The sequence below is a fragment of the Mytilus trossulus genome, unplaced genomic scaffold, assembly GCF_036588685.1.
Source record: "Mytilus trossulus isolate FHL-02 unplaced genomic scaffold, PNRI_Mtr1.1.1.hap1 h1tg000050l__unscaffolded, whole genome shotgun sequence".
NCBI lineage: Eukaryota > Metazoa > Mollusca > Bivalvia > Mytilida > Mytilidae > Mytilus > Mytilus trossulus.
In genome coordinates, this window is record NW_026963292.1 from 5468526 (window position 1) to 5540614 (window position 72089).

Sequence of the window (72089 nt, forward strand, 5' to 3'; positions counted from 1 at the left end):
TCTATTTGTGGGCACAGGTGAACCACAAAATTTAATGTTAAACGAATCACATATTTTCTGTAGACTTGTATGTAGATTCAACAAAACCACAAACACTTAATTTTTCCTTAATCCAGTAAAAATTAGAACCCACAAAAATGAAAGAATCCTCAGTATATAGTATTAGCGGTGCTCATTGCTTAAAGGATACATTGACATATAGTTGCTCACATCAAAAGAATTCTGGTGGATATTTGTTTCATTGGTACATACCACGTCTCTAGGGTTTAACATAAAAACTAACAACAGCAAACATTAATTGTTAAAGAATCAAGGCAATAAAAAAACTAGAAATAAACAATATCACCAAAACATTTTAATTTTTTCAAGAAATTCAATAATTTTTGTCTAAATTTTCACAATGCATACTTTTTTCAAATTCTCAAAATCTAATACATGTATAAAATGAATATAATTAATTTTACAAAACAAATAAAAAAAAATCAATTTTTTTTTAAACTTTCATTGAAGCATATTAAAACCATGATTATTTTTTAGACTATCCAGCACTATTATACAATGATTGAGCACTCTCATAAATATTCTAAAAGTAATTTAATGTTTCTGGCCATTCCAACTATTTTAAATCCATATCATGTAAAATGCTATATCAAGCTTAAGATACAAAAGATAGTTTTTACAATTAATCTATTTTTTCATTTCAAAAATGCTATTTGAAAAACAACATTAAATCCAAGAAAAATTATTTGGAAGTTATATATTTTTACTGATACTTTCACAAAATCAATTGAAAAATAATAATTGTGCACACGAAGGTTCCAATATGAAAACAATGTAGTTGATCCTAAATGCTCTTCTAAAAAAGATTAAATTTAACACAGATTTTTAGGTATTGATTTAAATCTTAGTTCTAAATTTTACAAACATTTTATTTAAACACTTTTGACACACAACAGATTTAAAACAGCTGGAATGGCCGTAAACAGACAATTTACACAATTTTATACAATAGTAAGCAGCATGTGTTTTGTCACACATACTGGAAATAAATTATTTCTCCAAAACAATGTGACTGAGATTTTGTTTAAACGTTTATATGACTTGTAACTAATAGGCTCTTTGTTGTCTGTTTTGATTTCTTCTATCTGAAAGTAAATAAAATCTTATTATACTTAATGCTTAAATGCAAGATTTTGATTGGTTTATACAATGGAGATATTTTAACTAATTTTGAATTTGAAACTCAATAGACAGTGGTAACAGAGCATTCAATTTGACAACAGGGCAAATGTAAAGATAATTGAATAGCACCATAACAATAGTTATCAAAGGTACCAGGATTATAATTTAGTATGCCAGACGCACATCTATAAATGGACAAGTTAATCTTAACTATGATGCTTTTTAGACAAATGTAACTTTCAAGGTTATACAGACGATTTCAATGGCTACATGTTTCATCTTCTCAGTCTACATCAAGAGATACAGAAGCTTTACAGTGGAATCCATATTAAGGTGTTACCAAACACCTCTTCTAAAATCAATTTGGCTCGTTTAATTTCATAACATTATAAACATGATTAAAATGTTCAGCTGATTTTTACACAGTTATTAAGTGTTTGGTACCACCTTAATTCTTCAATATAAGTTGTTCACTCTATTGTTCTTATGAATATATATTGGTATAAAAGTAAACTTGCACAAGTATTAGAATATTCAAAAACTTTATATATTCAAACATTTTCTGATTCTATTTCTTCATCATGTTCATCCATAATTCTAAGGCACATTGTATTAATAATACATGGGTGATGGGTATCAGAGCAACTTTTCACACTCTAATGCACTATAATTCTCAATTACAATTGTCTGGGTGCAGTGGGTGGCGGATGCTGACAAAAACTGCCTTCCAACCCTCCCATACATTTTTTTCTGGAATAGTCCTTAGGTCATTTGTGAGTTAGTGTGTTACCAAGACATTATGTTTTATCTTAACATTAATACTTACTGCCTCCTGTCCAATTATCTTTATTCTGTTGATACTTATTACCTGAAAAACAAATCACAGGATGAAATTGCTATCAAAAGTTGAACCTCCCAAATTGGATTTTATTTAAAAGTAGATACATACAGGTTACATTTTTTTTTAACATTTAGCAGTTATTAAGGAATCAAATGGTTTCTTTTTGTGAAAAACACCATAAAAATAAGCTTATAGCTCTGTATAACCATTGGCATCATCAAACATGTCAAACATCATAATTTTTAATATCTTAATCCAATATATATATTGTATTATATTGTATTGTATTGAATGCCCCTTTTTTAAATATCCAGAAGGGTTTTGCTCATTGTTGAAGGTTGTATGGTGACGAGTGGTTGCTAAATTTCTATGTCACTTGGTGTCTTGTGGAGTGTTGTCTCATTGACAATCACACCACATCTTCTTTTTTATATATGCTACAAAAATATTCTACAGCAACAACCTCAATAAGACTTTATAGGTGATAAACATGTTTCTCTAATTCTTCGTCAATTTATCCCTTTCTGCACCCATTGTATAAATAAAATCTGATTGATGTGTGGTTCATTTGATCTCAGTACTTTATTGGTTAAAATCCGATTTTGACGTCAAACTTTCTTGCTTTCCTCTGAATTTCTTATTGTGACGGCATCAAAAAGGCGACCATGCCTGATGACGTCAAATAGAAAGAACACATCTTTTTGCAGATCATTTGAAAAGAAGGAATATGTTTGCCTGCATCATGTTAGATAATCATTAGAGAAACAGGTTCCACCACCAAATCTCGTGTAATACGATATTTATCCACTCTCGAGAGTTAAATTTTAAATATTTAAAACACTTGGGCAAGCCTCACGTTTTAAATTTGAAATGTAACTGTCTCAAGTGGATAAACATCGTATTACACTCGATGCAGTGGTAGAATCTATAGTCTCATACCTTTTGAATACAATTATATAGAAGTAAGTATAATATTTTACCTTGCCAAGTGTCTTTATTCTGATACTTACTACCACCAGTCCAGTTATCTTTATTTTGATACTTGTTGCCTTGCCAAGTGTCTTTGTTCTGTTGATATCCCCCATAATTCTGGTCTGAAAATACAGAAATAACCAATAAACAATGGAGTCACATACAAAGCTTGGGTCTAAATAAAACAATGCTTATATTTGATTTTTTTAACACCTATCTGACCAAATTGTTAACCAATGCATTCCTCTCAGGGCTATTCCAGAAAAAAATGTAGGGGGGGGTGGGGGGGGGGGGGGGGGGGGGGGGGGGGTTGGAAGGCACATTATATTAATAATACATGGGCAATGGGTAATAGAGCAATTTTTCACTTTATAATGCACTATTATTCTCAATTGCAATTGTCTGGGTGGTGGGTGCTGACAAAAACTGCCTTCCAACCCCCCCCTATAAAATTTTTTCTGGAATAGCCCTCATCAAAAACATAAAACAATTTGCTTGTACTAAAAAAACTTTCGGAAATTTTGGAAATTTTCAATAATTTCAAAAATCTTTCTAACAAACAGTAGAAGATGTAATTCTTTTTTTCTTAAAATACTCTATTTTTTATTGAACATAAACTAAGGGTACAATTATGCAATGAAAATAGAGGATAGTTATTCTATTTAAATTAAAACAAGGAAATTTGTTATGTTTCTGTTGTGAAGCTATTCTATGCTTTATGCATTTGGCTTCTCATACCTTTTAAGAAGAAAGTAATCAATGAAACACATCATGTACACTGTTATAGGTAAAATTGAGAATGGAAATGGGGAATGTATCAAAGAGATAACAACCCCACCATAAAAAAAAACAACAGCAGAAGGTCCCCAACAGGTTTTCAATGTAACGAGAAATTCCCGCACCCAGAGCTGTCCTTCAGTACCATACAATTAATTCATATAATTAATGCCTCTTACATCAGATAAAATTGAGAATGGAAATTTTCAAACTCAAAGAGAACAACCCAAAGGTCAGAAAATAGCACTATGCCACTTATTGGTCTTCAATACATGCATCCGCAGGATGGTTTCAGAACATGATTACAGTTGAGGGCTTTTCCAGAATTAATTGTATGGGGGGGGGGGGATGGAAGGAAGGGACTTTTATTAAAATTTGATGGGAGGTGGGTATTTAAGAAAGATTGCTTGAACATTTAAATGAAATATTCAATTTAAAATGTATGCATGGTGAGGTTAAATAAAAAGTGCCTTCCTTTCCCTCCCCCTTCATTTATTTTTGGAACAGCCCTGAGTAAGAAATTAGTGATCTGTCAATGGGGTCATACTTATTACACAACAGGTGTTCATTAAACAATCCATTGTATTTAGGGAAGGGTAGAAATACGGGTGGTTGTAAACTGTTTTTGTACCATGAAAATGTAAGTAAGTTTGGCTATATGGGTGGTTATACCATTTTAAAATTGCCTCTTTTAGTAGGAAGTATGTTTAAATGAAACAGCCCCTTAACATATATTACAATTTGCTTAATATATATTTAACAATAGCAGGATTGTCACAAAAAAAAATTGCCTGTGATATTAATGCATGTGCATTATATCTTATATTTCTTGGAGCATGTGTTTATCTTATGTATAATCTCCTTGAGGTTTTATTTAATCATAAATATTATTATTCTTAAAAAAAAATTGCTCTGTCATGTCTGTCAGAAAAGTTTTCTGCATCAACAAACAATTGTCAGTTTTATCTATAAAAATCTTTGCTATTATTTTTTTCCCCCATTCCACCTAAAAAAAAGAACATTCACGACCAAATACAGTATTTTTATTATTTGAAAAATATACATATAACATGCCAATTACCACCCTTGTCCGTCACCTGTTAATGACAAAACCAACTCACCTGTGTTGTGTTAGTATAGGTACACCATAACCTAGGTTAAGTAAAGCATTGTGGGTAAAGTGTTGGTTAAAAGAAAAAATTTAAAACTGATGTACATGGGATGAATCAACATAAAATTGGTTATACCAACAATTTCTAAAACTGATATGGGATAAATAAATATAAAATTGGTTAACTGATATGGGATAAATAAACATAAAATTGGTTAACTGATAACAGGATAAATTAAGATAAAATTGGTTAACTGATATGGGATAAATTAACATAAAATGTGTTATACCAAGAATGTTTAAAACTGATATGGGATAAATTAACATATAATGTGTTATACCAAGAATGTTTAAAACTGATATGGGATAAATTAACATAAAATGTGTTATACCAAGAATGTCTAAAACTGATATGGGATAAATTAACATAAAATGTGTTATACCAAGAATGTCTAAAACTGATATGGGATAAATTAACATATAATGTGTTATACCAAGAATGTATACAGAATCTCTTTCTAAAGTTTTCTTTTGTTCTATTTTAGAATTCTTTTTGTAGATGGTGGAAAGATACCTAGTGGTAGCCATAGCTTCTTTTTTTGTAGATGCAAATTACTTTTTGCAATTTTAAGAAAACCTGAACACAGTTACATGAGTAAGGAAGTTTAGTCTAAAAAATAATAATTAGTAATCTATAATAAAGTAATAAGCTGATTAGAGATGCAAAAAATAAAGACAATAAAGACAATAACCCCCAACCGCCAAATTCCTTATCAAAACTGTTATTAAAATAATTTTCTGAGTACACTGAGTACAGGGAATCAGCTCAAAATGCAAATCAAATTGTCAAAGTTCAGTATTAAATGAAACTGAATGCATCCAAGGTCCAGCAAGTCAGTTTTTTAAAGGACAGAATTGGCTTATCCAAGAATAAAATATGCCAATAGTCCATTTTAATGTCTTAGATTAAGATTAGGCTTGGGAAGTCATAAACTGAGTCGTAAGGACTAAGTAAAGTCCATGTTTTGCTATAAATGAGAAACCATAATCATAAAATAGTTGAAATCAGTTCACTGGTTTAAATGCAGTTGAGTGCAAATTAATAGCTAGTATGAAAACTTGGCTTAAGATGATAAATGTGACCTTTTTTGATACAAGGGTACTTGCAGGCACTAACTAAATCTAGAAATATACTATTTTTTCTACTAAATGATAGCTAACATATGTTAAATGCCTTCCTAAAACACCCCATGCTTATGAACAGGCTTGTAAAATGAAAATTGGGGTCTTCAAATATCTTTTTTTAAACATAAGCATTCTATCATTTATTAATTCTAAAGATTATGGTATTAAAAAGGGTAAAACTTAATTCCCCTTCACTGCTGAAGGAGCATAAAAACAAATTGTTGGTTTTTTAACTTACTTGTTTTCTGGAAGCCGAAATTTCCTTGTTTGAATTCCATGATCTTTTCATTATTGTCTACTAGAGATGAAACCTTTTCTGACAACTGTAATGCCAGGGACTGTAGACGTGTTGGTTCTGTACGATGCATCACAACTGTACGTGTAGGCTCATCTAGGGAAGCCTGCATAACAACAAGTTCAAGGTTAAATGATAAATCAATAATTACATTAGATGTATGTTTCATTATAATACGTTATTCTGATTGGCTAACAGCACATCACATGTTATTCCGTAAACAATTGCATGAGACAATAAAATTTATCATGCATGATTACACGAGGTCCACAAAAAAAATGCACATGTGAATTAAATAAATCTGGATAAAAATCGTGTTTTCATGATCCTAGCTAAAAAAATGTAATTATAAGTATTGAATGCTTCTTTTTATAACTTTATAGGGTTGTAAAAGCGTACATTTTTAGAATGAAGCGCTTCCGCTTAAATAAATTTACAAAAAGAAGCATTCAATTCTTAAATAATTACATACAATGTAAATGTTACTATAATTACTCAGCTAAAACAACATTACCTAAATGTATCACTGATGTGTTGTCTTTCTTTTACAGGCTGGTTATTCATTGCTCACCTTAGAACTTTTTTACTTTTAATTTTAATTATGTTTACATTTTCAAATTGCTGATAGAACTTGTATATATATGCTACTTATACATGTATAGCCTTTATTACCTTAATAATAAGTTATCAAAGACTACATCTCAAGTTCAAATCAGAGCCTCCATTAATTTTGTTGTAAGTTTTAAATATCAATTTAAACTCTGATAACCCTTCATTCAAACATGATTATAAAAAGCAGCATGACACACTGAATTTTGAAAATATACTACATGGTTTTGCCATCTCATGTAAAATTACTCAATTTTCTTCCCAAAAATATTTCTGTTAATACACTTACCATTAATTCTTCATTGATGATCATCTTACTGATGATAGAATGGACGACACTGATCTCTAATTCAAACATCTCTGCCAGTGTGACCAGACTAAGAGAATCGTACACACTACTGTAGGTAAATAAATATGTACGTAAACTCTCTTCCTGGATTTTTCTAGTCACCATGTCTCGTACTCTATCTTTCTGATAAAACAGATCCCAAACCTTCAAAATAGGAGTATAATCAATTCATTTTTTACCTCTGAGGGCGGTTCCAGAAAATACTATGTCCCCCCCAGGGAAGGCAATTTTTTTAAATATTATGTGGGTGGTTGTATTTGAAATACCAAAATGCAAAGGGAGTGCTGTTCTAATTAAATTTTATTTCTGTGGGTGGTGGGGGTTAAAAAAAAGTGCCGTCCCTGGGGGGGGACATAGTATTTTCTGGAACAGCCCTGAACTTTGAGACATATACATATAATCATTCTGTAGTTAAGTTTTTAAAAGACTTCAATGGGGGTCTCATTGGGGGTTTCTGATCCCGGATACTGCTTACTGTTTTGTCAAATTCCCGTATCCTGCTTACTCTTTTGTCAGATTCCTGTATCCTACTTACTGTTTTGTCAGATTCCCATATCCTGCTTACACTATGTGTGTAAGCAATTCTCAATTTTTAGTAATTTTCTGTGACCGCTATACTTCATTTCCCGTTTTCACGGCACAATAATTTGACGGTCATGCTTACAAAAAAAATCGGCAATCCCAGGTTATGCTTAGACCCCAATGAGACCAACTTCAATATCAGCACAAATAACTCTTAAGCTATGAAAAAGATTAATTAAACTGTTCAATGACTGACATAAATAATTTCTTACACTTATAATGTATTAAGGTATTATCATCTTTTTCAATTTCGGAATGTCCAGCAGCAATTGTTTCATGCATATTAAGGACAATTCAATTCCTGTAATTCATGTTCTCAAATTTCAAACAAACTTTTATGTTATGTACCTTAGCATTCATCTTATCATTAATGATAAAGTTTTGACATTCCTTCCAGTTTCCTTTCTTCATAGCTTTTGATGCTGCTACAACATGTTCTCTCATACTCTCTGGAGGTCCAGGTAAAGTCTGACGCTCACTCAGTCTCAGAACGTGATGGAAGTTCTTACTGATCATTCTTCGCCTGGCATCAAATTCATGAGCTGTTGTGTAAATAAAATCATAAATTATTTGTTTTGTTTACAACTTGGCATTTTCATTTGTTGGCCTTTGTCCACTTTTAAAATAAGACGTTTTTTTCAATTTCAAAAGCGTTTACTATAATTTTAATTTGTTTAACACGATAAAATTCAAGACCATTACATCTGATTATAAAGGTAATTTTCTTTTAAATTCTCGATTTTTATCTTTCAAGAAAATAAGAAAACTTGCTTTCATGTTTCTTAACGCCAAAGAAAGACAACTAAAGCGGTTATTACTTTAAATTTTGATAAACAACCCCTTGGTGCATCAACTATACTTTAACATAGTGTTAAATAATTCAAAAAGCTGAAATCAATTTCTTGAATAGATGAAGGTTGATTTCAACATTATAAATTATTTTTTTTAAGTCTTTATTCTATTTAAGATAATTGAATAACTGACATTGGTCAAATGATTAAACTTTGAAGTAAAAGTCCTATACAAATTAGGTCTTTAAAAGACAGTTTCTACTTACCAGCCATATAAGGGATTTCCATTAACATAGCAGACACTAGATAAACACATTCTAATAATTCCAAGTTTATATGCATGTGATAAGGAAGCAGACGACGCTTCTCAATCTTCTCCTGCTCAGGTGTTCTCTCATGTTGTCTTTGTAGTAACAGACCCTGAAAATATATATAGCAGGCTTTTGTTATTTTCTAACTTTGATATCAATACACCATTCAAGTTTCATAATAGTATGGCAGCAATACACCATTCAAGTTTCATAATAGTATCTAGAAAGGTTCTTAAAACTTATCGACATCAATGATCAGTTAATGGCAGTTACAAATCTAGAACATAATTTAACATTTTTTTTTATAAATTTTGTCTGTCTGAATACGAATCACCAATTAGTTTTGTGTGGTCTTGTTGCTCAGTTTTTTTTCTTCTAAAATGAAGTTTTGTAGACTTATTGTCTTTTTATTGTTTTTTGTTTTTGTGCTTTTGGATTACCAGTTTGTCTTCAACTTATGAGTCTAAATATATCCCTCTGGTATGTTCTGCCTCTCTTACCTGTGCCAGTAATTCTTTAGCACGACCACCACTCTGTATATCAACCAAAGCATTGTGGGAATCCCTGATCATGCCTTCTCTAAAGGCACACAGACCTAGCTGTACCATTGTTCTGTTGTAAAGAATCTGAAATCAAAAGTGGTCACACCCATTATGATGGTATTTAAAATATGAAAAATAACAACAATAATTCAATTACATAAAATCTGTTATTAAAATTTTTAATACTCATTAATCAGTTTCGTATTGAAATAATTTCCAAACAAGGTAATTCTTTTGTAAAATTTGCTGGCAATGAATAAATCACAGTGAAAGAGGGTAGCTGCTTGCGATAACTCATAATACAGATTAAACACATCCTTTATTTACTCTGAACTAGAGGCTCTAAAGAGCCTGTGTCGCTCACCTTGGTCTATGTGAATATTAAACAAAGGAAGCAGATTGAAAATTGACTACTCCTACAGGGGTCAATTGACCATTTCGTTCATGTTGACTTATTTGTAGATCTTACTTTGCTGAACATTATTGCTGTTTACAGTTTACCTATATCTATAATAATATTCAATATAATAACCAAAAACAGCAAAATTTCCTTAAAATTACCAATTCAGGGGCCGCAACCCAAAAACAGGTTGTCCAATTCATCTGAAAATTTCAGGGCAGATAGATCTTGACCTGATTAACAATTTTACTTCATGTCTGATTTTCTCTAAATTATTTGGTTTTTGAGTTATAAGCCAAAAACTGCATTTTACCCCTATGTTCTATTTTTAGCCTTGGCGGCCATCTTGGTTTGATGGCCAGGTCACTGGACACAATTTTTAAACTAGATACCCCAATGATGATTGTGGCCAAGTTTCAAATAATTTGGCCCAGCAGTTTCAGGGGAGAAGATTTTTCTAAAAGATTACTAAGATTTACGAAAAATGGTTAAAAATTGACTATAAAGGGCAATAACTCCTAAAGTGGTCAACTGATCATTTTGGTCATGTTGACTTTTTTGTAGATCTTACTTTGCTGAACATTATTGCTTTTACAGTTTATCTCTATCTAAAATAATATTCAAGATAATAACCAAAAACAACAAAATTTCCTTAAAATTACCAATTCAGGGGCAGCAACCTAACAACGGAATGTCAGATTCATCTGAAAATTTCAGGGCAGATAGATCTTAACCTGATTAACAATATTACCCCATGTCAGATTTGCCCTAAATGATTTGGTTTATGAGTTATAAGCCAAAAACTGCATTTTACCCCTATGTTCTATTTATAGCCATGGCGGCCATCTTGGTTAGTTGGCGGGGTCACCGGACACAATTTTTAAACTAGATACCCCAATGATGATTGTGGCCAAGTTTGGTTAAATTTGGCCTAGTAGTTTCAGAGGAGAAGATTTTTGTAAAAGTTAACGCCGGACGACGCCGGACGCCGGACGCCAAGTGATGAGAAAAGCTCACTTGGCCCTTTGGGCCAGGTGAGCTAAAAATTACGTGCAAGCATAAACAAGTATGATTTGACTTTGTTTAATGTCAGTTTCATAAGAATGGAGATAACAATATTGCATTTTAAGCAATTGGATAAGATGGTCCCAAATATCCAGTTACTGGTTATACATTGCCAGTTAACATTATTTGCGACCATCAAATCATCAATTGATGTAGTCATAGCTTAAGATACAATACTGTTATATCCTAAATAGATACAGTGATATTGTTGGCTTTTTTCAAAACTACCTCTACCCTTTTTTATTGGGAAAATATATGCGTCATTTTCATCAAATTGGGAAATTTAAAATAAACCATGAAACTTCAATTTACAGACCCATTTTCAAGAGTCAAACCCTGCTTTAAAGTAAGACCCCATTTTGTCAGTGATGATACATATATAGACCCTCAAATGTGTACATATAGTTATTTAAGGCAAGAAAAAATTGTTTAAAATGCACAATTACTACTAAGACTGCACTGTTTGGGAAAAAAGTTGTATTTTTGGAAATAATTTTAAGCCATTTTTTTTAAATTGGGATATTTCTCCAGGGGAAAAAGCCTTTATTTTCCACAAATTTAAGGCAAACAATATCACTGCAGATATGTCGTCTCTAACCTGTGTAGGAATATCAGAGTGCTGGATTGTATCCTGGAGATGAGACATCAACATAAGATCTCTGGCCTGGTACCATCTATTGTGCAATGCATGATGGTATATATGACACAACATAGCTCTGGTTCTCAGTCTGTCACTGTTATCCTTGGCATGGATATATTTACATAGCTGTTGCATCACTTCTCTGGTTGGATCCTGGAAAAGTTAATACTTAGATGATGTCATGAAAATATATCATGTCATTTATTCTTTCATCAATTTAAACCCTTCCTGTTCAATTAATACATTTTTAAATAATATCAAATTGAATATCAGAATTAAGGGCTTAAATAATTACATGTATAACACAAATAGTTATACAATGGTCATAAAAATGTTGCAAAATGCAAATAAAAATACTTAATAAAAATACTCAATTCACTAACAAAGGCAATAATCATGATAACTGGGAATTTTATGTGTGCATTTAATTCACAGCTTAATTGTTGGTTCTTCCCAATAGTCAGAATTGTAAATATGTGTAGAACTTACCTCCGTTGCAGTTCCATCAACAATTGTGTGGTCAAACTGAAAAATACAAATAAATTAAGAGTACAGAAAGTGAAACACATCAATATTTAATATCAAGAGCTCTGCACTCAGTACAAATTAATTCATTTAAAAAAAAAAGACGAAAAAATCCCCTACAACAATAGTATTCTAAGGGTATTCTTTTGATAGAAGGATTGGAGTGGTATCTCAACCTGCTTTCTAAATTGTCGACTCAGGTAAAATAGAACAGATATAATATATTGTGGATTCATTTATTTCAATGGTTCCAATTTTCGTGGATAATTTTTTTTTTTTGAGTTTGTGGATATTTCATTTCGTGATTTTGCCCATGTCTGCATACAAGCCTTACTATAAAAATCTGTTATTTAATTTCGTGGTATACCCATAACCAGGAAATCCACGGAAATTGGTATCCAACCAATAATAAAGAATCCACAGTAGCTAAACCCTTCAAAATACTAATAGGTTTCACTCTAAAAATAAAAACCTGGCTATTTTAAAATTTGTTCCTACCTTATAATATGTATGCTCAATTCTTTTAAGATAAACACGACACATTTCCTCAGTTGTTGCTTTGCCTTCTAAATAAGCCTGAAGTTTTTCTATCATTTCACAAACGACTGTCTCATCCTTCAATCTGAAAAAAAAAATAAAAAAAAAATAACATTTTTTATAAATTCAAATAATGTAATAAAGGGACATAAAGGAACATAACTCAAGAACATCAAAAGTGTGCCACTCAAATTTGAACTTGATTTGAGTTTTTGTGGTAATAAGCATTGTGTACAAGTTTCATAACATTTCGTAGGGGCAAATATAAGTTGACATATTAGAGAATGAAAATGAAAAATCAAGCATTTTTTTATTTGTAAAGGGACATCACTCTATAACATTAAAAGTGATGCAACCTTAATTGAAAGTTTTATTGGGTTAAATTTCTAATTAATTCCTTATACTCCAATATTGTTTGAAATAAGAAGTATTCTTTGGGGTTTTTTTCATAGGAAAGTTCAATTAAACTCATTTGACCATGTAGGCTAAATATAAGTATCAGTATCATGTGTTGGATGTTGGATGTGTACAGATTGCTTATTTAGTCTTAGATGCATGATTTTTTTTATTAGTTGTTAGTGGCTTTGAACTAGCTGTCAGTTAAGTGTGAGTACTCTCAGATATGTACCAGGTGTCTTTGATGTTGTGATGTTCAAGTACCCGGCCACGTCCACTTGTATTTTTGTCCATCTGATGAGTTAAGCCTTTTTCAACTGATTTTTATAGTTCATTCTTATGTTGTACTGTTATACCACTGTCTTAGGTTAGGGGGATAGTTGGGATCCCTCTAACATGTTTAAACCCACCACATTATGTATGCATGTAACAAGTCAGGAACCTGTAGTTCAGTGGTTGTCGTTTGTCTATGTGCTCCCTTTTTGTTTTTCGTTCTTTTTTTGTACATAAATAAGGCCTTCAGTTTTCTTGTTTGACTTGTTTTACACAGTCAATTCAGGAACTTTCATAGCTGACTATGCAGTATGGGCTTTGCTTATTGTTGAAGGCAATACAGTGACCTATAGTTGTTAATTTCTGTGTCATTTTGGTCTCTTGTGGAGAGTTGTCTCATTTGCAATCATACCACATCTTCTTTTTTTATATAATTATGTTACCGGTCTACATATTCTGTACTGTGAGCATCACAAGCCTGTAACATCTTAGTGAATTCTTCATCCATCCTTTCTACAACAGTCAGAATACAACCTCTAACTCTGTATGGGGAAGTCTGAAAAAATAAATAGAAATTCAATGCATATTGTAGCAACCAACAAAATAATTATATAAATATCATCTTCTGGAACAATGAATTTGTGCGTTTCCTTAGACCAAATAAATAAAACATGTGTTTTGTGCTAATCCTACCTACCTTCATTTTCAGTGCCAATTCTTACATTTTTTATCACTTTGGAACAAGCACAGTTAAAAGTCAGACTGATTCCTTAGTATCAACCAGCTAAAAAATGTTTGTAAAATTAAATGATATTGCCTACATACCGCACTTATCCTAAATCTATTCAAAACACATGTATTATTCTCTTTTTTTTTGCTTTAGAGTTATAAATAGTGCATTACCAGATTGTTGTTTCAAATAAATTATCCACCAATCACATCAACACCAGCATGACCAGCAGGATTTAGTTATAACTTATTCACTTTTAGTTTTTAACTTCGTGTTTTCTCATGGCATTTTTTAACAATTGATGTTAAATCTTTATTTAAGTCCAGGTCTTGAACATGTTGAAATGAAAGTTTGTTCTTTTAAAATGACTCATTTCTTAAAACAACTATTTCACATCATCCTTGATTGCATAAATAAATTTGTGTTATTTCATTGCTGTTTAATGTTATTGCATTAATATTTTGAGAACATCTAAAACAGGGAATCACCCCTCTAGTCCAGTCGAAATGTGAAAGAATTGCTCAGAAGGTGGTAAAAGCATCAAACTTTGCAGAGTGTTAGTTGGGTTCATAACTAACATTTATAGCTATGGACCCAATTCAGAAAATCAAAATGGCGGCTCTGGGCGGCCATTTTGAAATCATGTTCAAAAAGTCAATAAAAATTATTAGAAAAAATATGAAAAATATGTTACTTAACTAATTTTGATAAACTTTCGTATTTCTTATGACAAAGAATATAAACTGAGGACTATTGAAGTATTTAGTGGCCATCTTGAATGGTGGCCATTTTGGAAACGTAAATTTGCAATATATTATTATTCGCTATCCTTAATTGTTTTTTGAATTAATACTAAGTTTTATATGCATTTACAACTAGTTTTGCTAATCATTTATTAATGACTGTTGCTTTTCATATAAGATATATTCACCAAGTGCTCAAATAAGGTATGCTTATGTTAACAAACAAATGTATTTAAAGAAATACGTAAATTCTTTTAATTGCAGTTTAGTATGTAGGGCTTAGGTAATGTTTTACCATTAAAAAAATCCGTATATAAAATATGAGCACTGTATGTTGAACAGGAAAAATACGTAGGTATCAAAATCACTAGAGTTGAACAAATCTAATAAATAAATAAAGAATTCCGCAACGGGAAGAGAGGACACGTGATGATTTACAATGCCAAGCAAATACAAAAAGAGCAGACATAGACATTTGAGCTGGTAATCAGTCATTTTTTGTAAGCATACAACTGTTCAACGTTGATGAAGGCCAGTACAATGGAAGAATCACAAGGCAAAAGGTACTAATCCTGTCAAAGCAAATCTTAATATGTGTAGTCAGGAAAACCAGTATGAGTCAAGGATTGAAAAACACAGTAGAATAGCCAGCCACAGTTGTGATGAATCAACAAGAACAATGATTGCAGAGATTTCTTTATTTCTTTGTGATGAGGTATCTGACTATCATCATGAAGCATCAACAATTTGTGATTGACAATAGAGTATGTGACTGTCACTTGAACTACTAACCATTGTTCTTTTAGCCAGATACAGTGCTGAAGATTAATATTTCAGGAGCCGATCTCATTCTAAATGTGTGTTAAAACTGCACAACAAGTCAATAAGACAGAATTAGAAACACAGAAAGAAAGTCAAAAATCTGTTATCCATTGCAATAGGGCTTGCCAAAATAATAGAAAACAGTGACGGCTTACAGTCTGGAACAGATATTGTTTTAATGTTTGAAATTGATGATATGGAAAAATGGTACAGTAAACGTCCTTAGTAAATATTAGTTGTCATGGAAGGAATGATTTATACAACATTTATGAAAAATTGAATACTAGCTACAATAGATGATATGCAAGCACACATGAAAGGTTGCGTCTTTCTCTGGATTCTCAATGAATATGTTGGGGAAGTTCTGAAACAGGCCATGTCTTTTACAAAATGTTGCCTCTTCATAGCCAAAGTAACTAGAATAGTTTGAAGGGTTAGCATGGTTAGGCTTGCTACTGATGTTACTGGATTGTGTCTCGATGGTTGGCCATCCTGTATCATTCATACTAAGGAATCTTGTATGCTTGCAGATATCCTTTGTTAGTTACATTCCTATTTTTTTTAGATGCGTTGCATCAGTCCTTCCTTCCATGATAACGACAAGTTGTTCCAGACGTTTATTGTACAATTTAGCGTGATCTGCAAGCTTGGAGACTGGTACAATTACTACAATACCTCTGCCAGACCGTGTGTCGTCAATCTATTTTGTTATTGTGAAAAGCACAACTCCAAGGATAAAAGATTCTTGGCATTCTTTCTATGTCTTTTATTCTGCCTATTTGCTATGTCAAGTTTTATCAATCATTAAGCAGGATGCTGGTGATTTGACATCTCCAGCTCTTACTTTGGCTAAGGAAATATGTCTTGTAGTACAGGTGCACAGTCATGTCCCATTTTTGTCGATTTTTTAATTTCGAAGTATCATGGAGATCTTCAGATACATCACCACAGAAAAAATACATTGCAGTCATTGTTTGTGTTGATTCAGTATCACTTAACAGTGTCTAGTTACTTCTTGTTTTCTTTCAACTGGCAATTTATCTTCAACATCAGAAGTATGTTTTCCCTTTTACTGATGAAATATTTTGAGGTCTGAAAATTTGTTTGACAGGATTTGTGCCGTCTGGAGTGCTTCTGCAGTTCCATAACCCTCATTCAACTGTTTCAAATTGAGCGGAAGAAACACAAATTCAAGACCCAACATTGTTGTATGCCTGCATCAAAAAGAGTGATTGCCATTTCAAATGTCTATGTCTGTTTTGTTTGGATCTGCTTGCCATTGCATGCAAACCCTCACATTTCCTCTCTTGCCGTTTCACACATTCCTTCTAGTCTAAACGCTCATTGTTTTCTTCTGATATCTAGCTCCAGTGTTTTGGAAATCTACAATTTTGATATTTTCCAACAACAACGTTCAGTCAAAAATTTCTGTTTTACAAAGTTACTTAGGCAAACGTGTAGGTAACAGTTAGAAATTCTTTTACTGATATCTTTATTTTGTAAACATGTGCATGCCTTATCTTTTTATGCCATTTTATAAATATCTAATGCATATTAATAAAAAAAAATGTGTGAATGCAAACAGTGAATAAATAAGATTAGCGAATAATGTTATATTGGAAATTCATGTTTTCAAAATGGCCATCATTCAAAATGGCTACCAAAAAATCAATACATATGAAGTCCTCAGATGACAGTCCTTGTCATCTGGGATGAATATACCATATGACTTTATAATAACTTCCTGCAGCAAGCGCTTACAGCACATTTCAGTCAGTATGTAGCTAATGGTAATATCTTTGGTTAGCTTGCTTGTTAGCTGAACCGTGAAGTCATTGTTAGGTACGGTAAACTTCCCTCCTTTAATAGTAGCTTAGTCCTACAGAGAGATCGATTTTTTTATCTGTTGGGCTAGTCTACTATTAAAGGAGGGAAGTTTACCTTACCTAACAATGACTTCACGATTTAGCTTACAAGAAAGCCAACCAAACCAAAGATATTACCATTAGCTACATACGACTGAAATGTGCTGTAACTGATGTCAAAGTGAATACGGTTACTAAGGAAATGCAAATGTGTATTACGTATGTAAATGTGTAGGACAATGTGATAGAACATGATAGACAGAGTAAGGTTTGACAAATCATATACATTTCATTTTTGTTAAATATAATTGAGAACATTTGAGCAGTTGTTCTTCCTATAACATTAATTACTTGTATGATATGAAATTCATCATGTCTGCAATCAAGGTTTTTGAAAGTTGTTTTAAATGAACAATATCAACAAAACGAGTTATCCTGTAATCAGCCAACTATTATAAATGGCAGGTATACATATATTTTCTTGCTTTATTTACACTTGTAAAATAAAATTCTCCTGTTATTCTATGTTGAACAAGCGGTGGCAGGAATATTGCTGTTAGAGTAATAGTTCATTTAATGATCTTCTTCGTGGTCGCGTTTTAACTATGTCGATTACTTATGAACATTAGAGTCATGTACATTGTCGGAAAATATAAAGTAATTTGTACCCTCTACGAAACAGAAGAAAAACTCAGACAGGGGGTTCATAGGCTCGCTTTTCGTCCTGTTTATATAGCTCAAACAAATACATATGTATATCTTCGACATTGGTTTTTTTTTTAAATTTTCATCGAATAATGACTACCTTTTTTGGCTTAAAAGACAAAGATTTTTCAAGATGGCCGCCATTTAATATGGGTAATATTTCCAAAAACTTTGTTCAACAAGACAATTTGAGTCAGCACTGTTATTATATTACCCAGGTTTCATGTCAATATCTTCTCTAATATTTTTTTTAGATTTTTTTTTATTAATCTATAGAGATCAAACGGCCGCCATTTTAAAATGGCCGCCTCTTCCGCAAATTTTGACTTTCAGAGTGGGTCCATAGCTTAAAATGTTGTCCATGACATATACTACCACTATTCCAAATTTCATGCTTTTACCACAATCTGAGCAATTTTGTCAAAAATCTGCACAAATCGACTGGACTACTCAGACCTTATCTGAATTGATCCATTGAGTTAGGCAAGAACTTTATGTGAGGTTATATTTACCTCAACATTTTCACTGTCCTCTAGAATATTTTCTCCAACCGTAATATCAGCATTATTAGCTATGAGTTCTAACAAATCTCCTACATTCTTTATACATCTGAAATTCAAGTAAGAATACACATGCATCAATCACTTTCAATCCCTTAACCTTAATGATCAAGCATCTCTACTATAAAAGACAATAAATGAAATGTTTTCATTAGCCTGATGGTTTCAACTTTTTTTCAGGGTTCAGGTATACTCAGGAAATCCATTAAAATTGGTATACCAGTAATGTATAAACAATAAAGAATCCACAGTTTACCGTCTCCACATGTTTAGTTGTTTACTATGAACTACATATATACCAGAGTTCGCGAAAATGGTCGGTCCTGTCGGTCCTGACCGCCAAAATGAGGCTCGGACCAGTATTTTGAAACCTAGTGCTGGTCCTGATGACCGATGTAAAAATGGCCGTTGTAGTTCCCTTTTTATCGGTAATTAGTTGTATCGCAACTAATTCCAATACGTGTTTACATCGGTCTTCAGATGTAACTGCAGGTTATTTCCGGTACTGGATTCCTGTTATTATAGACAAGCTGAAACCTATGGAAAACTTAGTGCAGATCTACACGTGGCCTGCTAAATTTGTTCTTGGCAAACAATCGGCGATTGAAATCTTAGATGGAGATAACAAATACTGAGAAAATGATTCAGTTGATGAAATTGATAGTTAAGATGACTATAAGAACAATCAGAAGAACAGAACGTGTCCTTCATTATTAATTTGTCCGTGGCTGTGAAAAATAATAATAAAGATATTTTTGGATAACATATGTTATTATTTTATATTAGGATCAAATTGACAGATTTTTTTAGGACTGGCAAAAATTTTGTAGGACTGACAAATAACTTTGTTTTGACGGTCCAATGACCGACGAGTCAAACGAAGTTTTCACGAACTCTGATATACTATATATATATATATATATGTAGTTCATTTTAAGTCTGCATCAAAATTATACATTTAAATTCACAAAAATATGTCTTTTACTGTTCAAATAGTGGTAACAGAAACAAATACGTTCCTCATAATGCATGTTATCCAACACTAAACCAGGCTGCTACAAAATTCAAGCTACTCTTTTTTAGATGACGTTGCTCTTTTGTTAACTTCCAAATGCAAGATGAGTAAAAAAAAAAAATTATATTCCCTATTCAAACATGTCTCAGCGTATCCAAACTCTTGTTTTCTCTTGTTAATGAAACCTTTTTTTTTAAACATTATCCAAAATAAAATACCGTGTTTGATTGATTGATGGTGTCTGAGCACAAATGTAGCATGCATTGGTTAAATCATGTCAAAACAAGGTTTGAAAATTAGATAATGAAAAACTATTTAGATCTATAGAAAACAGCTGACAATTTTTGTTTGAAAATGTAAAAAAAAGTTAGGTAAACAAATTATTTACATGTACAATAAACATGAATAGGTGACTTACGTATCCCACATTTCTGATCTCATACATGTAGCAATGTTAGGATTGTAATCATATATAGCAGCTACAATGTTAAACATGATCTTAACTTGTACAGCTGGACCTAAGTTATTTGTATCTGCTATAGTGGCTAGTTCATGTAACAATTCAATCTGTTCATTTCTATCGGTGGATTTTTTTCCTCTGGCTGAAATAATCTCTGTTAATTTCTTCATAACAGCCTCGTGGTTAACTTCAGTATCCTTAGCAAACATTACGGTTTTCTCCTGTTAAAAACATAAAATTGATATCTTAATAATATCATTTCAAAATTTGTTGCTGAATTAACAGTATAACATTGTGTACTCTGTGATTTATATGTATATAAAATACAAAACTATCTACAAATCCCTAATAAACAAATGATAAGAACACATTTTCCAATTGATTGATTGATTGGTTGTTGGTTGCTAAATGTCCATTGGAAAATATTTCATGTATGTTAAGGACGAGAACAAGTTAATAATAAATACAATAGGTAGGTTTTGTAAGAAAGGCCATCTGGGATAATGTTAGGGGAGTTTTGGACTGCCACTGGAAAACACCTTCAGAACCCTCAAAGAGTTGTTGATGTTGTTCTTAACGTGCAAAGAGTGTGGCACTTTTTTTACACAAGGCATTAGATTAAAAGTCCTTATTCTGACTAGATGTTTTTTCAAGTGAAGGCTATTTTGGTTTAAATGATTTCAGATTTAACATAGTTTTGGATTTCTAAATTTTTGTCTGTAACAGGTGAATGGGTAGAGCTAAAAAGCCTTAGAACCCATTATAAATACAGATGCTATCATTTTGCAACAATTGTGTCGATCCATGGCTAAAACAAATATCATTTAGATGCAAAAATAAATCTCTTCCAAAATGAACAGAATCTGTTTTACTTAAAAGTAATAGAGGCCTTGTTGGTAAGTAAACATCACAAGAATACAAGACATTGTAGACTGCGACTTCTCTTGAATTGAATTTTTATGTGGGTATTGTTAGGCGTTTACTTTTCTACATTGGCTTGAGATATAGTGGGAGAGTTGAGATCTCATAACCCCGCCGCATTTTAGGGCCTGTCCCAAGTCAGGAGCCTCTGACCTTTGTTAGTCTTGTATTATTTAATTTTAGTTTCTTGTGTACAATTTGGAGTTTAGTATGGCGTTCATTGTCACTGAAGTAGTATATATTTGTTTAGGGGCCAGCTGAAGGACGTATCCGGGTGGGGGAATTTCACGCTACATTGAAGACCTGTTGGTGACCTTCTGCTGTTGTTTTTTCTATGGTCGGGTTGTTGTCTCTTTGACACATTCCCAATTTCATTGTTATTAATAAATCTAAGTGAAAGGTGGATAAGTGCTTACAATAACATGAGGAGCACCCTTAACAACATCTGTCCATTCTCCTTCATCCTTCTTTGAATCTTTTTTCTTTTGTGCTTTTTCTTCTTTTCTAATTCTCTTTGCCTCTGCTTCTTTACTTGCTTCTTCTCCAGTTCTATAAAGTAAAATTTCATAAACAATCAATGGAAAATATCATCACACATTACCATGCTTAGTATACCCCAACACATAATTCAGGAAGTGTGTGTATTACCTCAACACATAATTCAAAGTATTGGAAAACGGGAAGGGTATGTCAGACATATCTGAAAGAACACACACATTAAAACTCATCACTGTTGAAGAACTGACCTGATGGGATGTTTCATTGTTTAACCAGATGCTCCGCAGGGCGTAGCTTTATACGACCGCAGAGGTTGAACCCTGAACGGTTGGGGCAAGTATGGACACAACATTCAAGCTGGATTCAGCTCTAAATTTGGATTGTGATTTAATAGTTGACACAACATAGGTTTCTGACACAGAATGAATGTGTTCTAATGAACTTAAACTTTTGTTTTCTCTTAGAGCAATTCACTATGCTGTTGAATATTAATCCTCTCAAAAAAATGTTTGAAGAAATTTTCTTTTTATTTATGAAATTTGAAATGAGAAAAATTGAACCCAATTTTTAATCACATCCCCCTTTCCCTTATTCCAAAACTAATCTCGATTAAAATATTCTAATGGAGTTTGCAACAATAACTACTCATTTAAATACATCATAAAATATTAAGATGTAAAAAAACTGCTTGTTATCACTGAATGGTAAAGGTTATTTAAATTTATCAGTTGGTAGTAAAAAGTGAATATACATTGGATATTGTATATAACAAAGATTTAAGTTGATTCTGGACAAAGAAAGATAACTCTAATTAAAAAAAATTCTTGCAATAAGATATTTCTTGCTTCCTATTCTGGACAAAGAAAGATAACTCTAAATAAAAAAAAATTGCTATTTCACAATATTGTGAAATTAGATATTTCTTGCCATTGCACAATACTGTACAATTGAAAAGACTTGCTATTGCACAATACTTAATATAATAATTTTAGATCCTGATTTGGACCAACTTGAAAACTGGGCCCATAATCAAAAATCTAAGTACATGTTTAGATTCAGCATATCAAAGAGGCCCAAGAATTTAATTTTTGTTAAAATCAAACTTAGTTTAATTTTGGACCCTTTGGACCTTAATGTAGGCCAATTTGAAAACGGGACCAAAAATGAAGAATCTACATACACAGTTAGATTTGGCATTTCAAAGAACCCCATTTATTCAATTTTTGATGAAATCAAATAAAGTTTAATTTTGGACCCAGATTTGGACCAACTTGAAAACTGGGCCTATAATCAAGAATCTAAGTATATTTTTAGATTCAACATATCAAAGAACCCAACCGATTCATTTTTTGTCAAAATCAAACTAAGTTTAATTTTGGACCCTTTGGACCTTAATATAGACCAATTTGAAAACATGACCAAAAGTTAAGAATCTACATACACAGTTAGATTTGGCATATCAAAGAACCCCAATTATTCAATTTTGATGAAATCAAACAAAGTTTAATTTTGGACCCTTTGGGCCCCTTTTTCCTAAACTATTGGGACCAAAACTCCCAAAATCAATACCAACCTTCCTTTAATGATCATGAACCTTGTGTTTAAATTTCATAGATTTCTATTTACTTACACTAATGTTATGGTGCGAAAACCAAGAAAAATGCTTATTTGGGTCCCTTTTTGGCCCCTAATTCCTAAACTGTTGGGACCTAAACTCCCAAAATCAATACCAATCTTCCTTTTGTGGTCATAAACATTGTGTTTAAATTTCATTGATTTCTATTTACTAAACCTAAAGTTATTGTGCAAAAACCAAGAATAATGCTTATTTGGGCCCTTTTTTGGCCCCTAATTCCTAAACTGTTGAAACCAAAACTCCCAAAATCAATCCCAACCTTTCTTTTGTGGTCATAAACCTTGTGTCAAAATTTCATAGATTTCTATTAACTTAAACTTAAGTTATAGTGCGAAAACCAAGAAAATGCTTATTTGGGCCCTTTTTGGCCCCTAATTCCTAAAATATTGGGACCAAAACTCCCAAAATCAATACCAGCCTTCCTTTTATGGTCATTAACCTTGTGTTAAAATTTCATAGATTTCTATTCACTTTTACTCAAGTTAGAGTGCGAAAAACTAAAAGTATTCGGACGACGACGCCGACGACGACGCCAACGTGATAGCAATATACGACGAAAATTTTTTTAAAATTTGCGGTCGTATAAAAATAAAGTATAAAAAATATTCAGGTGAAGACATGAATTATTTCCAGATTCATGAAAATTTGTGTACTAACATAATTAACCATAATAGATGTTTTATACTAATTATAACGAGGCCAGAATAAGGTACCTGTATTTCATGAATCCATTAACAAATGTAAATATGTTAATAAAACTAATTTCAAGGGAAAAAAAGTATGAAAAAACTAGTCATTTGATCAATGGACAGACAAGAGTGATTAGCACTGTAGCTTCCCACTTTTATAATGACAGTATAATCATATACTCAGAAATATACAATACACAAAACCAGATACTGAGTTAATATTGATGTGGGTCAAGTCTTGTATCATACACTTATTGTCGATCTAATGGTACTGTTACTGAACCATCATTTTAAACTGGGCTAACTTACTTTTTTAAGAACATAGCTGCAGTATACTGTCTAAGACCACCAACTGAGGGTAATTCATCGTCACTGCTGGAGGAGGATTCATGATCTGACCCCCATAAACTATCATCATCGTCATCATCATCGTCAGCGGCAGCTTTATCCTACAAGGTAGAAAATGTGTGAGGTTTCATATTACTAAAATCAACAGTAATTGGTCAATTCACAACTTTATGTTCTAAAACTATTAGAGCTAATTTCCTACTACATGTAGAGCAAACCTATGATTAACTTGCTTGATTTATTTGTATATTGTACAAATGTAGCTTGGATAATGTCCAATCAAATTTAAATATAATACATTATATACACAGGTTACTATGCCTATATACATTGTTTGAAGATGTCAATCTCAATTACAAAGCTTGAGCACACATTTATAAAACAAAACAAGCAAGCCAACCAAAGTTTTACAGTACAAGCAACAGGAAATTAGTTCTTAACTACGGAAATATAAAAAGGATTGCCAATGGAATCCAACAGAGATCAAAGGACATCAAAAACTATAGGTCAAAGCATTTTTACATACTGCTTCATCTAAGGACATTAGACATGTTAGATGTCAAAGCATCCTTGTACCTGTGATCAAGACAATTTTGTAGCTGGTCAAGCTATTTTACAATTCCATTATCTTACTAGAAAATGTGTTCTATTGCCAAATAGAACAATATATTGAATTTTTAAAAAAATTTGCAAACTCTTATATTTCTCTTCTAAAATGTATAGTGGTGGCCTTTGGCTGTTGTCTGCTCTATGGTCAGGTTGGTGTCTCTTTGAAACATTCCCCATTTCCATTCTCATCTTTGATTCAAAACATCTGATCTTTTATACATTTGTATATCTAATGAATTTGACACAAAACAATTTTAATTTTTTAAATCTGCTTGAGATTGAGAAAGACCAAGCCAACTTTAAGTTTCATAAGAGGAACAACTTACAATTGGTTTGAGAAAGCCATCAGCTATTTTAGGTTTGAGAGAAGGAACAACTTCAACATCTTCTTCGTCTTCTGATTCAGCTGTGTAAAAAATTTATAAAATCCATAAAAACATTAATTAAATTTTTGAAGACTTGAACAGATTGTTCAGTCATTGATTCAATATTGATTTAACGTCAACGTTAAGTTTGAATATCTAAAATTCCATTTGAATCATTAATGTTTTTGTTATCTGGTTTTTTGTTTTACATTCAAAAAGTTTTATTAAGTTTAAAACTATAGATTTATGTATGTGTTTTTGCATTTGAAAGTACATAAAGAGTGTGTGCACGTACATTTGTGTACACGTATAAATTTGTTTTTCAAATATGATTGATTTATTGGTGTTTAACACCCCTATCAGTATATGATTCAAATATGCCTTTTAAAAACAAATTTATTGGAGCGTGGCGATCTTACCTTGTAATTCTTCCTCCTCAGCATCAGGGTTCTGAAAAATATAATAAATATGTTATTATTACTGAGACATTAAAAAATACTAAATTAGGTGGGTTTTTAATTCATGGAATTTTGACTATAGAACAACCTGTTTAAATGTAATGTAGCAGTTATGAAGGAATTATATCTAAATTCTAGTCTTTTTCCAATGCAATCAGATCTTTCAGTCTATTATTTAGCTTCTGTTTATTCACAAATTTATTATGTTATGAAATTTTTGTAGGGTTTCAAAAAATACTTGTTTCTAATCCCACTGACTCGGTTTTCAAACATTAATTCAATTGAAAATTTCCTGTATTAACAAACAAACCACAAAAATCTTCCAACCCCTTATGTCTTTACCTCTCTATATCCTTTAATATCATCCTCGAAGTCCCTCATATATTTCCTAAGTTTTTGTCTCAGTGTAGTCAGACCTTTACTATTAGTTTTACTCATTTGTTTTCTCCCATCTCTATCCTCCCACATCTGTAAATAAAGATATCTATTTATAAAATTCTAATTTTAGTTACAAAATGTAGTCATGGTAGTAGATAATAATTAAATCTTTTGGATAAACCATGTCATACAAACATGAACAGGGGGAGGGTTGAGATCTCATAAACATATTTAACCCCGCCACATTTTTGCACCTGTCCCAAGTCAGGAGCCTCTGGCTTTTGTTAGTCTTGTATTATTTTAATTTTAGTTTCTGGAGTACAATTTGGAAATTAGTATGGCGTTCATTATCACTTAACTAGTATATATTTGTTTAGGGGCCAACCGAAGGACACCTACGGGTGCAGGAATTTCTTGCTACATTGAAGACCTGTTGGTGAACTTTTGCTGTTGTTTTTTCTATGGTCGGATTGTTGTCTCTTTGACACATTCCCCATTTCCATTCTCAATTTTATAAACATGCCTGTTACGAAAAATTTGGAGGTCTTTATTCAAACAGAGCCTGTAACAAAATGTGGATAACCAGGCAGAAAATCTATCTGTAATTTACTAGCAAGGTTTTAAATGAATACAAGTGTAAAAGGTGGTTGCTGCCTGCAAATTTGTTTTTTCTTTATTATTTTATCATAAATCAAATCATTGGTTTTTTGTTTCAAATTGTTTTACATTTGGTCATGAATCAGGGTGCATTTTTTATTTTGGTTTAAATCAGGCCGTTGTTTGGTATGATGAGTTGGTTTACATTTTGTCATGTGGTATCTTTTTTATATAAAGCTGACTGTCAATCAGTACAGATCAGTACACAGTATAAGTTTTGCTCCTTGCCAAACCTGTACAGTGACATATAGTTTGAAGACTAATATTCCAACAATTTCTTTATGTGTCTCTGCAAAGTTTTGCAAACACTTACTATTCCAAATGATTTTTTACTAGTCTGTGGTATCTGACAAGTGGCTAAACTTGCAGACTGGTTGTCTCATTTACAACCATACCACTCATACAAAATCTCCTCATTTTATAAATTGAATTAATGAGAGAAATTTTTCTATTTCATTTCTGTAACATTTCAATTTTTTTTTACATTTCTATCTTATAGCCGATTACAATAGAAATGTTCATGATCTTCTAGCTACTTACATCAACAATGAAATCTTCTAATTCTACCAGACATTTAATATAAAATCTAGGTATGCCTGTCTGTTCTATAACTTTCTTAGTTTTGACATAAGCTTTCGCCAAGTCTTCAAAATCTAAAAGGAAAAAAATATAACTTGGAAATATTACATGAATATTAACACAAAATTACAAAATTAACAAAAAATTCATGTAATTCTTTAAAACAAAGTGCATGCCATAAATACAGCTGAAAAAACATGTCAAAAAATTTTGCACTCAAATATGTTTGAAATTACAAGAATCATTTCTACTTGTCAATGCAGAATCAATGATCCAAACTGCATTTTTACAAAGTATCAAGCACAACATTTATCTTGGCTATTCAACTTGTACCATTCCTCTTACAAAAAGAAAAAAAATATCATTATTTGCTTGAAATTTTCTATTGGAAATTAGTAATTGCCTTACAAGAATAACTTCAACATGTATATGACAGTCAGGGATATAACTCTATAGGGTTATTACAGGAAAATAACATACATTTGTTATTGTGGACTAAAAAATCAAAGAACTGTGATAGCATATGTATGTTACATGTTTCAAAGGGACAATATACATCATTAGTTTAGTTAAAATGCATACAAGTTCTTTTGATATTACTATTGTCTTTATGTATACTTAACTATTGAAAGATGTTAAAGTTCATAGTATTTCAATTTTGAATAGTACACCTATATGTTATTACAGAAAAAAAATATGTCTGTAATAACTAAAGGGTTTTATCACAGCTTCTCTATATCACTTCAAAGCATTTGCTCAGACATAAATCATGCTTAATTACAATATATTTTAATTTATTGTAAGAAATAATGACCAGAGCATGTAATGAGGTTCTGCGCAAGTTTCTCAGTAATTCCCAAGTGTCTTATATAATAAGTTATATTCCTACAATAACTAAGCCTTGTTATCACAGCCAAGTCAATTCCTTAATAGCCTTTTCTCATTGATTAACCATGGTTAATTAAAAATGTATTAATTCAATTTAAAAATTAATTATCAAGGCTATGCATTTAGTTTCTGTGCAAAGTCTCACGAGTTCCCTAGAGTCTACTACAGATTAAATAATTTTACAAATAACAAACATATGTTATTACAGATTTAGAAAATTTAAGGAAATGTATCTGTAATAACACACACAAGTTATTTTCTGTAATAACCTTATAGAGTTATATCTCTGACTGTATGAGTAGCTGATATTACACCTTTTACTGACTTACCTGTAAGAACATTGGCCATATCTTTTATCTTTTTATGGTTATTCATGTTTTTCATAATAGTCTTTAATTCTTCAAATCTGTAAAAAGAAAATTATTATATTTGATACATTAAGATACAGCTGTCTTCTGTTCCATTGGATTAGTTCTTTTCTTCTTCAGATACACATATCAATTTAATTGACATTATTATACAACATAAATATGACAGGAGACATACTTTTACTATGCATAAATTTTCTTAGAGCTTTTCAACAATACGAAAGAGAAACATAAAATAAATGTCATTATGAATGCACATTTCCAGTTAAAATCAAAGATTGAAATAGATAATTCTTTAATTTGATCATTTGTATTCTATAAGGCCAAATAAAAATATATCTGGGGTTTGAGTTACCCTAGCTGCCTACCCTACTGTTAAGTCTTAATTATAGCTTACCCTAAAGATTTTCTTTCGTCCTTTTTTATTCAGCACTACTAAATTCAGAATGTTGTAGACTCAATGTAAAAAAAAAATCCCTACCTTCCTATCCTATTTATATTTTTAGATGTAACTGGAACCTGTTCAACCACACATACTATTTCATGTGGCCTAAAATAATTCAGTTTAAGCTATATCCTTTTTTTCTTACCGTTTATCTTTAGCACTTCGTACTTCACGCTTTGTTTCTTCTTCTTCATCACTGAACTGGTAACCCCTTCAAAAGCAAATAAATGTCCTAGTAAATTTACATGAAAACTGTTGACAGTGCATGCATAAATTGATTTTGCTCTGTTTGATTTTACTTCTTAAAACAGTTCATAAAATTTTCTTTGGATCACCTGATTTCAAATCATGACAATTTATAATACTATTTGTACCAAGAAAATAATTTATCTTGACACTTACTACATCTAACCATTTGGAGAATTTGTTATCAACCATTACAAAGTAAGAAAGTCAGAAAAAGATAACTTTTTTTCAATAGGTTTTTACTTTTACAATTCTATAAATAATGTATGTGTGAAGTACAAGTTTCCATGCATAATCTATAAAAATCTGACAATCTGGCACAACATGTACATGTAGCATAAAAAAAAGTCCAGATGCCCATACTTTTGTAAGAGAGGATGATTTAAACTACATTTTGAAAAATTATTAATCCCCCCTTTTTCTACCTTAATAACTACATTGTAGGTTAAAACTTTTCCATAAATCTATTAGCTTAATACTTACGTTGCTGGTTTGGCAGTGGTTCTACTTGGCGCTACCTCTGTATCACTTACTGAATCATCTGATTCAGAATCAGATCCCATAAAAAACCTCGACATCTTGAATTAGCTAAAACATAAGAATAATGTTTGATTGATTGTTAACATGGTTAATATACATGTAGTTCATTAATTTTCTTAGTAAATAAATATGCTTTTACTCAGATTTACACATTTCTGGTTTCAAATTTTAGGCATAAAGCTAGCTGTTGAATAAAGAACAGTGCTGTTATCATGGTTATGACTTAAGATGAAAATATTTTTTTTAGATCGTTTTGGAATTGCTCCCATAATCATGATAATTGGTGAAAATGTAGGGTTTATGTTGTTGGGGGATGCTTGATAATCCATATTTTCTCAGGTTCAACACTCATGTCAAGCAAACAACCGGAAAGGGGCCACAAACTGTTTTACAAATGTACATACAAGAAACTAACAAGAAAGGGTTTCACTAATTAGCGACAAGAAGCGTCAACAAGAATATATTTAGCGACAAGAAGCGACAAGAAGACTATATAGCGACAAGAAAACATTTTTTTTTTTATTAGATATAAAGAAATTTGTATTTAATGGTTTTTTTTAAATATACGAACAGATATGTCTAATTAAAATGTTTTATTTTATAGATAGACGAAGAAATGAAACATGTGTGAGGAAGAAAGAGATTGTGAAGTTTATATATAATAGTATATTGGTAGATGAAGAAATTAAACATTTGTGGAAAAGAAAGAGATTGAGCTTCTTTTTTTTATTTTTAAATATGAAGAATATGTATAAGATAATGTATGCATCTGGTTCTACCTTGGGTCCATATTTTTTTTTTTTTTTTTTTTTTAATCATTTTTAGTCATTATATAGTAATATGTACATTCCTATCTAACATAATATTTTTACATTTTGTACATGGTGGTTCCATTTTGATAAGCTGTAGATTTTTACCACTATGGCACTAAAGATCACTGTATTTTTGCCCTTTTTGAAGTTGTAGTTTTAGCATTTTTAATACGTTTCCATTGGCAAGGTTTACATGCACATGCACTTGTTTTGGGAATTGTCAGCCCACCATCTGTTGAAGTGGTAGACTCTGGGATTGCGTTTAACTTTCTCCCATGAGTCAAGAATTTTTGCAATGCAAAAGCCTTTTCTTTCTCTGATTCAATCTGCCATATTGCTTTTGTGCATTGAAAATGGCTAACTGAGGAGCTTAGCTCAAAGTTTCCATGTCTATAAAATGCGCCATTGACAAGACATTCTTGCAACTTTATTTCTTTGTGAATTGTATTAATTAACTCTGGAAGTTTCTCAGGCTTCCAATCTTGATTTAGTTTCAAGATGTGATTGATTGATTCACAATTATTGTTTTTCCATTGCAATGGAATTCTCTACTCTGTTTTTCAAGCATTGTACACGTAATCCCTTATACAAGTAGTAGGAATAACTTTTTGAGTAAGATATGGACCAACGAGGTCTTCATATTTTCTTTCAATATCAGTAACCTTAGTTGAAAAATCTACCGTTGTATCTGCTTCTATCAGATGTGGCTTCACCCTAAGGTAATAACAGTACACACAATGTGTCCCCTGTTTTATTGCTACAATAACATTCAATTAACACCTTCAACTTTGTACACGCGTCAGACTATACAATTACAAGCGCCAGAATATACAATCATTGTAAATAGTAAACACCTGTTGAAAACGCAAGATTGTCATTAATTTCCTTTCATCTTCAATCAATATGCATAAACATGATAAATTTCATTTAATGAGGCAATAAACAAATAAAAAGATGAAAACATTCACATTTCTATTTTCTTCTCCTCTTGTTTAATTTCAGTTCTTTGTATTTCACAATTTGTGTCAATATTTTCAGGACAATGATGCACAAATAATTCATTTTGCGAGCTTAATATATATTGCAAGAAAAGAGTTTAAAAAACAAATCATAAAGTAAATAATATGTTCTAAAACACAAGGAAAAGTAATCTCATAATACAATAATTAAACGTAATACTAGCTGTTATACATAATAGATGATAAAATATTATGTAAATAATGTTTCATTTTTTTTATCAATTTTAACCTTCTTGTCGCTAAAATTATTTTCTATTAATGCATATTCTTTTAATATTTATTGCAATAATTAATTTTAATTAAAAAAAATATATTTTCTTGTCGCTAAATAGTTTCTTGTCGCTAAAATAATGCTTGTCACTTCTTGTCACTTGTTGACGCTTCTTGTCGTTAAAATTCTTGTTGTCGCTAATTAGTGAGACCAACAAGAAACACTGTTACATCACTATGCAAGCGGGAATTACTGCCTGGTAAAACTGTATTACAAATTGGAATAAGAAGTGTATATATTTATGCCTGACAACAACAAAAAAACACAAATTACGGATCTCAGACAGTTTCTAACAACTAGCGTAAAGTCGATTACTCATGTATAATTCGAATTAAGCCTTTCACTTTGGTGAAAATCATTAGTCCAAATAATAGGGCTCTTCACAGTTAGTTCGGCCATGTTGGATAGGGGGCAGATTTTTAAGAAAGAGGTGGAAATAGTATGAAAGTATGGGAAATCCCATGTGTGTTTCCAAGCAACTGCTCTGTTTCTATGATGTTTTCCCGTATTTTTGCCCCCTATCCAATATGGCCGAACTAACCGTGAAGAGCCCTATTATGATGTCTTGAAAGGCTATTATATTTTTTCATTTGACGCCTTACTTCGACTAGAAAATCATATGGTTTTAATTTTATAAATGGAAAGTAGACAAACTTTCCTCTGATGTTGAAAAAATCACATAATTGGTATTTGTTTACTTGTAAAATGATTTCCCCAATCAAGTTTGGCGTTGTTGGATTGTCCTCAAGGTACCAAATAAGAAGAACCCTGACCACCGGCACCTATAAATCTCAATGCGTAGTACTGTACAAGCTTATTCTGCAGTTTACAATGATATAGAGGATAAGAAAATCTTAATCGAGATGTATTTTATATAAAAATATTTGTTCACCTTAGTGTATAGACTATTTTACAAGATAATATGACAAATGAAATTGGCTGCAATATGTTATTTCGCACGCAATGGCGGCTTCCAGCAACTACACATGAGTTGTGATCTACGTCACAAAATTATGAGTAGGACAATAAAACCCGGATACGTACATCCGTCAGGCAAGAATCTCCGATATTCATCCATTTTAAGATCTGCTACATGAAAAGGATTAATCATGAGATCGCTAAATATTTCCCTTGACATAATTTTTGTATACTTTATCAAAATGTCGATTTTACTATGCTTTCTTTTTAAAACACAATAAACCATGAGCACTATTTGAGAAAAGTAAGAAATTTATGATGATAGATTTGTGAATGAAATTATATGAAAGTTTTTATAATATCTCCTTTTAAAAATTAAAAATAAATAAAATGAGCTTGTTTTTTGCTACAAGTAGCATAATGTCAGTAACTCTTTTTCATCAAGCAGACTATCAAATTTCACAAAACTTTGGCGAGCTATCCGGCCCCCTTAGTATGTTATATGGTTAAAAGCTGCCAAAAAGAAACTTTCGAACAGAAACAAATATTTTGATATTAAACAGCAAAGCTTATTACATATTCCAGTTACTTTTTATGTTCTTGATGGATAAATTGAGAACCACTGTGGTATAGCGTGAGAATTTTACATGCACTGTTAGATTTTGAAGTACTCATATATAATTCTTTCAATATCATATTGAATCGTCAGTGGTTCCGTCACTCAAGTTAAATAGTTTATAGTATATAATGTATTTTTATGATCTTTTTTGTTGTGATTATGCTGAGCATATTTCACAAATATTCACAAATTAAGACTTATCAGCATATGAAACAAAGTAAATTAAAATGATGTAAATTAACAAAAATACCAGCTCCATTGGATTTCATTCAGAACGGGAAGTCCTTTTAATGGAATGGCAAAATAAAAAAAAAATAATCACATCTAACGCATTGAAAACAATTGTCATATTCCTGACTTGGTATTGACATGGCGGCATTTCCTTGTGTTCATGGTTTTATAGTTAGCCAAACTTGTATGATCGTGAGGCGCATATAGAAACCCACCACATTGAGAAATGTAAGAATTTGAAAAAATCATCAATTCATATTGCAAAGAAACTATTTTGGTGTTAAGAACATTATTTTGTATAATTGGAGTACTGGCAACAGATAGAAAACTCAGGGTAACAGGTTATAGAACAGACAAGAGGCAGTGGCAAATTTTTCAGGTATATTATGAACATAGAGAAGATAACCCCCGCATCCTTTGCCAAACACATTTCTTTTTCGTCCATATGCCTTCGGAATTTATGTTTTGAATTGTAGTTTCACTTCCCATATTCGGTATTTATTTAAACGTAAGATCCACGTGGCAAAAACACTTGATGCAGGAATATTGTATCTTTGAGTTGGGCTATTTCTTTCTTTTATTTTAAAATAAAGATTAAAAAAAGTTTTACTTGTTATTAGATTTGAACAAAAGGTTGCCACATATTCAATATTAACCTTAAAAGAAATTCCCTTTTTTGTTGCCTTATCCTCGGAAATGTTAGTTCCCTTTCTATGTTGCCTTACCCTTGATAATCTTAAATATCTTCTCATTAATTAATACTTCTCTCTCAAATATATACCTGACAAAGAATTTAGATAGTTGTGCTTTAATATTCGGTTAATCTTCTCTAATTATTCAAAATTAGTAAAGATTTAGCTTTTCATGTCCAGCGGTACATATTACAGTGTTTCCCGGATTCATCGATATATTCGATGCGGGAAAAATGCATTGTCAAATATTAAATTTTAGATGAATAGATGCGTGTTTAACAAAACTATGATCTGATGTACATTGATTGATGTATTTATTGTTGGTCTTTAATGCCACTTTTCTTATTGTTTACTATTTTATGGCGCCCGATTGTTTTTTAGTGTTGAAAGCTGGGACGCACGGAAATAACCACTAATCTTCGGCTAATCGAACCAAAGCTACCTCGTGTAGGGTTCGGACTCAGTGAAGTGAAGCAGTTATTTTGAATAATGGAAGAAATTTGTTTCTCACTTTATCCAGTTTTTGTTGGAAATATAGTTTTGTTTTCTATTATTCAAATTGAAGAAACCAATACGTTTTAAAAACGAATTGAAGACAATAAGATAGCCGAGAGCACAGTTCTTTCAAACATATTCTTATATCGCTCGGAGGCTGTCTTGTCGTGCCAAGAAAATGCCTCCGTTAAAATTTTGCAAACATGCCGTAGAGCGAATTGCATGGATGATTATAATATTGACCATTTAATATATAAACCGTGTTCTAAGCAACACGTACATGCAGGTCATATATAATTTTGTTGAAAGAAATCAAATTTTTAACTACTAATAGGTGCCATAGTATACTTATTATATATAAAATGTAACATCAGTCTAGGTATATATATATATATATTAACATGATTTTATTTTATATTTTAATCATACTCAGCAGCTGAAATTGGGCTACGATATGGCTGTGTTTATATCGATGTTTTATACTACTGGTACACATTTTTGGATTATTAACCAAGATTTGTCTCTCTTTATATCTTTTTGCATATCAATATTTTATACTGTTTTGTATTATTGTTGGATTTAAATATATTCATTCGCGTTTCAATCAAAATCCGACGATTTATGATAATGAGTGGTACAATATTACATGTAAATAAGAAGGTTTGTGATGAAAGCAACCTTTGAAGCATATTGAGACAACTATCCATGCGTGGCAACCGTTGTGACAAAAAAAAAGATTGCACAGACACTTAATTTAATCATTCGCTTATAAATATATAGCACGAAAAAACGCGGGGTGAAAAACACTTTGTCATATCTCATTATCGAATCGTATACTTCTACTATGAATTTCTATTTTAGTTTATATCCATGCATGTTATTTCCACCAAATATATCTTGATTTGACCGTGGTGGTTTTAATGTCTGTATTGTATACATTTGTATGTAAATGGCATTGAGACTATGAAATCATATTTAAATTTCCTTGCGAAGTACAATATATATGTTCCGGACCATGAGTATTTAGATCATTCGCGTATGGTTATGACCATATGCGTATACTCATATGGTTCGACCATACGCGTACCGTCCGGTCGTACGCGTATGGTCGGACCATATGAGTGTATACTCGTTAAGTTATTAACGGGCCGGTCCATATGAGCATTTGAACCGTATAGATATTTTTTTTCATTAATATGCATTAGACAACTTTATAAAAAACACAATGATTGCTACATGCAATTCTATTATTTACAATCAAATAACATTAAATATTGATGCCAAAGTTAATTTTATCGCTTATTGTATTATTGCATGTATGCGTAGGGTGATATTTATTTCCACACGGTATCATAGGTTTTTCTTGGGTCATGTGTCAGTCCAATGTGTCCTGTGTTGTTAAAAAGTTCTAGATCTCAAATATCGTAACATGACTGAAGTGCATCATATCACCAGACCATTTTAAAACTTAAACTATAGGGTCCTTGCCGGTGACATCATTCATTTTTTAAAAACAAAAACAATTATAAGTATAAAAATTCTGAATATTGCACTGCTACGCTAATTATATAAAGTCTCAAAAGTAAGCAAGTTATTAGACTCTTTATCCTGTCGACTTTTACGTCAGTTTATAGTAAAACAGTTGACTTCTTGTTTTACAGTTCATTAAGATATTTTTAGAAGTTATCTTCGATCCCAGGTCGACATTTTGCCATTCACTTGTTATAACATATCGGTAAATGGAAAACAAATGTGTTTACTATAGTACTAATTAGTGATGAAACTGCTTATTTTATTTTGTTAATCCCATTATTATCAAATTTTAATAGATCTATAATAAAATGACGTTTGGTAGTGTCTTTTTAATGACTTGACAACTAGAAGGGTTATACATATGAAGTTAAGTATTATAAAAGTAAACCTGTCAATTACCCCGGCCATACACGTACGGTCCGACCATACGCGTATGGTCGGAATATACGCGTATGGTCGGAATATATGTGTATATACCTATATGGTCATGACCATACGCGTTTGGTCCAAATACTCATATGGTCCGGAACATATGATATATATATATTTTTAAATTGTTATTTGGATGGAGAGTTGTCTCATTGGCACTCACACCACATCTTCCTATACATGTATCTATATAATGTGTAAAAATTAAACACAGCTCTGTAATGTACTGATGTATCTTGGTCGACATCTCATCCCGAACTATATTGACCGACTTAACTTCTGGAGGGGTGAAAGTGTTTGCTTCATTTTATGATGAAGAACAGCAATTAAATTGCTGTTTCTTTGGGTTTTATTGTATATTTATAGATTATCGTTGATTATCGCTATTTTGTGGATTTTTCCTTTGATCTTTTTTTGTGATAATTTTTCATATCATGCTACTCGCTTGAGATGGAAAATTATCACTAGAAACTAAGGAGCCACGTGGCCGTTGCTAATGAAATTGACATGAAATTGACAACGTTGTCATAGGTAAAATAGCGATAAACAGATTATCATTGGCCATCTCAACTCGATTGCATTTCTCGCTTTCGCCGTGACCGGCTCAAGCGAGAAAATCAATCTCGTTGAGATGACCAACGATAATCTATAATTATCTCAACGAGATAGATTTTCTCGCTTGAGCTGGTACAGCGAAAGTGAGAAAAGCAATTGAGTTGAGATGACCAATGATAATCTGTTTATCGCTATTTTACCTATTACGAAGTTGTCAATTTCAATGTCAATTTCCATAGCAACGCCACGTGGCCTCCTTAGTTTCTAGCGATAATTTTTCCATCTCAAGCGAGAAGCATGATATGAAAATTATCACAAAAAAAAGATCGAAAGAAAAATGCACAAAATAGCGATAAATATATTTACATTCAACTATCAGCGCAACAATGTTAAATATGGTGCGCTAAGGAGTAGGGGCTTTAATGGCCTAAAATGGCCCCAGATTTACAAGATAATAAAAATTCTAACCGAGCAGATTTTTCTCCATAAATTATTAGAATATGAGTAAATGATTTAAAAAAAATGTTTTTACTTAACTAAAAAAGGTTCAATGACGTCACAATGGTAGGTGTAAATGACGTCATTATTGGGAAAATAAGCAAAAATACCGAAAATTTGATGGTTTTTCTAAATTTTGACCACCGCACCATGCTTGCACCAATTAGAAATTTTAACATTTTGACAAGTTCATACATATCACACTTCGGATAAAAAATCTTTTTGGTGCAAGGTTGGTGCGATAGTTTATTTTATATTTTTTATAGCCAAGTGGAGCAATAAAAAGCTGAAATTTGCCGTCCAAATTGGACCTTTTCATCTGACAAAGTTTAGTTTATACATTCTTATGCCTATAGAAACTTATTTTTTTTGTTTATGAATGTAAAGTGTATTCCTAATTATATATTTTCTTATCTAGTTAAGTTTCTTTAAAAAAAATCCGACAGCAATGACCTTCATGTGTTAGGCAGTCAATACAAACTTTGAGGACATGTTTTTTTATTATGAAATTTTAGATAGACCTTCAATATAACAAAATTTGTACATTTCTGATGTTTATGCTAATTATAAATTCAAAATTTGTTGTTTGAATGGGGCAATCTTCTCTCTCTGGTATTAGGGTCAGATCCATGATTTATGTAACGAAAAAGGGGGGGAAGGGGGTGTATTTTACTTAAATTTCCATAATTGGCGAGAAACACGAGATTTATTTCGAAAATGATCCTACCTATATTCCAATTGGATGTGTCTTTGTGGGGAATGTGCATAGAGAACAAGTTCTTAAAAATTTGATGGTAAAAATTGGAAACAGCATAAGGTAGACTATCCATATATCCGTATAAACATGTAGAAATATATAATTATATAAGTACGCCTGAGCCTGTGACAACTCTACAACAGATTTATCCATTGTATCACCAGCAGTGATGGTGATACATGGCTATGTACATTATGTATATACAACTCGTCTAAACATCAACCCAACAATGTAAGATCTGTAAATTTGCAAATGTATATATATATATATGGATTGATTGATTGATTGTTGGTTGCTTAACGTCCAGTGGCAAATATTTCATGCATTTTCAGTACGAGATCAAGATCACAATAAATACAATAGGTAGGTTGATACAATAGAGGTCATCTGGGATGAAGGTCGGAGAAATTTGGACTGCCACCGGAAAAAGAGGGCATATTGGATAGGGACAGAAATTTTGCCTTGCAACAGGCCACCTACGGACCCCTCAGAGAGTTGTTGCAAGGGTTCTAAACGCGCAAAGAGCGTGGCCCTCTCTTTACACGAGGCATCGGATTTAACGTCCCCCTTCTGACCGGACGTGACTGTGAACTTGATACATCCCGCACAGCCAAACGGACGCCCCACTTCGGCAAGTGTGTTACTGCCGGTCGGGAGAAGACCAAGTGACCATATTTCTATACCCCAGTCACCTTTGGGGATTATATATATGGATAATTGACCTTTCCATGCATAGAAACAAGAGCCTGAAGTCTGTAAGCATACTACATGTCTGTTGCCTTTTTAAAGGTTATGTTTTGAATAGTTTTATAATCATGCGTAAAAATGAAGTGTACATTTTAAAATGTGACCCGGCTTTGTTGTTAAGCCCCATTTGTGGGCATTATGTTTTCTGGTCTATGCGTCTGTTCGTCCGTGCGTATGTCAGTCTGTTCGTCCGTGCGTATGTCAGTCTGTTCGTCCGTGCGTATGTCAGTCTGTTCATCCGATTGTCCTTGTGTCTCGCTTCAGGTTTAAGTGTTTGGTCAAGGTAGTTGAATCTGACATCAGACTCTTTTTTTTAAGTAAATTTTACTGTGTGTATTGTGTGTTTGATTTTTTTCTACTTTGCCTAGAGGTAAAGGGAGAGGGGGTTTGAGAAAGCAAAAATAACATGTTTAAATCTGCCGATTTTGTGGGCCTGTCCTTACCTAGGATTTCCTGGCCATATTTGTCTTGCAATTTGGGCATCCATGTACTAAAGACACATTCTTGTTTTCAATAATTTTGACGAATATATAATGAATATTGTCATGATGATCAAAGACCAAGTCATACGACACTAAGATTAGTAAAGGCGAAAAGTAAACTAGTCACATTGACAAAAACTACAAAAAAACAAATGATATATATATATATATATATAATGAATATAGAAAAAATCTAAGAATACAGATTTATTTGATATAGCAGCATGTTCCAGTTTTGTAATTCTATAGAATGATACGGTTATAAGTCTGGACGACTGAAATAGATAATAGAAATAAGATGAATTTCGAAAAGTCAACCCTAACGATCCTTTACATAAGTCTAGAAGGGGAGGGGTGTACTTCAATACTTAATTGATAGGGGGTGCAGCTGTTTTGTCACCTTACCCAGTTTTACATTTTAAAAATATATACCTTTTCATAAATTGCGTAGGAAAAAAAGTTATATCATATATCTGATAGTTTTCTTAACTTTTCACTTATTCAAGCTTAAAAAGGTGTAAATAGAAGTGCCCCCCTTCAACCCCAATCCCTTCCGGAAACATAACTACTGCCATGGAAATACACTGACTTTGGAATGTGTCTGTATCTATTTATTTAAGATAATCAATATTAAGATTTCTTAGCGCTAAATGTGTCTTGCCTTTATATCATTCGTCTTGTCGCTGATAAGTGAGACCCAACCCAGCATCAGATGCACAATCTGTATATATCAGCAATACCCGGTATTTTGTTTTGTTTGTTCCTGTTTCAATATTGCTTTCCCCCTTAATATTTACCTTGGAGTTTGTTTCTTTTTACAATTTACATCTTAAATTGCCTTTCTGTTTCAATATATTTAAAATTAAATCTTGTAAATAGAAAACAAATCGCGGTTGCCATGGGCACAGATATGTTGCTAGAGAGAAACAACAGTGAATTTGGCAAAAGTGTGCAATTAATTATGTTATATTTAAATAGTGTACAAGTGTAAAGTTCACTACATGCTAAACAGGTTCAATTTCAAATAAAGATATATTAAAGCTGTATAATAATCATATTTGATGAATTTAACCCCGCCATTTTAGTGGTTGCTAGGCAACAGAATAAACGAGCTAGACCCAAAATTCGATTATTTTCAGAAGGTCTATGGTATAGACTTACAACATGACAAATTAAATGAAATTTGGGGGTGGGGCCAAAAATGGCCCTTATAGCCCCTAGTCCTTTACAGAACTTTTTGTTTTACCGTTGCCGGTATTCGAACTCGTGATATTGGGATTCTAATTCATACTATTGTGATATCGAGACAACACGCCTGCACTGTGTCCGGCGCTATAGAGCACTCGGCCACCTAGACTAAACAAAAACAAATAAGTTCTCGGTGGTCTATTGTTGATTTCCTCGTCAGTAGAATCTAGAGGTGTCATGATCTGAAGACGTATAGTGATTTTGTTTGTTATGTTAAATATTTTCTTTTCTTTTATCTGTTTATATCAACATATTTTCAATTTCGTGGCGTTTGGAGGTCGTAAAATATTTACCCGTCCTTCGAGGTGTACTTTCTTAAATGTTAACAGTAACTGTTATATGCTTTGTTTGGTTAAGCTCGGGATAATATTTCTTTTAAAGTGTGTAACGTACTTTGTATGTATGCTTTCGGCAGTTTGTTTAATTTATTGAAATGTTTGTGCTGTCCACCAAGTTACTTGTCCCATTTATACACTATTTCATTATCTAACATTTATTTCTTCTACATATAATCAATGTTTGTTTTTGTATATCTGCATATTATTTCTTTATCTTCGCTGTGAGATCGTTGGTCAACGGTACCTTTGATAACTATTTAAACCATTGGGTCGATGCCACTGCTGGTGGACGTTTCCCCGAGGGTATCACCAGCCCAGTAGTCAACCCTTCGGTGACATGAATATCAATTATGTGGTCATTTTAATAGATTTCGAATCCTGTTAACAAAACTTTGAATGTTCGAAAAACTAAGGATTTTCTTATCCCAGGTATAGATTACCTAAGCCGTATTTGGTACAACTTCTTGGAATTTTGGATCCTCAATGCTCTTCAACTTTGTACTTGTTTGGCTTTATAAATATTTTGATTTGAGCGTCACTGATGAGTCTTATGTAGACGAAACGCGCGTCTAGCGTACTAAATTATAATCCTGATACCTTTGATAACTATTTACACAACTGGGTCGATGCCACTGCTGGTGGACGTTCGTCCCCGAGGTTATCACCAGCCCAGTAGTCAACACTTCTGTTGACATGAATATCAATAATGTGGTCATTTTTATAAATTTCTTGTTTACAAAACTTTAAATTTTCGAAAAAAACTAAGGATTTTCCTATCCAAAGTATAGATTACCTTAGCTGTATTTGTCGCAACGTTTTGGAATTTTGAATCCTCTGAGCGTCACTGATGAGTCTTATGTAGACGAAACGCGCGTCTGGTGTACTAAATTATAATCCTGGTACCTTTGAGAACTATTGACAATATTGGAATATTTGTAAATTTATTTTTCCGATAGAATTCTTAACTTGTTGCCCATTCTTAAAAACAAGATAATATAGCTTGATCGCTATAAGGGTAAGCTTATAATTCCAAAATCTAATCCAACTGTTTAAACTTGTGTAGTGAGAGCTTTAGCTTATTGTCGAAGGCCTAGTTTAGATTTTGAAATATGAACTTGGAACAGTATATCCTGAAATTTAATTCTTTTCTGTTTTTTTTCTTTCATGTGATTGTAGTAATGTTTTGAGTTGAACCAATGCACCATATCTATTATAGAGATTACAAATGTACACATAAGTCTGTAAACTGTACTCATACTGATACTCAATCGTAAAGCATCACCAGCCCATTGATCAATGCTTTCCCCAATTTGGTGTGGCATACAAAAAAAAACCAGATTTTGTGTTATTTAAGGAATGACTGTAATATTTTTTCTGCCTATATGAAGAAATAACATAAAAAATGTCGTGCATACTGAATAACACGCGTAGCGGGTTAGTTTATAACAGTGTGCACCACATTTTTTAAATGTAATTTCGAATAGACTGACAAAATATTACGGTTATTTCTTATAATTTAATTCTAAATTCCATTTTAAACCGGCGTAAATCATGAAAAAAAAGTTTGATGACGCCATGGTCACATGACAAAACTGTGTCTATGATATGATAAACTTGACAAAATGACGTCCGCCAATCAAAAGACGCGTTAAATCCACAATCAAATTATTCGAATTTGCTGTTACAAAATTTTACAAATTATGTTAGCTCAATGAATATGTTTCCCTCAATCATGCAAAGCTCTGATTTCAATAGACGGCTTTTGATCTACTTTAGATACAAATGTTAAAGTTTCTTAAAATGGAATTAAAATTTGATAGTGATTCTTGTGTCATCTCCAAGTATCGAGAAAAAGACTCATGAAAGATACCAGGCTGATAATTATGTTAACAAGGAGAGCATTTCGTACTGGTTGCGATCGTCTTGATTCAAAAGATTTGGAAGATATGGTCATACGTTCTCCAAATATTGGCAATTTCGATACTAGCAAGCCAATGTTATTAAGCTAAAACAAGAAAGAAGAAAAAAAACTTTAGTACGACACAATCTATCGTTACGGTACTGGACCGATGTTCACATGGAGAGTTTGTCGGTGACCGAAGTTGACATGGATGGTCTGTCGGTAAACCGATGTTGTCATGTATGGTTTATCTGTCACTGATGTTGAAACTGATAGTTTATCGATGACATGGATGATTTGTCGATGACCGATGTTGACATGGATAGTTTGTCTCTGACCGATTTTGACAAAGATAGATTGTCGCTGACCGATGTTGACAAAGATATTTTGTCGCTGACCGATGTTGACAAAGATATTTTGTCGCTGACCGATGTTGACAAGGATAGGTCGCCGCTGACCGATGTTGACACAGATAGATGATCGGTGACAGATAATGACACGGATAGTTTGTTGGTGACCTTTGGTAGATAACTGGATATGTTTTCATTTTACACAAAATGAATAATCCAAAGGCATTATTATATGGTTAATTATAATTTTAAAAAGATTGATCAGAAACGTAATCAACACCTTATTTAAATGTTTGTTTGATTAGGGAGGACATCAAAAGTTCAATGTAGGATGAAAACTTAATTCACATAGTTGATTCGCTGACCCCCTACTCCCCTTCTTAACTTAATTTGGGAAAAATTTATTTAACTAGATGGATATATGTAAAATCTATTATAGATTAACAAAACTTGAAGCAATGTTGACCCCCCCCCCTAACCCCCAAACTATTTGATTTAAATTTTTTTTTATCCTACATCGTTCTTTTGATGTCGTCCCTTACTTGTTATTTATATCGTTATTATCAGATTTGAAGTGCCTCCATTGTAAAAAACATTAAAAAAAATACCATTAATAAATCACCTATTTTTTATATTGTTTTTGTTAAAATTCAGTTGCTGACCCTGACTTCAGGAAATAAACATTGAAATAAATATATCATTTATAGTACAGATGATTCACCAAACAGGAACACCTGATGGATATGACGTTTCTATTTTATAATTCTGAATTCTATCATCAATGAATCTTTAGACTAGTACTTATGATGAGTTTATTTACAATCACTGGGCTGACGACGGGTAACACTAGCGGAGTAGTCAGCACTTCGGCGGCCGAGCTGTATAAACGACTATGCGGTATGGGCTTTGCTCATTGTTGAAGGCCGTACGATGACATATAGTTGTTACTGTCTGTGTCATTTTGTTTTTTGTGGATAGTTGTCTCATTGGCAATCACACCAAATCTTCTTTTTTATATTACCTCTCGACGCTGAGGTTGTGAGTTTGAATCCAGTACGTAGCAGATGCGCCCCATTGCAATCTTAATTGACAAGACTATTCAGTTTTCCTACCGACGATCGGTATTTCTCTCCGGGCCTGCCACCTGCTACTAGCAATAAAAACTAACATACACGAACAAACACAATAGTGCTGAATGTGACATTAAACACCAAATAATTAAATCATGATTAATAGTCATAATCGAAAATTAATTCTATTCAAATATTTCATTTATTAGAACTTTTTTTTTACCTTATGTTAATAATGTTTAGAAATGGATAGAGAAACATGATCAAAAGTATAAGGAACAAAGAACGATAATGTGATAAATTAAAAAGAACGAGCGTGGTAATAAAAAAGAGAGGTTAAAAATATACTGCATATTAAAAGTTGGTTTATCAGGGTTATGTTAAAGAACATTTCGTGATTTTTCAGAAAAAAAAGTTTATTGGAAGATACGAAGACTTTGCTTATAAATATTTTGTTTCAACTTCTTAAATAATACACGATTGTCTTTTAACGTGGGACAGTATTTATACGTACTGTCGTTATTTTATTGTGCTATCATGATCATTTTTTGTGTTCTTGTCTTTACTTTGTACAAATTAGTTTTCTTGTTTGAATTGTTTTACATTGTCTTATCGGGGCCTTTTATAGCTGACTTTGCGGTATGGGCTTTGCTCATTGTTGAAAGCCGTACGGTGACCTATAGTTGTTAATGTATGTGTCGTTTTGGTCTTTTGTGGATAGTTGTCTCATTGGCAATCATACCACATCTTCTTTTTTATAATTTCTCTATTCAGTGTCCATTTTGCAATTTTGTGTTTCTTTGTTGAAATATTTGTTTGTTTTTATTGTGATGAAGATTGTAAACCAATGTTGATGGCTATACACAAATGGCAATTTGGCTTAGTATGTCTGTTTGTTTTGCTCACACATTGTCGTCAATATAATGGAATTCTATGCGAATGTCATACAAGTGAGAGGTTTGGCTTGCTGTAAAACCAGGTGTAATCCACTATTTTGTAAATGAGAAAATGTCTGTACCAGGAATATGAAAGTTTACCATTAGTTTGATGTGTATAAACTAATTTTAGATACCAGGACTAAATTTAGTATATACGCCAGACGCGCGTTCCGTCTACATAAGACTCATCGGTGACGCTAAAATCCCAAAAAGTTCAAAAGGCCAACTAAATTACGAAGTTGAAGAGCATTGAGAACCAAAAGGAGCTTTTTTTACTTTTGATCTCGCTATTTGTTTAAGAACTTTCCGCTCTAAATAATCATTAGAGTTCGGTATTTTAACTACAATTTTATTTTTTTAAGAGAATTTTACAGAATAATTGTAGTTTTTGTGATGCGGATAATGAAGGTGATACCAGTAGCGTACTGTACATATAAAAATTCAAAAATAACAACTTGAGATATAACAAACTCAAATGACACACATTACCAGTGGTGGATCTAGAAATTTTCATAAGTGGGGGCCCGCTCCAGTCACGCTTCAGTGATTCCCTATATAAGCAACCGATTTTGTTCACAAAAAAGGGGGCCCGGCTCCCCTGTGCCCCCTTAATCCGCCTCTGATCACGCTTTCATCAAATTTACTAGTTTACTCAATAATTTGATTTTGGATGTATCACATCTTCCTATTGGCTGATGATGTGTTTTTTGTGTATCAGCTCATCGACACGAATTTGTCAGGTGACCGTGACGTCATCCACATTATTTTACGATTCACATCTTAAAAATAGAGTTTAGATAAAATATTTTAAACATCCCGCTACGCAAGCACCATGTTTTGAATTTTATGTCTGACTTCGTAAACAGAAGAAAATTTTACAGTCACGGATATTGACACTTTTATATCATAAATTACTTATACATGTTATATTATTTATCTATCTATAATTATATTTATGCCACTAACGAGCTACTGATTGTGATAAATTTATGAGGGTATAGATTAAATCTGTTGAGACCATTTAAGTCTCATTACAATTCATCTAATATTGAACTAATTGATCAAAATCATCAAAATTATAACAATATCAGATAATGCCAACTGTGTCATCATTATTTTTTTCCCGACGTAGTCGATATAGTTTCGGGTTTGTGCCCTTTGAACTTAGGGACGCTTAACTATGGCAACAGAATACGCATGCTCGAAAATCCTTTCTGTGATAGTACAAAATGCTGTCATGGTGGGTGATTAGGTTGTGTTAAAATCATATCGTGGTGGAAAGCAAGTGAAAAACTACAAATATTTGAACTAGATCTTACAAAGATTTATATTTTTATTAAAATAATTGTTTCTCCAATAGCTCTTTGCATCCATGATAGCTGTTTATTCGGGACAATTATATAATTTTTAATGTAAACTTTGTTGTACGAACGTGCATGACTTTTAGAACGCACCTACACTTGTGAGATTTTCGCGGGGTTTTGGTGAATGTCAACAGAAAGATACTACTTATACTACCAATAGTTTCTAGCATTGTTAACCATGAATTAAGTTTAATGTAAACAATAGTATTTAAATGTATATTTGTTTCTTGTTATTTGCACTGTTTTTTTTACAAATAATTTTTTTAGGTGTCTTATTACAGAATGATAACATCAAAAGATGTTTTTATGATAATACATATGTAGTTTATTTCAGTATTGTAGTCATATCTTTTATAATTATGTAAAAATAAAAAAGCTAGAATAAAAGCAAAAACTGACAAAGGGACTTTCAAACTCATTTGTAGAAAACAAACTGAAATACCCTAATGGAAAAAAAAGAACTGACAAAGGGACTTTCAAACTCATTAGTAGAAAACAAACTGAAATACCCTAATGGAAAAAAGAATGAAGAAACAGTATTACAAAACACAACAGAAAAAGGAAATGATTACAAAGAAGAGACTCTAACTTTACATGCATTTAATCCAACATATACGAGATCATTGAATAATTGAAGAAGACACAAGCATTAACACAGTGTACAATAGTAGACTTAAGCTTGAAATTTTTTTTAAAGGCAACAGTAGTATACCACAGTTCAAATTCATGAATCGATTGCGAGAAAACAAAACCGGGTTACAATAAACTAAAACCGAGGAAACACATCAATTATAAGAGGAACACAACGTAGCAACAGAAACACTTAAGTGCAACAAGAAACAAAAAGACAATGTAACACACAAAGAAACACACTATAAGACATCTTCGCTAGCCAAGGGTTAAGATCCACTCCCGCTCTCTTCACCCTTGGCGGATTGAGATGAAATTTCGGAGACACAAGGTAAGGATTTTTATTGGTTGCAAATATTGGTCAAAACTCGCTGCATCCAATCAAAATGCGCCTATAACATGATCATGTGTAAATGTAGAAAGTGTTTGTAAACAATTGCCACGTGTTTTTTGTGCAACAAGCCTTTACATCCCTTAACATACGACTATATTTAGCGAAAACTTGAATGTTTTTAATCAACAAATAGAAGTTCCTGTGTATGTTTCATGCACAAATGCATGAATGTTGACGTATGCTTTCGTTTCCGGCTTTACCAAGTGTGTAGAATCTAGACGCTACCGTGTTTTTACCTCCAAATTGAAGAGTTCAAGTGCTACCATTGGTCAAGACTAATGTATTCGGAATTTTTATCTTCCGATAGATGGCGCAACATTGGTATCACAAATGTTGGCTCGATCTGCCAAGGGTGAAGAGAGCGGGAGTGGATCGTAACCCTTGGCTAGCGAGTGAAGAGAGCGGGAGTGGATCGTAACCCTTGGCTAGCGAAGATGACTATAAGACAACAACTGTCATTTTTCCTAACTTGGTACAGGACAATTTTAGAAAAAATGGTGGGTTGGACCTGGTTTTGTGGCTAACCAAATCTCGCGCTTTTATGGCAATGTTAGATATAACCCTAAAATGACAACATTACATGAGAGGACTAAAGAACAAATAAATCCTAAACATTCAGGACAGAGAAATACACAAATAAACAATAGGTAATGACAAAAGGCAGATACATTAAAGAGTTTATTAACGTGATAGACTACTCAAAAGTACATAAACAAAATGTAGCATCTCATCTATTTTAATTGAAATTCACCAACACTGACCGCTGATGAATTATGTTCGTGAATATTAAATTTCGTGGTTTCGGCAAAGTATGAATCGACAACTTTAGAAAACTTGTAATTCGTTCAACATTTAAGTTCGGTTTCCCCGTCACCCACGAAATCCACGAACATTGCTATCCAACAATTATTAATGAATCCACATAAAAATGGAAATACACAATGAAAGATAAATGAATATATAGAAATCACAGACAAACTTTCAATTTAAAACTGACCAGACGAGTAAAAATGCTCATTTAATCTGTTGTCTATTTTTTTAATGTAACTCGTGATAGATAATTGATACAATTACAGCAGATTTCAGTCAGTATGTAGCTAATGGTAATATCTTTGGTTAGCGTGCTTGTTAGCTGAACCGTGAAGTCATTGTTAGGTAAGGTATACTACCCTCCTTTTAGAGAAGCTTAGTCCTACAGAGAGATAGATTGGTTATCTGTTGGGCTAGTCTACTATTAAAGGAAGGTAGTTTACCTAACTTTACAATGACTTCACGGTTCAGCTAACAAGCAAGCTAACCATATATATTACCTATAGCTACATACTCACTGAAATCTGCTGTAATTGTAGGCAAACAATGAGTAAACATCTACATGCCCTGGTATCTACAATACAAAATTAACTATATACTTCAATGTCGTCTTTTTAGTTTCTTGCATTGGAAGAAAAGTTTTAACTCATTTCTCAATTTTTGACTGGTTGACACATAGATTACAAAATTTGATATGCATCCTAACATAGTAAAAATGTTCTTACATTCAGCCAAGATCAAAGCGCGATTAAAGTCGAGCCCAAGGACGTAGTGTAAGTAGACACTGAATCTAAATCTTTCATCCATTATAAGTGTTATCAGTTCGTTCTCCCTTGATTCTTCTAACAGAAAGGTTGTATCCCGAAACATTTCCGATAAGGTAAACATTTTTGGTAATTCAGACATGAGAAATATTACAAGAACTAGCAGTACCATTATAATGGATCGTCTTTCCTGTTTTGATTTGGTTATTTGTCGTCCTTTAAATGTATTAGTTTTCAGCTTGTAAACAATATAGCCAGAACATACGGTCATTACTAAACATAAAATTGAAGCAATAACTATAGAGGTCATTACATGTTCAAGTAGCCCATATTTAATCAAAGGTCCTGCCTCAACAGTACAGCCGGATGAAAAGTATAGCAGTTTTTCATCGCTGAACTTTAACCCGAAGTGCCGCGGAAGATTTATTGCAAATGATATCACAAAACACATCACACACACTGCGGTAGCCTTGCGATTAGTTAAATGTAACTTAGTCCAAATTGGAAATCTTAACGCAACACATTTTTGAACTCCAATACAAGTTGTTAAAATTAGTGACACGAGTTGTATATTACTACTAATGTATCGGAAATGAACATAGATACCACACAATGGATATTTCAATTCTAGTAAAGTGGATTGTAAAAGAAAGTTAACTGATTTATAATTCATTTGAAATAGAGGCTCTAGTCCATATGCAGAAAATGCAGTTAATCCGTCCGATATGGCTAAACCCTGCATCAAAATGGTCGCTGGTGATACGAGATTTTTTCGACACAAAACTACAAAAACAATTATATTGAAGACGACTGCAATATATGCTAATACTGTTATTCCTATGAATATCTGAAGTAGCGCATGATCTGTGTCCATACGGATTTCAAAAGGCCTTGCCATTGTTATGCGGTTGAAATTGTCTTTCGGATAAATATTTTATTTCAATGTCTTTAATCTTTGTTGTCGTTTGGGAGTTAATTTTCGACGCTGTCACGAGTATTAACTATTAAGTCTCATTTGGCAATCCCCGGTAGAATCAACTTCTATCCTTCTTCTCAGATGAGGGTAAGGAATCGGCCGAGTTGAGACGAAAGACTAAAGTCTGTAACTTGGAAGAATGTGTCCTGGTCATATCAGTGTCTTTGAAGAGCTTGGTCCTCGCACGGAATCAATTCTATCTACAGTACTTATCGTGTTGCTGAAGATGTTTCTCCAACCATATCGTTACAGATCTCTGTTTATACATTTGGAGGATTTTGTTTCTTATAACTGACAATTTTAATCTTGACGTCTCTCACTGTATATGTATTTAGTTCACTCCTTGTATCATAAAAACCAAATGATTTAAATGGATCCTGAATACCACACGGAATAATTGAAAATGTCAAGTAATTAATTTAAGACTGATTCTACATATTGAATACATTTTTAGTTAATATGTAAACATAAAATTGATTAATCAAAACCTGTAACAAAATTAATAGTTTTCTGAATTCCGACGAGGTAAAATTTGTAAGTGTCAGTCAAGTTAATTGGTCCCAAATGGGCAAGTTACATTTAATAGTTTGTCATATATTGATATAAATCAAAGATCTGGGGGTTACGCAAATGCTGTAGACCAATAGTACTCAATCATATTGGTACTTTAACAGCTGTAACATGTGCTCTAAAAATGATAAATCATTAAAATAAAAAACAAATATATATATATATTGAAAAAAGTTCATACTCGGTAGGAGTATATTGAAAAATCTGGTGAAATACTGGCCAAAACAATTAATGAACAGTATTTTCCTGTTGTTTTATTCTGCTTGAAGGTTTATAATATTTCATTTGGCAATTTGATATATTTAAATTTAAATGTTTATAATATGTTTGTCACGCTGTTGTTCGTGTAACCAACCTGCAGGCTTGAAATTTGAAAATAAAATGTAAATATATGTTTATAATGTATTACATGTAGTAACATAAACTTAATTGCCGTTTGTTGCTGTGTATCATAATTGCTTTTGGTCTTACGTTCATTATTTTGTACATAAATCAGGACGTTAGTTTCTCGGTTGATTTGTTAAAAGTATTTGTAATTTCGAGGCTTTTTAACGGTAAAGCTTCAAATGCGATAGCGTGTTGTTCATTATTGATTTTCATAAGGTGATACATACTAGTTGCTGCCATCTAAGTGATTTTGGCATCTGGTAGAGGTAGACAATGATGAGTTGTTTCATTAGAAATTCTATCATATCTTCTTATCTATTAGTTAATTTGTAAAAGATGGACAAAAAATACCAGAGGGACAGTCAAACTCATAAATCGAATACAAACTGACAACGTCTGGCTAAAAATGAAAAAGACAAACAGACAAACAATAGAACACATGACACAACATAGAAAACTAAAAAATAAGCGACACGAACCCCACCAAAACTAGGGGTGATCCCAAATGCTCCGGAAAGGGTAAGCAGATCCTATTCTCAATCTAATTTACCTGATTTGAAATAACCCTTGTATTATTCTGAAAACTCACCATTATAGTACAAGCTTTCAGATTTCAATATTTTATTCGTAAACGACTTCTTTCAAAAACCAAATTTTTTTCTTAAAGTTCAGTTACACTCTTTATATTACAAACGTTAAAATTATAAAAAAAAATACTGAAGTTGTGTCCATTGATTTTCTTGTCAAAGGAGTTTTAACATAATTATACATTAAAGATTTAATTTGGCAATACTAGTAAAATAGTTTATACTTTTAAGCGTAATACTTGATTGGTTTTAAAATAATATTATTGCCGTCAATTGATTTTCATGTCACATAGTTTAAAATATATACATTTCAGTTTCAATTTGACTATAAAATCATTTATACATTTAAGTGTAATATTTGATGGGTTTATATATATATATAAAGGTCAAATAGAGGATATTCTTAAACAATGCTGACTGCCATGGTGATTGCCAAAAAAAAAAACCCGGATTTCTAGATGTAACAAAATGAATCTTTTTTATTAACCTATTACCGAACAGGAAACTATAAACTTATAAAAAAAGGGTATATCACAAACATGAAGTGCACAAGTTGGTACACAATACCGGTATATCCGGATTTCGACAATTAATGTTTCTTCAGTGATGTTAGGAATCGAAACGGTATTTTCAATTGGAAGGCCATATAATAATCTACCTCAATTTAAGATAGACTCTTGGATTTTGAAGAGTCGAAATAGGATGGACAGATTATTTAAACACAAAGGCAATACTATACAAGCCCACGCGCTTAAAACACGTGTCTCATGTCTATCTCTAGATTAGCCTTCCGTGACAAGGTAACACTACGACTATTGAAGTTATATTTTTATATAGTGGATGTGGTCGAGTGGTCTAGAGCGCTGGACATGAGGCTAAGCGATTGGTGCTGAAGTGTATCAAAGGTGTGAGTTCGAATCCCGCTGAGGGACAAACAAAAAATTGTCAGCTGAAAATCTAACTCTAACGCTATTTGGAGTAATTTTCAGACTTATATAAATATTTGTATTAACCATGTATCTCTATCACCCTGAGATCCAGTGGGCATATATATTGTATGGTTTGTCACTTTTTTAGACTTGTTTGTATGATATATATATATATATATATATATGAATATAATTATTTTCTGTGAATGTATCTTACATTAATTTGAAGGATCCTTTACTATAGATAATTTAGCTGATCTGTAACAATAACATCTTCATGCCTTATATATCATGTACTGTAGTACGCCGCTAGATTAAAACTGACGTGGAAAGGTAACATATGGCCACCGAAAGCTCTTTTTTTGAGAGCCCAGGTGGTCGTGTGGTCTAGCGGGACGGCTGCAGTGCAGGCGATTTGGTGTCACGATATCACAGTAGCATGGGTTCTGCCCTCGCCGGGATTCGAACCCATGCTACTGTGATATCGTGATATATATATATATATTAAATGACTGAATAAATAGTCAACGATCAATCTTACAGGGCGATGGATCATGTAATATGATTCTGTACACTACAAAATATAATATATAACAAGTCAAAAAGGGTACAACATAACCATTAAATAACTATAAAATATACAAATATTAGATATTTCGGATAACAGATATCCTTCTTCAATAATAGCACGATGTCAAATGAATCATGTCAATTCAAATTGAGACTATCAAAATCTTGATTTATACAATTTAAGCGAACGCTGGAACAATTTAAAAATTTCCAAACACACCGCAAAGACTACAGAAATATGCCAAAAATAAAAATAGTTATTTACGATGTGAAATGGCACAATTTACCGGTAGACTGACGTGATTGTTTCTTAATTAACAAGTCTGACCAAGAAATAATAGCTATAAAGGTAATTTATGTTTTGCAAATATTATAAATCATGTAAAATACATTTTTAACAATTCGGAGGGTATTGAATATTTGGATAATTGGTGTCGAACGCCGTTCACACTAATGTTACAACCTCCCTTACATTTGTCATTGAAAATCAAAAATACAAAATTCGTTCATTGTCGGGATATGCAACATTTATTTGTATAAGTTTTAATCTAAATGCGAGAGAAATGCAATGTTCGCCGATCTTTCTCCTTTTTCGTAGCGAGTACAAATACATGTTTTATTTTCCTACAATGCACAGTATGAACTAATGTTTTAGCAGACAATGTATAGTTCACGCATGCAAACATGTATCTCTATTTTAGTTTACCGACGTATTTGGATAATTGGTGTAAAATGCCGTTCTCACTAATGTTACAACCTCCCTTAATTTGTCATTGAAAATCAAAAATCCCTTATTCGTTCATTGTCGGAATATGCAACATTTTTTGCATAAGCTTAAGAGCGAGAGAAATACAATGTTCGCCGAGCTTTGTCCTGTTCCGTATTTTCCTACAATATACAGTACGTCTATATTTTCTCGGACCATCGCACTTTAGCGCATGGAACCACGTACTTTAGCGTAGACCATCGCACGTTAGCGTAACCATCGTACTTTAGCGTCCCCGTCGCACTTTAGAGTCCTACATATATATATATATACAATTGTAGTAACGAAAAGGAACAACAAATAAATAAAAAATGTAGTTCTTAGTTTTTTTGTGTTATTTTCCGTCCCTAGATTTTATTTAATCTAAATTGGGCGGCAAAAATTATTTTTTGATAAATACTTGATAAACACGTATTCTTGCTAGCCGAATGATCTACTTATACAAATGAATTGCGCGGTGTTTCTCAATATGAGCATGATGACATGCGCTTTAGATTGGTTATACTTAGGTATGTTTAATTGACGACGAACGGGGGTGGGTAACATGGTTCACAGAGAATCAGTATGCTGGACTTTCTGATTGACAACATATTTGTTGGATTTCGATGTTGATTGTTTTGACAAGTTATCGGCATTCCAATGGGAATGAACTGTCCATCTCTCCTTGTAGACCGCTTCTTGTATTCATATCGGTTGGAGTCTCTCAGACATTTGTGAAAAAGCAGGAAGATAATGGAAGCCGGTACTTTGATTTCACTTTTTGATATATTGATCCTGAACCATCTTTTGTATCATATTAAAACTGTTAATTGGCAGATGGGATAAATATTTGCTCATTAGTTAGTCCACAATAATTTTATCATGATGCGACTTAATTTGGATTTCGGAGAAGTTTGCTCGAATCGCTGTAGATTTTTCTCAAATTGTTGAGTTTATTTTGACAAAACTTGACAGTAAAGCTTGAAATAATCAGCATTACAAAGGAAAAAAGTCACATTCAGTTTATGTAACAAAAACATCTTCTTTACAATTATTACTGGTTAATTCCGATATTTCCCCGTTAAATTTTTTGTTATTAGAAATGCTTGGGTTTTTGTTTGTCAGTATTATTGTAAATGATTGACACCATTAAGAAAAAATAAGTATACGTAACCAGGGTGTGGTTATTTCGAATATTCAGGAAATTTGTAATGCATTTAAAACTGATGTATTTAGCCTTATTCTATCGGAAATGCAATCAATTTAAAATTTCTGAAACAAATCCTGAATATTGAGACAGTGAATAACATGTGGCGAAAAGGGAACATTTCACTTAAAATGCCTTTTCTGGGAAACCTGTTATTTAAAATCATTTGTTACTTTTACGTAATCATATATAATTATATGTATAGAATTTGCATTCCCGTTTTAAGGATTTAAAATAAAATCACACGGGTCACTTGGTTCATTTTCAAGCAGGAAATATAACAAGATTAAAAAGGACTTTATATATATGTAATCATAAAACTACCGGCGCGGGACGTTTGTGTATTTTCAAAGGACATTTGCGCATTTTTAATGGACACTTGCGCTTGAGTTTATAGAACATTTGCGCTTTTACAAAAAAGCAAAAAGGTCATTTACAATTCCACAGAGTTAGAGTGATAATTTCCATGTATATGGTTATTGATAAAGTTTTATAGTCATTTCATAGCAAAATAGCTTGTAAAAGTAATTTCATAGCACATTCATATGATTAACATTGACAAGACCATAAAGACGTGTATATAAACTCATCATAGATACCAGGACTAAATTTAGTATATACGCCAGACGCGCGTTTCGTCTACAAAAGACTCATCAGTGACGCTCGAATCCAAAACGGGTAAAAGGCCAAATAAAGTACGAAGTTGAAGAGCATTGAGAACCAAAATTCCTAAAAGTTTTGCCAAATCCAGCTAAGGTAATCTATGCCTGAGGTAGAAAAGTCTTAGTATTTCAAAAAAGTCAAAAAACTTTACACAGTGAATTTATAAATATAACATTATCAATGACAATTCATGTCAGCACAAAACGTGCTGACTTCTGGGCTTGATATACCCTCGGGAAAATAAATTTCCACAAGCATCGACCCAGTGGTTGTAAATAAAATCATCATAGATACTAACTAGGACTAAATTTAGTAAATACGCCAGACGCGCGATTCGTCTACAAAGTATATAGTCATCACAAGTCTGTTTTCGTCTGATATCTGAAGCTCATTGTATGAAAACAAAAAATAGCTCCTGTAATCTGTCCTGATTAACATTTCGCCAAAATTTCAAATAGATATATTAGTTTCTCTTTCTCAACTCTTGACTGATCACATTATGTCAGATATATATTCTTTAATAAAATTGAGGATGGAATTTTTCAATATAAATTTAAATTGCGTTTAAAGCGACTTTATCAAGATGCTTGATTTCTTCCGGAGCACCTGAGATCACTCCTATTTTTTGGTGGAGTTCGTGTTGCTTGTTGTCAGTTTATATTCAATTTATGAGTTTGACTATCCCTATAGTATCTTTTGTCCCTCTTCCAAACAGTTCTTAATTTATCGAATCTCTCAAATTTTAAAGTGCTACATTTATCATTCTACGCCCCGATATTCATATACAGCTTAGCAATTTTGAATGGGTATGACATTTAAGAAATTTTAAGATAACGTCCAATTTCGGAAACATCGCCAAATTCTATTTATTAAGAACTGTTTTCTTACATTTCTTACAAGAGTAGGAGTATGTATTTTAGAAAAGATTGAGGGTTCAGTTATCAAAAAGAAACCCAACACCACATTCAAGTAACACACGACTATGATATTAAACACGCAAAGGCACTGTACGGCCCTCGTCAATTATTCCAAAATATAAACTTGCCTACATACTAAGGACACATTTTAGCAAACAATCACTTAAAAAATGCAGTTAAAAACTATGTACGATTTACTGGTAAATTTGAATATTTCCCTATTAAATATTTTGTTGTTGGAAATTCCTGTTTTATTTTGTAGTAGTATCAAAATGTAAACAACAGAAAAAGATGTCAAGGTGACAAAGTCTGTAGTTATTTCGGATATCAATAAAATTTGTCATTCAATTAGAACTGATTGAAATGATAAAGTGTAAAGAGGAAAACAAACACTAAAATTTATTTAACATTTTTTCCTCAAAAAAATTAAATGCAATGAATTAACAATTTGTAAAAGAAACCAGACAGTGTATTAATTGATAGTACTTAAAATGTGGCGAAAAGGCTATTTTTTTTCACTTTAAATTGCCTTTTCCAGAAAAAAAAAAACCGTTAAAAACCAATGTATGTGAAGTTAGCAGCCGGTTCGGTATTCGATATTCGATATTCAATATCCAACCGGCTGCTAGCAGTCGGTTGGATATTCAAAATTTTGTTGAAAATCTTAAAAAGAAATAATACTTGATAACATTAAAAACATGATTTTCATAGTTAAGATGACTGATAAGAAACGTAGGAAATCGTAAAATGACCTCTTCAAGCTGTTGTAAGTTCTCGTTGTCCTCGAATATAAACCCTTTTCTATGTTGAATATTTGTCTTTATATAAATAGATTGTTGTCAATAAAACAACTTCAAAGATTTACTTTCATACATGATATTTCTGTAACCAAAAATAAAAACCACTACATATGTAACTCTAGAAAACATTATGAAATATAAATAGAAATATTTATGGAATGCCCAAAAAAGAAATATATAGTGAAAACCTACCTGAGACCGCTTAAATGAGTGTGAGACCCCCTTGGTCTTTCAATGTCCGTAAAATTTAATTAAATCATAGACTCTGTATATGTAAAGGTTGTATTAGAAGGATTTTCCAGAATATTGTCATATTCGATATCTATGGAGGGCTTATATTGTCACTTTTCACTTAAAAATTAGCAAAATTTTAGGACAAAGGGCACAGGGCAATGGTGATAGCTCCCTGATCTTTCAATCTGTCTGATATTAGGCAGACATTTAGTCAATAGGTAGATACAAACGTGACTGAAAGGAATTTGGGTACACTTCCTGTCTTTCATGTTTATGGAGCGCCCAAAGTGCCAGTTGGATATTCAAAATATACAGTGAAAACCTACCTGAGACCGCTTAAATGAGTGTGAGACCCCCTTGGTCTTTCAATGTCCGTAAAATTTAATTAAATCATAGACTCTGTATATGTAAAGGTTGTATTAGAAGGATTTTCCAGAATATTGTCATATTCGATATCTATGGAGGGCTTATATTGTCACTTTTCACTTAAAAATTAGCAAAATTTTAGGACAAAGGGCACAGGGCAATGGTGATAGCTCCCTGATCTTTCAATCTGTCTGATATTAGGCAGACATTTAGTCAATAGGTAGATACAAACGTGACTGAAAGGAATTTGGGTACACTTCCTGTCTTTCATGTTTATGGAGCGCCCAAAGTGCCAGTTGGATATTCAAAATATACAGTGAAAACCTACCTGAGACCGCTTAAATGAGTGTGAGACCCCCTTGGTCTTTCAATGTCCGTAAAATTTAATTAAATCATAGACTCTGTATATGTAAAGGTTGTATTAGAAGGATTTTCCAGAATATTGTCATATTCGATATCTATGGAGGGCTTATATTGTCACTTTTCACTTAAAAATTAGCAAAATTTTAGGACAAAGGGCACAGGGCAATGGTGATAGCTCCCTGATCTTTCAATCTGTCTGATATTAGGCAGACATTTAGTCAATAGGTAGATACAAACGTGACTGAAAGGAATTTGGGTACACTTCCTGTCTTTCATGTTTATGGAGCGCCCAAAGTGCCAGTTGGATATTCAAAATATACAGTGAAAACCTACCTGAGACCGCTTAAATGAGTGTGAGACCCCCTTGGTCTTTCAATGTCCGTAAAATTTAATTAAATCATAGACTCTGTATATGTAAAGGTTGTATTAGAAGGATTTTCCAGAATATTGTCATATTCGATATCTATGGAGGGCTTATATTGTCACTTTTCACTTAAAAATTAGCAAAATTTTAGGACAAAGGGCACAGGGCAATGGTGATAGCTCCCTGATCTTTCAATCTGTCTGATATTAGGCAGACATTTAGTCAATAGGTAGATACAAACGTGACTGAAAGGAATTTGGGTACACTTCCTGTCTTTCATGTTTATGGAGCGCCCAAAGTGCCAGTTGGATATTCAAAATATACAGTGAAAACCTACCTGAGACCGCTTAAATGAGTGTGAGACCCCCTTGGTCTTTCAATGTCCGTAAAATTTAATTAAATCATAGACTCTGTATATGTAAAGGTTGTATTAGAAGGATTTTCCAGAATATTGTCATATTCGATATCTATGGAGGGCTTATATTGTCACTTTTCACTTAAAAATTAGCAAAATTTTAGGACAAAGGGCACAGGGCAATGGTGATAGCTCCCTGATCTTTCAATCTGTCTGATATTAGGCAGACATTTAGTCAATAGGTAGATACAAACGTGACTGAAAGGAATTTGGGTACACTTCCTGTCTTTCATGTTTATGGAGCGCCCAAAGTGCCAGTTGGATATTCAAAATATACAGTGAAAACCTACCTGAGACCGCTTTAATGAGTGTGAGACCCCCTTGGTCTTTCAATGTCCGTAAAATTTAATTAAATCATAGACTCTGTATATGTAAAGGTTGTATTAGAAGGATTTTCCAGAATATTGTCATATTCGATATCTATGGAGGGCTTATATTGTCACTTTTCACTTAAAAATTAGCAAAATTTTAGGACAAAGGGCACAGGGCAATGGTCATAGCTCCCTGATCTTTCAATCTGTCTGATATTAGGCAGACATTTAGTCAATAGGTAGATACAAACGTGACTGAAAGGAATTTGGGTACACTTCCTGTCTTTCATGTTTATGGAGCGCCCAAAGTGCCAGTTGGATATTCAAAATATACAGTGAAAACCTACCTGAGACCGCTTAAATGAGTGTGAGACCCCCTTGGTCTTTCAATGTCCGTAAAATTTAATTAAATCATAGACTCTGTATATGTGAAGGATTTTCCAGAATATTGTCATATTCGATATCTATGGAGGGCTTATATTGTCACTTTTCACTTAAAAATTAGCAAAATTTTAGGACAAAGGGCACAGGGCAATGGTGATAGCTCCCTGATCTTTCAATCTGTCTGATATTAGGCAGACATTTAGTCAATAGGTAGATACAAACGTGACTGAAAGGAATTTGGGTACACTTCCTGTCTTTCATGTTTATGGAGCGCCCAAAGTGCCAGTTGGATATTCAAAATATACAGTGAAAACCTACCTGAGACCGCTTTAATGAGTGTGAGACCCCCTTGGTCTTTCAATGTCCGTAAAATTTAATTAAATCATAGACTCTGTATATGTAAAGGTTGTATTAGAAGGATTTTCCAGAATATTGTCATATTCGATATCTATGGAGGGCTTATATTGTCACTTTTCACTTAAAAATTAGCAAAATTTTAGGACAAAGGGCACAGGGCAATGGTGATAGCTCCCTGATCTTTCAATCTGTCTGATATTAGGCAGACATTTAGTCAATAGGTAGATACAAACGTGACTGAAAGGAATTTGGGTACACTTCCTGTCTTTCATGTTTATGGAGCGCCCAAAGTGCCAGTTGGATATTCAAAATATACAGTGAAAACCTACCTGAGACCGCTTAAATGAGTGTGAGACCCCCTTGGTCTTTCAATGTCCGTAAAATTTAATTAAATCATAGACTCTGTATATGTGAAGGATTTTCCAGAATATTGTCATATTCGATATCTATGGAGGGCTTATATTGTCACTTTTCACTTAAAAATTAGCAAAATTTTAGGACAAAGGGCACAGGGCAATGGTGATAGCTCCCTGATCTTTCAATCTGTCTGATATTAGGCAGACATTTAGTCAATAGGTAGATACAAACGTGACTGAAAGGAATTTGGGTACACTTCCTGTCTTTCATGTTTATGGAGCGCCCAAAGTGCCAGTTGGATATTCAAAATATACAGTGAAAACCTACCTGAGACCGCTTAAATGAGTGTGAGACCCCCTTGGTCTTTCAATGTCCGTAAAATTTAATTAAATCATAGACTCTGTATATGTAAAGGTTGTATTAGAAGGATTTTCCAGAATATTGTCATATTCGATATCTATGGAGGGCTTATATTGTCACTTTTCACTTAAAAATTAGCAAAATTTTAGGACAAAGGGCACAGGGCAATGGTGATAGCTCCCTGATCTTTCAATCTGTCTGATATTAGGCAGACATTTAGTCAATAGGTAGATACAAACGTGACTGAAAGGAATTTGGGTACACTTCCTGTCTTTCATGTTTATGGAGCGCCCAAAGTGCCAGTTGGATATTCAAAATATACAGTGAAAACCTACCTGAGACCGCTTAAATGAGTGTGAGACCCCCTTGGTCTTTCAATGTCCGTAAAATTTAATTAAATCATAGACTCTGTATATGTAAAGGTTGTATTAGAAGGATTTTCCAGAATATTGTCATATTCGATATCTATGGAGGGCTTATATTGTCACTTTGCACTTAAAAATTAGCAAAATTTTAGGACAAAGGGCACAGGGCAATGGTGATAGCTCCCTGATCTTTCAATCTGTCTAATATTAAGCAGACATTTAGTCAATAGGTAGATACAAACGTGACTGAAAGGAATTTGGGTACACTTCCTGTCTTTCATATTTATGGAGCGCCCAAAGTGCCAGTTGGATATTCAAAATATACAGTGAAAACCTACCTGAGACCGCTTAAATGAGTGTGAGCCCCCCTGGTCTTTCAATGTCCGTAAAATTTAATTAAATCATAGACTCTGTATATGTAAAGGTTGTATTAGAAGGATTTCCCAGAATATTGTCATATTCGATATCTATGGAGGGCTTATATTGTCACTTTTCACTTAAAAATTATCAAAATTTTAGGACAAAGGGCACAGGGCAATGGTGATAGCCCCCTGATCTTTCAATCTGCCTAATATTAAGCAAAGATTTAGTTAATAGGTAGACAAACATTATAACCTTATGTTGGAAGGGGCAACTTTCCCCACTTGAGGTTTTGAGATCGAGATTAAGCAAGCAGGTGACCACAGTCTTGGCAAAGAGAGAGAGACCCAATTGAGCTCTGCAAATTATGAGCTATTGGATGAAAAAACCAAGCGCACCGGTGATGATTACCACGAATTTTATAGTTCTTTTTATATGGACGATAGGATAGAAAGATAAAAAACGGGTCTAAAAACCATTGAATTAGGGATAGTGGTTTTGGGTGACCTAAATTGATTTTAATTTGGATTGTTAGGATAAAGACATGGATCCAACAGCTAAAATTAGCTCGAATAAGTTGTTGAAAACGTCAAAGCCCTGAGAGGTATTATCAAAATGAAGCACCTCCGATAGTACTCCCAGATAAGGAAAGATCAGTTGATTAAGTTGATCGGAACGAAGACCAACATTATTTGAGCGTTGTCCCAACCCTATACGAGGAAGGATATTATCACCCAGGTCAAACAGCATGGGTTGAGAGGGGTTAAAAGGATGTCGAAAGATCGACTACTGGAGAAAGGAAAAGATCAGAGAAGATAGGAAAGCCATTGGGGATAAAATTGAGGTACATTCACTGAAGAAAGTCTTTAAAGATGTATTCACTAACTGAAAGATGACCCCAATTATTGACATAGAGGTGCAGACCTTCCTTGAGGTCTCTTGAATCTCAAGGATGGAAATTATAGACGATTGGGCATTGAAAGGATAGAAAGTCAATACGATGCTGCACTGTGAAGATTAACCAAACAGGTAAGATGGATGATAAGAACGTGGGATTCTTATACTAGGGAAACTCGATTTTCACTTCTACCACGTGCACGGACTTGCTTAAAACACTTGAGGAGATGGATGAAAAGATCGGAGAAAAGACAGTGGACCTCTGAAAAAAGTGGCTGGACATCGAAGGCAATTGTTAAATTTCAAGTCAATTTTAACAAAAACCGACCGATGGGTCGGCGTGGATCAAAGCCAAGAAGGCTGTAATCAATGTGAAAAATAACGACGAGAAGTGTTTCAATACTTTTGACCTTGCACAATAACGAGGTAGACCCAAAACAAACAGACAGGGTTACACAGAGCTCAATCTGGTTAGCCTTAAGGATATTAATAAATTTGAGAAAGCCAATTCCATCCTTGCGGTTAATGTATTTAGAAAGATGATAGTGAATTATACCCGCTGCGCATTTCAAACGTTGGTGAACAACGGGAGAGAGAACTCAACTTACTGCTGATCGAAGGCTACAGGTGCTTGACCCACTTTTATAGCAAGGAAGTCCTGGACACCAACAAAGAGTGTTGCGTCATCCACAAGACAGTCAAGATCGAGCTGCCAAAAAAAGGGACATACCAGATGACCTTTGTCAACAACACCCACTCGATGAGAGTCCCTTTGGTGGTGTAAGCGGACATTGAGTGCTTTGATTTACAGATAAGGTTGACACCAAAAAATATAAGGTAGAAATACACAGTTAGAAGTTTAGTTTCGCATTATGGTCATGGTGAATTTTTTAAATATGAAAGTTTTTGTACAATAAAATAGATTTTTAGATAATTAAAGAATAATATAGCCTTCTTAATGGGATTATATGAACATTTAGATTGTTTTTAGCATGTTTTATATGGCATTTATCTGTTTGACAGTCCGTATTTACCTATCCGTAACACCCATAGGTCCATAAATTATTGTATTGTTTATCAACAAAGATTTATTGATCGATCTTTCCAATTCAATTTTATGGAAAAACGAGCAGAAATGCATGTGTTTGCTTAACGTCCAGTGGCAAATATTTCATGCATATTCAGGACGAGAACAAGTTCACAATAAATACAATATGTAGGTTGATACAATAGAGGCCATCTGGGATGATGGTCGGGGAAATTTGGACTGCCACTGGAAAATGAGTGTATTGAATAGGGACAGAAATTTTGCCTTGCAACAGGCAACCTACGGACTCCTCAAAGAGTTGTTGCAAGGGTTCTTAACGTGCAAAGAGTGTGGCACTCTCTTTAAACGAGGCTTCGGATATAACGTCCCCCGTCTGACCGGACGTGACTTCGAAATTGATACATCCCGCACAGCCAAACGGACGCCCCACTTCGGCAAGCGTTTTACTGTCGGTCGGGAGAAGACCAAGTTACCATATTTCTATACCCCAGTCACCCTTGGGGTGTATATAAACAAGAAGATGGGATTTGATTACCAATGAGACAATTATCCACAAAAGACCAAAATGACACGAACATTAGCAACTATAGGTCAATGTACGGCATTCAACAAAGTCCATACCGCATAGTCAGCGATAAAAAGCCCCGATAAGACAATGTAAAACTATTCAAACGAGAAAACTAACGCATAAACAAACGACAACCACTGAATTACAGGCTCCTGACTTGGGACAGGCACATACATAAATAATGTGGCGGGGTTGAACATGTTAGCGGGATCCCAACCCTCCCCTAACCTGGGACAGTGGTATAACAGTACAACATAAGAACGAACTATCATCATCATTGAAAGTGGCTTAACTCATCAGATGGACAAGTGGACTTGGCCGGGTAATGTCTATGGTTTCAGGAAAGGTACCCTGTTCAAACCAACGCCTAGGGGCGTTCAAACAAACGCTTAGGGGAGTTCACGACAAATGCTATACATAATGACGTTTATAAAGATTACAGACCCTAAACAGTGTGATGTGCTCGTAAGGGAGTTGCAAGAGATCAAGCGGAAGATTCGTGCCAGTAACATGCAGCATCGCCTCCCGAAGATTGTACTCATCCGGGACCTTTCCAATGTATCAAGCCTGTGGTTGAGGCTCAGCAAGAGGCAGCTTCACCGATCACCAAAACGATCTAATACCTTCTTGCAGCAGTGACAGCCCTCCCTCCTCCACCGTTTGACTACCCTTTTCCCATTGCAGCACCTACGGACACCATCCTCGGACCTCGAGCACAGCAGTGGTGGCAGCTCAGTAACAATCCTTCAGCATACCACACCTTTGGATCGCGAACTGAAAACGATGGTATCTTCATCGGAAGCTAACCAGTTACTTCTGACGGCGATAATATTTTCGTGGAAGGTGTGAGGTACAAAGTAACCCTTGACCTCTGGGAACTCATGGTGAAAAAGAAACCAGAATCGTTCGAGCCCGAAGTTTTTAAGAACTTGTCGACTATGCAGAGATCCTGAACAGTTCCGGTGCCATGTATCAAAGTAATGTATCAAAGTAATTAACCCTCTCGAGAACCTGAAGGCGATAAAGAGTTACAAGTGGACGAATATTGTGTCGCACATCTAAAGCAAGATAAGCATTGTAGCGGACTTCAAACCGTATCTCTACGCTCCGACTTTGACCAGCTCCTCTATCGCTGCAACGCTGCCTACTGTGCTGGAAACAATGGTGTGAGCAACAAGACTGTGGCGATCCTCGATGCCATGACGAAAGGTGAACACATCAGCATCAAAGAATATAAGCAACTCCATCGTAATATTCTGTAAATCAATGTTAAGAATTAAGAAAGGTTTTGCTTTGACACTATCGCCGTTATCGCTGGTCGCATGTTCATCACCTCTACTGCCAAGACCTTGGAAAGTAAGGCTATGATCGCTGCCACCTATGCAGCCATGATAGGATTTGAAAAGGTGGTAGCCAAAGTCGTCGACCATGACGTTGACAAAGTGAACCGCCCTCGAAAACCCAGTGTCCAACGCAGCAAGCCCAATCAACAGCTCAGTGTTAAACGCAGTTAGCCCCACAACCAAACCCAGTTAAACAATCTCATCTCTGGTCGAGGAATCGCTACCATTCACGACTTCCTCCAAAGCTATAAATAAATACATAATGTCTGATATCCTTACAATCACAGAAGGGTTGACCTTCGATGAAAGTCTTCAAAAATATTAATACCAGGTTCACGAATTCGAACCTTAACCCGGCGCCCAACTTACCTACTCTGGAGCGGAGATCCGAATCAAAATTGCAGGACCTATTCCTCCACTCAACCGAGCGTTATCTCTGGGTAGAAGGGCGACTTCAAAAGCACGACCGTACTGCATATGCAGACGTTAATCTCATTCACAATGGTATCATGTATCTCTTCAAAACTATCTGTTATCGACTTTCCGGCCAGCAGATTGAACACATTAACGACCCCGGCATCGCCACTACTATGCTGGGAATGTTAACCTACCCCGACGACTTCTCTGACTCGTACGGTCTCAACCAACTGTGGCATAAGGATTTTTCCACCAATGCCGAGGCTGAGAACACTAGATTTGCAGCCTGCCATGGATACATTATCACCAAGCCCACTAACAAAGGATCGTACTCGTTTGCCATCCCCCTGAAACGTATTTTGGGATGATTACAACAAAATAGTGTACGGGTTCAGGCACGAACTGCCACTAGTTCGCAATTCAGATGCAAATACCATTCTTAGGGCAGCCGCCGTCAATAACGTGGCAAACATAATCCTGATTAAGATCTCTTGGTTCCTCCCTCACGTCACTCTTGCAGACAACAAGATGCAACTGTACAAAACCATCCAGAATAAATCCAAGATCAACTGTGGATTTCGCATGAGACAGTGCGATTTCATAGCCATTCCGCAAGCCTCACAGTTTAATTGCCGCCTAGCTGCCAATAGTGGTCACGAAAAGCCTAGATATATCATCGTTGCCTTCCAAATTAAACCGACAGAGATAATGATAAAACCCACAATACTACCGTGTTCAATCCCTGTCGATTGCAAAATATCCATGTCACCCTCAAAGCTGAACGCTACTCAGCCGTCGACTTGAATGCCGATTTTTCATAAAACAAGGTCACCAGAGTGTTCAAGGAGGCTGTAGACTTCAGAAAGAAATTCGAAAATATTGACACCCTCCTCAGTAACGGAGATGTCAATCCCTCTGATTTCATTTACCTATAGCCACTGTTCGTCATCGATGTATGTCATCAGTCCGAGTGGACATCCAGATTCGAGCGGAATTCAAGCGTAATGTTCCTTCCAACACCGAAGCATTTGCACTCGCAATCTCCGTAGGAGTCCTCCAGTTCGAATCGGATGGAACGTCGTGTTTTAATGAATAAATGGACACCATACTGTTGCAGAAAATCATCGACAACACAGACCCAAAAAGATGGGTTTCATCCTTGTCTCTGGAAACGATAGTTGCATTCTTACCCGGTGGTTCACCCCCTCCCCATCTACAATTTATGGAATAGAACACCATATTGAGATTTAAGCGACAGCTCAACACATTTGATCGGTCAACAAAGAGGGTTAATGCATTGTTAGCATCAAAAGCATCAACAGCATCCTGGTAAACAGTGGCATCACCAATGGAAGCTACGTAAACGGCACCCAACATTCCACTATCTACAGCTTTTCCCTCGCAATCGATCCCGGGGTAAAGATAATTCAAACACAACAAAAACATGGCGTACTTACCCGTGACCTTGACAACCATCATTCGCATGCAGACATACCTCACCGATCAAGACGGCGATCATATCAATCTCCGCAGTGAACATCTCACCATTCGCTTTCATCTTCGTGAGGTATGAATGAAAAGTCTATCAAAATACGGTTTTAACTTGATAAAAGGTCAAGCAAATAAATCACAGAGAGCAGCCCTGTCACCATTCGTTTATCCCACACAAACCTGCAAGTTAAACACGCTACAGATTGAAAAGATCACCAAGCTCCTACAAAAATGTTCTAGTGGTATGTCTCTGATAATGAGCACTACCCAATTGAAGAAAAACATTCAAAAAGAAAGTGGATTCCTTTCCATGTTAGCGGGAAGGGCAATGCGAGCCCTTCCTATGTTGGCGAACACAATTCTGCCAGCATGAAGTGTTTGAGCCCTAAGTTTCCTATGTGAAATAGCCGCCAACAATGCATCTGGACCTGGATTTTACATCAAAAGGGGTGGTTGTGTGAGCTGTGTGAAGGTGCGTGGTAAAGGTTTGTTTATCTTTCCCCGCCAACCTAACTTAAACCTATAGTGACAGTTTGTACCTGAAACAAGGTCCTCGATTCTACTAGGCTTCTGGTCTAATCTGATCTGGAGCAAACAGTCCGTTCAAGAACATTTCTCTTTTAATACAATCTATATATATATATATAACTGTAACAATAACATCTTCATGCCTTATATATCATGTACTGTAGTACGCCGCTAGATTAAAACTGACGTGGAAAGGTAACATATGGCCACCGAAAGCTCTTTTTTTGAGAGCCCAGGTGGTCGTGTGGTCTAGCGGGACGGCTGCAGTGCAGGCTATTTGGTGTCACGATATCACAGTAGCATGGGTTCGAATCCCGGCGAGGGAAGAACCAAAAATTTGCGAAAGCAAATTTACAGATCTAACATTGTTGGGTTGATGTTTAGACGAGTTGTATATATATATATATATATATATACGAGTCTAAATTGAAAACTACGTTCAAACCTATGACTGCGTTGGATAAAAACCGCAATTTTTATACGTGTGCCTGTCAAACAAATTTCGTTGTAGAAGGGTCTAAAAACAGCACAAACAACATTTTCCAAAAGACCAAAAGAGTGAAAAAGTATATTTAAACAAAACGCATTTGACTAACAGGTCGAACAACTGATGTTCTTTAACCCTGCTGACTGCCATTGGCGATTGCCAAATAAAATTGATCACAGGTTGTAACAAAATGGATCTTATTATAAATTTAATACGTCACAGAAAAAAAAATTGTTAACTTGTGGACAGGATGTTGTGCCACAAACATACGGTGTCAATATTTCTTTAATACACCATATCCGGATTTCGACAATAAATGTCTCTTCAGTGATGTTAGGGATCGAAACGGTATTTGGAAGGCCATATAAAAAGCACCCTCATTTTTAGAGAAAGTACCCTCATTTTTAGATTAACTCTTGAATTTTAAGAGTCAATATATAGGATGAACGGATCATATAAACCGGAGGGAAAATATGATACATGCCCAAACAAAAAATATAAACGAGTCTAAATTGAAAACTACGTTCAAACCTATGACTGCGTTGGATAAAAACCGCAATTTTTATACGTGTGCCTGTCAAACAAATTTCGTTGTAGAAGGTGCCCTTTGTCCTAAGATTTTGACATTTTTCGACTGAAAAGTGACAATCTTAGCCCTCCGTAGATATAGAGGATGACGTTATTCTGGTCAATCCATCTAATACAACCTTTATATATACAGAGTCAATGGTTTGGTTGAATTTTATGGACATTGAAAGACCCGGGGGGTCTCAACCTCATTTAAGCGGTCTCGAGTAGGTTTTCGCTATATATTTTGAATATCCAACTGGCACTTTGGGCGCTCCGTAAACATAGAAGACAGGAAGTGTACCCAAATTCCTTTTAGTCACGTTTGTATCTACCTATTGACTAAATGTCTGTCAAATATTAGAAAGATTGAGAGATCAGGGGGCTCTCATCATTACCCTGTGCCCTTTGTCCTAAGATTTTGACATTTTTCGACTGAAAAGTGACAATCTTAGCCCTCCGTAGATATAGAGGATGACGTTATTCTGGTCAATCCATCTAATACAACCTTTATATATACAGAGTCAATGGTTTGGTTGAATGTTATGGACATTGAAAGACCCGGGGGGTCTCAACCTCATTTAAGCGGTCTCGAGTAGGTTTTCGCTATATATTTTGAATATCCAACTGGCACTTTGGGCGCTCCGTAAACATAGAAGACAGGAAGTGTACCCAAATTCCTTTTAGTCACGTTTGTATCTACCTATTGACTAAATGTCTGTCAAATATTAGAAAGATTGAGAGATCAGGGGGCTCTCATCATTACCCTGTGCTCTTTGTCCTAAGATTTTGACATTTTTCGACTGAAAAGTGACAATCTTAGCCCTCCGTAGATATAGAGGATGACGTTATTCTGGTCAATCCATCTAATACAACCTTTATATATACAGTGTCAATGGTTTGGTTGAATTTTATGGACATTGAAAGACCCGGGGGGTCTCAACCTCATTTAAGCGGTCTCGAGTAGGTTTTCGCTATATATTTTAAATATCCAACTGGCACTTTGGGCGCTTCGTAAACATAGAAGACAGGAAGTGTACCCAAATTCCTTTTAGTCACGTTTGTATCTACCTATTGACTAAATGTCTGACAAATATTAGAAAGATTGAGAGATCAGGGGGCTCTCATCATTACCCTGTGCCCTTTGTCCTAAGATTTTGATATTTTTCGACTGAAAAGTGACAATCTTAGCCCTCCGTAGATATAGAGGATGACGTTATTCTGGTCAATCCATCTAATACAACCTTTATATATACAGAGTCAATGGTTTGGTTGAATTTTATGGACATTGAAAGACCCGGGGGGTCTCAACCTCATTTAAGCGGTCTCGAGTAGGTTTTCGCTATATATTTTAAATATCCAACTGGCACTTTGGGCGCTTCGTAAACATAGAAGACAGGAAGTGTACCCAAATTCCTTTTAGTCACGTTTGTATCTACCTATTGAATTTTATGGACATTGAAAGACCCGGGGGGTCTCAACCTCATTTAAGCGGTCTCGAGTAGGTTTTCGCTATATATTTTGAATATCCAACTGGCACTTTGGGCGCTCCGTAAACATAGAAGACAGGAAGTGTACCCAAATTCCTTTTAGTCACGTTTGTATCTACCTATTGACTAAATGTCTGTCAAATATTAGAAAGATTGAGAGATCAGGGGGCTCTCATCATTACCCTGTGCTCTTTGTCCTAAGATTTTGACATTTTTCGACTGAAAAGTGACAATCTTAGCCCTCCGTAGATATAGAGGATGACGTTATTCTGGTCAATCCATCTAATACAACCTTTATATATACAGAGTCAATGGTTTGGTTGAATTTTATGGACATTGAAAGACCCGGGGGGTCTCAACCTCATTTAAGCGGTCTCGAGTAGGTTTTCGCTATATATTTTAAATATCCAACTGGCACTTTGGGCGCTTCGTAAACATAGAAGACAGGAAGTGTACCCAAATTCCTTTTAGTCACGTTTGTATCTACCTATTGAATTTTATGGACATTGAAAGACCCGGGGGGTCTCAACCTCATTTAAGCGGTCTCGAGTAGGTTTTCGCTATATATTTTGAATATCCAACTGGCACTTTGGGCGCTCCGTAAACATAGAAGACAGGAAGTGTACCCAAATTCCTTTTAGTCACGTTTGTATCTACCTATTGACTAAATGTCTGTCAAATATTAGAAAGATTGAGAGATCAGGGGGCTCTCATCATTACCCTGTGCTCTTTGTCCTAAGATTTTGACATTTTTCGACTGAAAAGTGACAATCTTAGCCCTCCGTAGATATAGAGGATGACGTTATTCTGGTCAATCCATCTAATACAACCTTTATATATACAGAGTCAATGGTTTGGTTGAATTTTATGGACATTGAAAGACCCGGGGGGTCT

The 72089-nt window shown here is 33.8% G+C and overlaps 1 protein-coding gene across 2 annotated transcripts; it reads right to left on the reverse strand.

Annotated features, from left to right (window-relative positions):
- Nucleotides 1-480: 480 nt before the first annotated feature.
- On the reverse strand, nt 481-33042 carry LOC134699300 (eukaryotic translation initiation factor 3 subunit C-like). Of its 2 annotated transcripts, XR_010103552.1 has the most exons (25): nt 32903-33042; nt 29852-29956; nt 29268-29333; nt 28639-28715; nt 27383-27495; nt 26150-26275; nt 25769-25799; nt 25311-25390; nt 24337-24476; nt 21621-21753; nt 20242-20504; nt 18761-18857; nt 13827-13939; nt 12676-12799; nt 12142-12177; nt 11611-11805; nt 9506-9631; nt 8961-9114; nt 8252-8445; nt 7262-7465; nt 6307-6469; nt 4894-4924; nt 3004-3117; nt 2009-2050; nt 481-1145 (listed from the first exon to the last, which is right to left on the reverse strand). XR_010103552.1 is itself a non-coding variant. In XM_063560908.1 (24 exons), the coding sequence occupies exons 2-24, from the start codon at nt 29944-29946 to the stop codon at nt 1108-1110; spliced, it is 2724 nt and encodes a 907-aa protein (XP_063416978.1). In that variant the 5' UTR covers nt 29947-29956; nt 32903-33042; the 3' UTR covers nt 481-1107. The 2 variants fall into 2 exon arrangements, 1 of the variants encoding a protein (XP_063416978.1); XM_063560908.1 differs by lacking the exon at nt 4894-4924.
- Between the last annotated feature and the right edge of the window lie 39047 nt (nt 33043-72089).

Excerpts from the sequence above, each read along its gene's own strand:
- LOC134699300 (XM_063560908.1), bottom strand. The coding sequence starts at position 29,946 with ATGTCGAGGTTTTTTATGGGATCTGATTCTGAATCAGATGATTCAGTA. Across the intron at positions 18,858-20,241 it reads AGATCAGAAATGTGGGATAC|ATGTATAAAGAATGTAGGAG; the intron begins GTAAGTCACCTA and ends CTTGAATTTCAG. Across the intron at positions 13,940-18,760 it reads AGGACAGTGAAAATGTTGAG|ACTTCCCCATACAGAGTTAG; the intron begins GTAAATATAACC and ends TTATTTTTTCAG.